This window comes from Natator depressus, chromosome 11 (genome assembly GCF_965152275.1).
Source record: "Natator depressus isolate rNatDep1 chromosome 11, rNatDep2.hap1, whole genome shotgun sequence".
In the NCBI taxonomy this organism is placed as follows: domain Eukaryota; kingdom Metazoa; phylum Chordata; order Testudines; family Cheloniidae; genus Natator; species Natator depressus.
The window spans coordinates 57861729-57933497 of record NC_134244.1 but is presented as its reverse complement, the minus strand read 5'-3'; the positions used below and the strand labels follow the sequence as shown (position 1 = coordinate 57933497).

At 41.9% G+C, this 71769-nt stretch overlaps 3 protein-coding genes across 5 annotated transcripts; 1 reads left to right on the top strand and 2 right to left on the bottom strand.

The window, feature by feature from the left end:
* Window positions 1-20032: 20032 nt before the first annotated feature.
* MAIP1 (matrix AAA peptidase interacting protein 1) lies at window positions 20033-32903 on the bottom strand. The gene is made up of 5 exons (XM_074967865.1): window positions 32571-32903; window positions 28612-28683; window positions 26541-26667; window positions 24743-24893; window positions 20033-22875 (listed from the first exon to the last, which is right to left on the bottom strand). Exons 1-5 carry the CDS (start codon window positions 32901-32903, stop codon window positions 22797-22799), a joined length of 762 nt encoding a protein of 253 aa, XP_074823966.1. The 3' UTR covers window positions 20033-22796.
* A 20-nt stretch (window positions 32904-32923) lies between these two features.
* On the top strand, window positions 32924-48762 carry TYW5 (tRNA-yW synthesizing protein 5). 3 transcript variants are annotated; one of them, XM_074967862.1, is made up of 8 exons: window positions 32924-33286; window positions 36097-36251; window positions 41653-41722; window positions 42717-42761; window positions 43551-43688; window positions 44756-44843; window positions 45430-45546; window positions 48145-48760. In XM_074967862.1, the coding sequence occupies exons 1-8, from the start codon at window positions 33209-33211 to the stop codon at window positions 48399-48401; spliced, it is 948 nt and encodes a 315-aa protein (XP_074823963.1). In that variant the 5' UTR covers window positions 32924-33208; the 3' UTR covers window positions 48402-48760. The 3 variants fall into 3 exon arrangements, with proteins under 3 accessions (XP_074823963.1, XP_074823964.1, XP_074823965.1); XM_074967863.1 differs by lacking the exon at window positions 32924-33286 and adding an exon at window positions 33293-33518 and having other exon boundaries at window positions 48145-48762; XM_074967864.1 differs by lacking the exon at window positions 32924-33286 and adding an exon at window positions 33529-34161 and having other exon boundaries at window positions 48145-48762.
* A 10424-nt stretch (window positions 48763-59186) lies between these two features.
* C11H2orf69 (chromosome 11 C2orf69 homolog) lies at window positions 59187-67027 on the bottom strand. The gene is made up of 2 exons (XM_074966877.1): window positions 66734-67027; window positions 59187-63231 (listed from the first exon to the last, which is right to left on the bottom strand). Exons 1-2 carry the CDS (start codon window positions 67025-67027, stop codon window positions 62398-62400), a joined length of 1128 nt encoding a protein of 375 aa, XP_074822978.1. The 3' UTR covers window positions 59187-62397.
* Between the last annotated feature and the right edge of the window lie 4742 nt (window positions 67028-71769).

Here is a 71769-nt window from a genome sequence, read left to right as displayed (position 1 = left end):
AATAGGAGGGCCAGAATGAGGTACCAACACTATAGCAAGTCCTCAAGGACGTGTAGAAATGCCACACTTCCTGTGTGCCCTAGATAAAGTTTTTGGTTTTCTGGGACATACTTCCTGATGGGACAGAAACAGACACCCAGGCCAGTGCATTTATAGACAGCAGCTACACAGACCAGTAGAAAATTTTGTTACCTCATTTCTGTACATAATTCCTGTTCACAATGAAGAGTTTATCTGTTCGTCAGTGGGATACCACAAACCCCACTTCTTCTTCAGGACTACGAAATAATGTGAATAGAGCCCCTTGCTCTGGAACTCCACAGGTTCTTCCTGCATAGCACTCAGTTGCAGAAGGGAGTCTACCTCCTTTAGCAGGGCCTTGTGACAGGGGGTCCCTGAGAGGCATGGGGAAGGTGGGTAGGGAGGGACAGTATCCCCTGTCCACTATTCCAAGAACCCATTGGTCCAAGGTTATCTGGTTCCAGGCCTGCTGAAAACAAAAAACAGATGATTTCCAAATGGATGGGGGAGGGCAGATCCTGTGGTTCTGGGCAGCTCTCACCTGCTCTGTCAAAGCTGCTGATGCAGGGTGCATGGCAAAGGAGGAAGGGGCATTGGGTCTCTGCCTCCTCTGGAATCGTTGCCTCTTCTGGGGGGCTGTTACCAGAGGCACGCCTAAGTTTTTTTGCCACTGGGTTTAGGCTAAGAACTAGAGAAAAACAATTGCATTGTGTACAGAGATGTGGCCACTACAGGGGATCTGTCTTGCTCCCACAGGTGACAAAAAGTGACTGGAAAGCAGCTGAGGCTGCTTCACTCTTTATGTCCACTTTCCCTTGACTATGTCCATAGTGCATACGAGTAGTCTTGATGCACTGTGAGTAGGAGAGACACAATTTTATCCAGGGTGCACTGTGCAAGTTCTCCTTTCTAGTTCACTTCTAGAGTGTACTAAACAATCAGGCCTCACATTCCCATTATTTCATTCTGCTATGTATAAAAATGGTATACAATGGAGAGAACAGAAAGGCAGAATTCCCCAGATGGAGATGTTCCAATTTAGTGAAATCTCCAGGGCACAAGGAACCTGCAGAATCTGAGAGAAAACAGATATGTCTAGGCTGTCATCACTCTTCTTTGCTGTGATATTACTTTGCTAAGAAATGCATCATTTTAATTTATTAACTTGATCCAGTTTTTCACAGGGCTGCTTTCCAGCATCATGTATTAAAGAACTTGCTTGGTTTAAGTTATTTCCCCCCATTCTAGCTTTCTGGAACTGTCTCAAATGAGCACGGTTGCTATTTTTGTGCTTCACTTTCTCCAAAAGTAATGAAATAGTATTACTTCAGGGGATGAACCAGCAATTCTCTACAAGAATGTATTTACTTTTTATGTTTGCAGCCGATCAAATATTGCAAGTGCAGCATGCAGTTTTGTTCAGTTCTAAGCTGTAGATTAATTAATCAGTGATGTGAATACATTAATTTCCAACCTTTAGTAATCCAAATCATGCATTACACTGTAACATTCTGGCAGTGCATTGAAAACTGTGTACAGCACACTGGAAGTGTGACAGAATTCACCCATGAACATTTTCTAGCACATTAATGCAGATACACACTCTCTCTATCTTGGGAAAGCAGACATATCTTGTGGAAGACACATATATGTAGTCAAAATCACTATCTATTACAGAGTAACATCATTAAGCTTATTTAGACAAATAGATTACCTAGCAAATCATACCAGGCTTACATACATTGCCTGTTGGGCAGCTACAGAATGTATCTCCTCCAAGGTTACATTTGAGGCATGTTAAAAACTGATATAGTATATATGGACGTGAACTAACACCTTAGCTTAGCATATCAACTGAGCATGATATGTAAAGTTCTGAACCAAGCACATCAATCAGTGGATGTGACACATCATCTTTCTAGATCTCTGGTGATTTCATTATGACTGTGTAATGATGCCCCTGATTGCACTGTCTGCAGGGACTGAACCCAGGACCTGAGGATGTAAGTCCTGCTGCTTGAATTTAAAGATCAGATTTTTCAGAAAGTTTTTAGTCATCTAGTGGGATTATCAAAAACACCTAAGTGGGTTAGGCACCAAACTCTAGTCAAAATAGTGGTGCTTACCTAATCTAGTTAGGCACATTTGAAAATCCCTATTTTTCAGCCAGATCTAGTCCCAAAATATGGTGTTAGAGGAGACACTATGCTGATGAACATGCCATCTTTCAGAGGAGAAATCCGAGGTTCTGACCATTGCCATTAAAGATCCCAAGAATACACATTAGCCTTAGGATCCACTCCATATTTCAACTGAGCTAATTACAGCCTGCCTCTTCAAATTCCTCCTACAACTTCAATACTATATTGTATTTCCACTTCATTCCCAGTTCTAAACTGTTGTGGTGCTTTGGAGATTAAATTGTTTCTAGGATTGATATCAGTGATGGGTGATTTAATCCACACATATCCCTTACTAGCTGTTGAGACTCAGCGATGATAAAATTCTTTGAGATCAATGTACTATTATCATTAGCAAAGTCAGCAAGAAAACACAAGTTAATTTATGTGTTCTTTATAGCCATTTATGTGGACTGAACATTCATAGGTGTGTAAACTGTAGCAAATAATGCATATGATTAATTTGTCCTTTTCTCTGCTTATGAATTATCTCCAAATGGAATTGGGTTTTTATAAGTATATTATTCAAAATTTGATGGACATGACAAAGAAAAGTATTTCAGCTTCCTGAATGAATCAGCAACATCTTTGACTGTTCACTAGTCATTATTTTTGGTATGTGATTGGTCACCTAAGTCACAAAGTGGTGTTTCTGATCTGACTGGACAATTAGAACTTTTATAAATCGGAGGTGGGAAGTCAAAGATTTCAAGATGGCTGTACAAACTCTAACCACAAAACAGACTCTTGCTTTCCACAGTAAAATGGAAAAAACAGTCAACAAGTTTGCATTTTTACCCAAATAAATTTCCTGGACAGTTTTGCAGAAGTTCTAAGTTCAGTTCTAAGTCGCTTGCTTTACACTTCAAAATCGCCAAATATTAGGGATTAATTGGATTACTCCTGTCTCCATGATGATTATCAAAGCTGTAAACTAGATCAATAGCCAATTCTTCAGTACTTGCGTGAACAAAATGGCAGTCCAATTCCACAAACCTACAGGGCCAAATTTATCCCTAGTGTAATTTTGTTAACTTCAGCCTAGTTACATCCAGGATGAATTTGGTTCAAAGTTTATCAGCTGGAACTTTTCTTTTAAAAAAATGCCATTGTATTTTTCTTGCATTACTGTTATTTTGTCTGATACAAATGCGGTGCATTAGCCCATCTAATGCTTTTCATGTTTCACCCAAAACAATGACAACGTTAGCAGCTTCTGGATGATCTAGAGACGAGGCATATCAAGAAAGGCAGTTTCAGTTAGTCCATAATGCAAATTTATAAAAAATATATTCAACAACTTAACATAGGGAAGTTCTTGACTTCAGGATCATTGCTTCCATCTGCTGCTATAGAAAATTATGCTATTCAATCTTTTAAGTGCTTTTTGTACTGCATCCGTAGCAATTAAAGTCAATAATTTGTATTAACCTTAAGATTATTATGAGATATTTATCATATGGCTCTATGGAAACCTCAAAAATGTTAGTTTAGAAACTTTAGGCAAAGGGCCATTAAGAGAGATTGATCTGAGATTTATTACATATCATTGATACAGACCTTCTGACCTTGCAGAATTATCTGATCATGTCATTTAGAAAGAAACACACCTCAGTGTCTAGTTCTCTAGCTTTATGCATCCTGGCCATATTTTGGACCCTTACATGTTTGATGGATCTGCTTTTTTCCCCACCACTAAATCCTCCCTTTTCTCTTCTGCATTGGATTTAGATTAGAATTTACAGACATGGGATACAAAGTATTTGCAGTGTGAAAAGATAGCCCTCCCCTTGACAAATCCAATCTCAAGATACAACTTGTTTAAAGGAATCTAACCCATCCCCCCTTAAGAGAAAACAGGGAGCAATTTAATGCTACCACTGAGGAATCAGTGTTTCATACCCTTCCAGATTAGTTCAGTCCAACTGCATGTGCACTCGCGCACACACACACACACACACACACACACACGTTAAGGAGATACAAACACTGCTAAGGAGAAACATGCCTTACATGCATAATCAATATAAGGCTTCCAAAGATGTCCTCAAAAACATCCCTTCCTTCTTCTATCTGAGTAAACCACGATCATAGGATGCCATTTGGGACAGGCATGCAAACATCTCAGCATTGTGCATGCAGTTCTCAGCACAGCTTCCTTTGCTGTTATGACTGTCATTATCCTAATTTATCAACTAAGCTTTATTTCCTTTGCAGCCAAGTTCCCAAATCAATAAGGCCGCTCTTTGAAACACTGGATTTGAGATGGTCATTTGCTCTTTTCATCACCTTTTCTCTCAAAGACATTCATTTGCAGCATCTCCAAAATAGGAGTTAAATGCCTGTCTTTGTTATGACTCCTCCGTCACAGGTTTGACAGCCTTGGGCCCAGCTGCATGTTTACTGTTTAATTACTATTTGTTTTAAAATACTGCGTCTTCAACCTTGCATCCCTTATGGATTGATAGCTGCAAACCAACAGTGCCGTCCACTGTTTTCCCACAACAGTGGCATCTTTCTCCACAATTCTTTCCTGAGAGAGTCTTAAATTGATTACACTAGAATTAGTCCATTAAACACTTGGATGTCTTGCATGAACAAGATTTTTTTTTTAAAAGGCTAGAGGCCAAGTTAAAGTCAGATGGCTTTCCAAATGAGTTCCAAACAGATGTCAAGCAAGCTCTCAATTGTGGCTAAAGCCACAGTTCACAGAGTTCTGCACAGGGGCCAGACAGACACAGCTCATATGGATCTGTTTACAAGTTTAGGGCCTTAAAGAGGTCTGCCTCTCCAGGTCCTCCAACATTTTGATCCCTATAGTCTTTACCTTCTCAGGCAAGCCCTTGTTCAGTTTGGTGCCCAGTTGTTTCAGTTAAATGAAATCTCCAGGAAGTTGCATAGCAGAATGGCACAGAGAGAGAGATGAGGAGGGGAAGGTGAATGCTAGACTAATACCAAAACATATAAATTTTAGCCTAGGGCAAGAAATATATTGGATGAGAGGTTTTGTTCTTTGTTGTTTTTTTTTTAAATTAATGGCTCTGTCTTTAACAGGTCTTTCTGAGCTTAAGAGGAGTGATTTATTTCTTCCTAGAAAAAAACAAAAGGATGATTATAAAAATTAATGGTATATTCTGCAATCCAGAAAGGGTTGTTGTAAAGTTAATAATTGAAATATATGTAAGTTGTATGTTTTGTTGCACAGCTATATGGCTTGCCAGATGGGAGCAAAGGATTCTAAAATCCCATTAATGAAGGGAAGGTCAGAAGTTGGGGCTTCTTATACCCAATATGAACTTTAACAGTATGACTGTGGCCTTTTGGGAAACATAGTTTCATAATTGGGTGGCCATTAAAGTTAAAAAATGTGAATTAAAGAGGAATGATGAGAGTGACCTGCTCTGCTTGCAGCACGAGTTAATTGGGGTTTTTCCCCCTCAATGAAGAAGATTTTAGTTCTTTTGGGTGAGAAATTATGGATATTCTTCTTCCATAAATAAGACTGAGCTAAACGGGAAGCTGTTTTTAGTAGGGTTTAGTATCTCCTTGAACACAGACACACAGAAAAGGCCTAGTGTGGGGAACTGTATTAGGTAGAAATGAGTTTAAGCTTGGTTCTCTTGTTAGCAAGTTGCTGACTTGATTAGAACCCTAGTGTAGCCAGAGCCATAAGCAGTACGTTACCATTTTAATTTATTAGATTAACGTACATACCATGATTGGGAGAGAAAAAGAATTTCAAACACAAGACCACCACCATGATCGTTGATGGAAAGATCAGAGTCCTTTCTGTTTTCACGAGCAGGACTGGTCTATTACCTCACACTTGTATCTCTCTCCCCCTCTCCCAAATTTGGATCAGCAGTGTTACCAGCTCTAGTGATCTCATCACAAGTCTCATGATATTTGGTGTTGTTCTTAAAGCCCCTATTCCTGGGGGCATGTGAATAGATGAAAATTTCTGCTTCCATTTAAGAAGTTAGTTTCTGGCCTTATCATTGTGGGGAGAAAAGCTTGAAAATGTGATCCACGCACTCCCTGAAGGATCAGAAACCAGAAGGCAAAGAGAAAGCACCTCATTTTTAAAAATAAGTCTGATGATTTTTAAGCCAGTTTCATGATTTTGGGAGCTTAACGCCTTAGTTTTGCACAGTTGGGGTTGGCAATGCTGGATCACTGAAAGTAAATCAGGAGAGAAAAGCACAGAACTGTATGCTAAGGAAGCCTCCTGCTATGCAGATGACACTCCATAGTCTTGATATAGCAAGACAGACCTGTGGCCAGCTGGGGTACACAGACTCTGGAAGGTTGTGGATACCAGCTTCACGGCAGGCCAGCCCACTCAGCAGAAGAGGCAGCTTGCTGCAGGAGGCAGAAACCAAAGAAAGCACAGCTCTCTGCCCAAGAATGGGAGAGCCGACTGAGCGCAAAGGGCATGTAAATGACTTTCCCCACCTCCTACACCATGTAGTTCCACATAGCTGCACTGAGTGCTTAATGGCCCAAGGGAAATTCTGCAGTCCACCCTATACTGCTTTGGGGGCCCAGCCTATAGACCAGTATTCTTTCAAATTAAAACAAATAGCTGAGGGAGGAGATGGTGCAGGGGGAAGAGACCTTCCCTTCCTCATTATTAAGGTGGGTCTCTTGTAGTGATCACATCAATAGTGTGTCATCCTCCACTATTGGGAGCTCTATTCTCATACCAGTTGGTTTTCTTTGTCAGAGGATGAACGCATTTCAGGGGAGTGGGAGGGGGTTAGGCCATTTGTTCTTCTCCTTGGCTAACAGAACTCTGGCTCTCACCCAGGGAGAGGCATACACAGCAGGAAGCACTTTCTGCTTTCCCTCATTCTGGCTGCACAAAGGGACATGTTTTTCCATCTTTTTGACTGGCAAAAAGTCAGACAGGGCTCTGTCTACATCCCTCATATTGATCTGTGGGAAAGGTAAACTATGGTGTAGAAAAACAAACCAGCAATACTTAAGGCTAAAGTTAATATTAGAGCAGGAAATCTTGCTTTGAATAGTTTTGTGCTGAGAGGTCTGCTTCTCACTCCCCAGCAGTCACCCACAGAGTGGCATGGGCTATTTACTGCTTTAAGAAAGCACCTATGTTCCCACCTTAGTAGAACTCGCCCTGTTCACATGCAGCAGGGTTTTGAACAGGTGCATTCTGAACTCAGTAGAAGGTGGAATGACATTGTCCCTGTTTCAGTGTAAAAAACCCACATTCAAAAAACCTATTCTGAGCAGTTCTTAAGAAACTTGGTCTGTCTGCGAATTAAGACCAAGTTTTTCAAAAAAAGACTGAAGTTAGGCATCTAAATCCTGCAGAATGTTGAGCTCTCTGGTCCCAATCTTGAAAAGCACCTAGGCCCCAATTCAACAAGGAATTTAAATACATACATAACCTTAAGCACAAGTAGGTCCGTTGAAGTCAGTGGCATTACGCACATGCTTAAGTGCTAGCGCTCTCAGCATCTTTCTGTACAGAGCTGGTAAGTTCTTAAATAAACACTGGCTTATTCTAAAGAACAGCGAATTCCATGAGAGTCTTCAGTGGGAGTCATTTCCATTGACTAAAATAAGTGGTTTTCAACCTCAGGTATGCGTACCCCTCGGGGTACACAGAGGTCTTCCAGGAGGTACATCAACTCATCTAGATATTTGCCTAGTTTTACAACAGGCTACATAAAGAGCACTAGCGAAGTCAGTACAAACTAAGACAGCAGTTTGCACATTGCAGTCTGGGCTCCCAAGCCTAGAGGTCAGGTGGACTTGAGAGCCCCAGCTGCAGCCCAAGCCGCAGAATCCACAGTGTTATTTTTTTAATGCATTAACTCAAGCTTGTCTGTGGTGTACAGATACCTTAAGTCAGTGGTTCTCAGCTAGGGGTACACGTACCCCTGGGGATCCGCAGAGGTCTTCCATAGGGTACATCAACACCATCTAGATATTTGCCTAGTTTTACAACAGACTACATAAAAAGCTGTAGCTCACAAAAGCTTATGCTCAAATAAATTGGTTAGTCTCTAAGGTGCCACAAGTACTCCTTTTCTTTTTATAAAAAGCATTAGCGATGTCAGTACAAACTAAGATTTCATACAGACTATGACTTGTTTATACTGCTCTATATACTATACACTGAAATGTACGTACATATTTATATTCCAGTTAATTTTTTTATAATTGTAAGGTAAAAATGAGAAAGTAAGCAATTTTTCAGTAATAGTGTGCTGTGACACTTTTGTATTTTTAGGTCTGATTTTGTAAGCAAGTAGTTTTTTAGTGAGGGGACACTTGGGGTACGCAAAACAAATCAGATTCCTGAAAGGGGCACAGTAGTCTGGAAAAGTTGAGAGTCACTACTTAAATGGACTTTTGAATTAGGACTTTAGTGAGTGGACTTCAAAATTGCTGAACACCCAACAATGAAGGTCAGGTTTTCTAAACTTTTTATCATTTTTGTTGCTCTCCTCTGCATTCTCTGCAATTTGTTCATCCAAAACTGGACACAATATTCCAGCCGAGGCCTCACCCATGCAGAGTAGAGTAGGACAATTACTTAGCCTTTTTCGCAACAATGTCACATTGTTGGCTCATATTCAATTTGTAATTCACTCTAACCCCACCATCCCTTTCAGCAGTAGAACTGCTGAGCTAGTTATTCCTAGGAGGAAAGGTTGGGCATGTTTAGTCTTGAGAAAAGATTTATCAGGCTCCCCTTTAGCCTTCAAAATGTTAAGAACTGTTAAAGAGATTAGTTATCAATTGTTCTCCTTGTCTTACTGTCAGTCAACATGAAGTAATCTACAGAAAGAGTGATTTAGGTTAGATATTATGAAAAAGTTTCTAACTATAAAGGTTAGTTAAGCTCTGGAACAGGCTAGGAGAGGTTGTTGAATCCCCTTCATAGGGGGTTGTAAGGACAAGTTAGACAAACACCTGTCAGGGATGGTGCAAATTACACTTGGTCCTACTTCAATGCAGGGGGCTGGACTAGATGGCCTCTTGAGATCCCTTCATTCTGATGATTCTATGAAAATGCAGGTTGCTCAGCTCTTTTCAAAAAGAGAGTCAGAAAACTTAAGACCCTAGAGGTAAAATTTTCAAAAGCGTCTATGTGGATAAGGAGCCCATGAACCATGGAATGTCAATGGGATAGGCTCCAAAGGCCCAGCTTAGAGCGGGTCAACTTTTTCACCAAAAAAGGCTGATTTGCTGGAAATTTAACTGTTCATGGTACAGGGTCAGTTCTGACAATCTCCTGATACAAAAATTCTCTAAGAAGTTTTGAAATTGTTGAAACAAAATATTTTGACATTTTCGAAACAAAACGTTCCAATTTTCCATTTCAAAATGACTTTTCATTTCAAAATTTAAACTAATTAGATTAAACAAGGTTTTTAAAAAGGTCAAAAACTAAATTTTCTGAGTCTATTAAAAGAGAATGTGTCAACTGACCTGAACCAACTTATTTGATTTTTTTTTTCCAATTTGCAAAAAAAGTTTGATATTTCAACTTTTCATCCCACTTTGGATGGTAAAAACTCAAGAACATTTGCGAGACAGACAAAACAATTTCCCACCCAGTTCTAGCCCCCAGATCCTCAATAGGTATTTAGATACCTTCCTCCAACTGATTTCAGTGAGACTTAGGTACCTAAATGGCTTTGAGGAGTGGGACCTAAGTGGCTAAATCACTTTTCAAAGTGGGACTTAGGCAATTTTGAGAATTTTACCCTCAATCAGGATCATGGAGCTTCTCTACACACCCTTCCCCCACCCACCTTTGACAGGAAAGAAGTGAAGCAAATAAGAAAAGATTTAATAGCTTAGATTTGGACTACCTAAGGGAGACTCTTCAGAGCCAAAACCATTTCATTTTGTTCTCCTCCTATGAGAATAATACCTGAGATTATATTAGGTGGTTTCCTGCTCCAGCTATAGGGAGCAGTTCAGCAGATTTATTCAAGGAGAAAACCAAACTTGCACTGTGCAGGGACAAGTCAAGTGCTATTTTTAAAATATTATTCACTGTTACATGGTTCTCTTCATTGCTTCCTAGAGCTTGGTCGAAGGTCGAAAATAATCTGTTTGAGAGCTGACTCAACTTGGACATTTCTGATCCAGTTTTCAAAATGCTTGGATCTAAATGAATCTCTCTAGTGATGAACATGCAATAAAGTCTTAGAGGATGTTAGTGTTCTGTAATGTTACTGAAACCCCAGTAGAAAAGCCCACATTTGAATTAGTTTCCTGTCTCCTTCCCCAGGGGCAGCTGAGAGTTTCAGGGTTAGTGTTTGGCGAGAGAGGGACTGTTGGTGAAATTTATATTTCAAACCGCTGCCAACTGTGCATTGGGATGTCTGACTCTGGGTGTTTTGTTTTAATTGTTTTCCCGAACTGGGATTTGATCTTGAGATATGCTGAGGCTTCTGGCCCTGATACAGCAAAGCATTTAAGCCTATGCTTAACTTTAAGCATGAGTAGTTCCCATGGAAATCAACTTAATTTTAAGTATGTGCTTAAGTACTTTCCTAAATCAGAGCCCATGACTTTATAAATACTGAAGGTACATTGCAATAAGCCACTGCAGAGTTGAATCAGCAAAAAAAGAATTAAATACCAAACCCTATTTCCCCAGTCTTCTTAGGTGCCACCATTAGAGACAGTTGCACACAAAAAATGAAAACATTTTAAGAGATCAGTTTTGAAAAATGATTTGAAAACACTAGTGTAAAATAAAGTCACTGCCAGATGAAAAAAGAACACAAATTAGGACTCCATCTGGCACAGGTTTGAGCATTCTGGCCCCAGTCCAGCAAAGCACTTGGACAGGTGATTCATTCCCAAAGCAAAGCACGTACTGCAGGAGGTGGCAATATGGCTTAGTGGATAGCACACTGGACTGACTCAGGAGACCTTGCTTCTATGTCCAGCTCAAATCCTGGTTTGCTGGATGAACTTTGCCCCTCAGTCATTCACCTTTGTGTCTCAGTTTCCCCATCTGTGAAACTAATCACCTTAAAGCACTTGGAGATGTATTTATGTAGCACTTTTCAACAGTAGATCTCAAAGTGCTTTGCTGGATCAGGGACTTAAAATTTCTCATAGTTATTTAGCAAGAGTGCTAGGTTAAAATGTTGTGTATGTATATAAACAAACATTTCTGTTTGTATCTTTTGAGGTCCAAACTCAGCCCTGGCTTTACACCATTATAGAAAGTGCTAAGGTAGGTCAAGGTTAAGATTGCTGAATAATTTGGGACTGATTCTGTTAAATGCAGCCTTACTTCCAGGAAAGTCTGAAGTCATTTAACAAGCATAATTAAGTATAGTTGTTCCTCAGAAACAATCCTGCAACTGGGATATTATTAATTTGTTACAGGAAATATGACTGAATGAATCTGAAGTGAAAGCAATGCTTTTAAATGCATCTGTTATTTAGTAAAAGGAAGTTACAGGCTTCTGGCTTCACTGAGGGATTCATGTCCCATTCCATTCAAACTGGCAGGTGTTCTCATCTCTTCCCATTCCCTATTCACACCACACCCAATGATTACATTAAAAACTGCCAATCAGATGGAATTGTGCAGGTCCACAAGAGACTTGCAATATTTTTATACAAATGCATTATCCCTAGAAAGTATAAACACATGGGAAGTTGCATACTTTGCCAAAGCTTATAAATAGAGATTCAAGTTCTCTTCTGCACTGAGATCCATTCAGTGCAGGAGAGTGGAGGGTAAGGCAGGGAGAAGCATCACTAATTCATGGGCCACATATCTCTTAAGTGTACTCCAAAGGACATCATCCACTTTCGTCCCAAAGTTACCGACATTCCACACAAACCTGGTGTCTTCTCACTCAGATTGTTGAAACATTTACATCAGGGACAAGGAACCATGGGATTGTGGTTACAATTTCCACAACATGGAACGGATACCACTACAACATTTTCAATTCCTGCATGAACCATTTCTTCATCCCCCTCTTTTAGGCCTTTGCCCCGCATTCAGGCCTCAGCAGGTTTTGAGGTACAATGGGTTGATCTGCCCTAGCCCAGGTTGCTGAAGTTCAGCTGCGGCTACAGAAACAATGCTTGACTCAAACCCACGATACGCGCCTTTAGAAAGGGTTAAGTTAGACTAAACGTGGCTTATTTTTGAAAATTAAAACCATTCAAGATACAGGTTTCTGGGAGATTTTTGGAAAGAAGGTGGGAGGGGAACAGAGGAGGGGAAGCTTGGAAAATGTGGAAGTTAAAAAGTTTTGTTCTTGCAAAAGCTACAAAGCATAAGAAATCAATCTAGGCTGAGCTGCTGCAATAGACAAAAAGGCTAAAGGCTGAATGTTTTGAGGCACGTGAAAGCACCCCAAAAGACATGTGAATAAAATTATTCAAAATAATGTACATTAAAGTGACAAGATTTTAATTGTGTGATTCCAACCTTGTGAAAATGAAACAGGAAATACCTAAGGCATATGAGGTACCCTCATGACAGAAATTATGGATTTAGTCAGTGATTGCTCTGTGAAACAGTATTGGATGAAGTGCTTGGAACAAGATTTATCTAGGTATGGTCTTAATAGCTAGGTCAAGGTAAGCAGTTTAGGAACAGCTGAGGAGATATCAAGCCACCTCATTTGCATTACAGTATGTTCCAAATGATCTTGGAATTGATCAAGGCATGTCACACTAACGCTGTCAGACTTTAAGCCTTAAAGGGATGTGACATGAATGTGGTTAAATAGAATGAAATAAATTATAGAAGGTGTATAAACTGAGGTGAGGTAGTTTTAAACAGGGCCTGTAACTGGTGAAGACAAAGGGCAAACATGCTCATGAGATGCAGAGTCTCTGCTTGGACTATGCAAATCATTCAGAAAGGGACCAAGAATGGAAAAACAATTACATGCAGTGCTGCTTACAAAGGAAACAGGAAATATAGTGCTCTAGGGAGAAATATAGAAAACCTCTAAAGCAGACAGGCTATTGTGAATGAAAACAAGAACTATAAAGGAGATAGGGAAAGATTTTAAACTCCTCCACAAAAACTCACAAACCGCAACAGACCAGCACTGAAGGAAACAAGAAGCACTGCAGATTTCACTGAAACCCTTCTGGAAATAGCACAGGCTACCATACTAATGAAGGGAGGCTTCTGTGGCTTCTTTAAGAAGGGGTTCAGAGAAAATCCAAAAATCAACAGTGCTGCAATAAAGTTTGATTTTAGCAATGTGGGAAGGAAACATTGCTTACACAGACCCTAACCCACCAAAGCACCATTCAAAGAAATGGGACAACTCATGTGCTTTGATAAATTTGTGCTTCAGCAATTCTCTGAATCAGGGCTGGGAAGAATAAAGAAAGTATAAATGTAAACGCTCCAGCCCAGGCTTGCGGGGTGGAGAAAAACTTTCCCTAGGCATCATCCATCCTATGCACTGAATGAGACAGGGATCCCATGGTGAAAAGAGTATATGATTATGTAATTAAAGACTATCATAATGCATATGTACAAGGGGGCTAGATTAAGGTTGAACAGGCAACCTTAATTCTGGTATTTCCTAGCTATTGAGTGCTTGACTTTGCCTCCTTAACATTCTTTTAATGACAGTTTCAGAGTAGCAGCCATGTTAGTCTGTATTCACAAAAAGAAAAGGAGTACTTGTGGCATCTTAGAAACTAACAAATTTATTTGAGCATAAGCTTTTCTGAGCCACAGCTCACTTCATCGGATGCATTCAATGGAAAATACAGTGGGGAGATTTATATATAAATATATAATATATAAAATATATAAATCTCCCCACTGTATTTTCCACTGAATGCATCCGATGAAGTGAGCTGTAGCTCACGAAAGCTTATGCTCAAATTCTTTTAATGTAGCTTTTGGATGTAATGTATCAAATATAGTGTTTATTATTGAGTTCAGGATGAAGAAGAAAACTGTGTCCACTTCAGATATGAATGTCCTGGAAGAAGTGATGGGACGCATTCAGATGAATATCATTACACAATCTGCTGGAGAAACTAGGAACAAGATCTTAAACATAATGCAGACGCATGCATGGTAATGAGATTAGGGACAAAAAACAAGAAAAGGAAAGAAATCCTTACTGACTGCATGCATACTAGGAGAAAGGTGAGAACAATGCTGGGAGAATTCCAAAGCCTTTGGCACAGTGCTTAGCAGCAAGAAGAAATAGAAGCCAACAAACCAGATTCAGGGATGTATAGAAAGACATATCAAATGTCAGTTAGAGGAAATTATTCTAGCAGCTGATAAATACCATTCAGACTAATCTGAAACACTGTGCAGAGCTCTGGTTAGGCTATTAGAAACATGCAGAAGCTTGAGCAAAGAGAACAAAATGATCCTGGGACTTCAGGAGATTGGTGATACCTATCCATATATAAATATCTTGCTTACTAGAGCAGAGATCTGAGGTCTTCAAAGCGAGGGATGACACATGAACATCTGTGATGTATAAAAGCCATCGGAAGGAAATTGTGGGATAAATGCAACAATGGCTGTTTGCTCAGGAGTCAAACATAAGAGTAACAGTAAAAACTGGAGGTGGGGACAGTGACAGCTGCTAAAGGAGAGGAAGGCTGGTCTTGTGATTAAGGCACTGGGCTAAAATGCAGGCGTGTTCATATTCCCGAATGTACTATAGACTTCTCATGTGAACCACTCTCCTCGCTGGATTTTGGTTCCCCATCTGTAGAATAGGGATAATACTTTCTCCTTTGTCTATTTAGATTGTAAACCTTAATAGGGCAGGTACACATTTATTAGGTACATGTCTGGTGCCTAGCATAAATGAGGGCCTGATCTTGGTTGGGGGCTGTAGTAATAAAAATGTAAAAAACCCCAAAACTTGAATTCCTTAAGTTTTTTAGCAGGAAGCAGTAGTTATACAGAACAACATCCAACAGCAGCAGCTATTCAAAAATCCTTTTCAAAATCCACTTATTTCACCTTGTTTTACACTGCTGGCTTCTATTCCTGTGCTATCTGGTCTTCCCCTTCCAGTGTACTCCAGGCTATTATTTTAAAATAGCAGGACTATGATCTGCTCACTATCTGAATCTCACATTATTAATTATTATTATGGACCCTCATTCTCACTATCCCTTCCGTTGTCTGTTATCTTCATGTTCTATGCTAATCTAATTTAGGGCCCAATCTGGCACCCAAGAGAAGTCACACTGAGCTTATAGTAGGAGTAGGAACTCCTCCTCCAGTGTAGAGGACTTGGGTCTACACTAGCCTATGGCTATACTAGAGAGCTGACTTTGTCAACCAGTCTCCATCTGAGAGTTTTAGGTTCTTTTAGATACCCTGGCCCCAGCCATTGAGCACCTTGAAGATAAGGACTGAGACCTTGAATTTAACTCTATAGTGTACGGGAAGTCAGTGCAGAGAGAAGGTCGGGTTAGATGGGCTTGTGGTAGCCAGTGTTGCTGAGGAGATGTGCTGCAGCAGTCTGTAGTAGATGGAGTTTTGTAAGATGTGAAGGCTTCATGCCCAGATATGTTGCATTGCTGTGGTCCAGCTGAGAGGTGACAAAGGTGTGAATAACTGAGGCCAGGTCTTCCTCCACCAGGATGGGTGGAAGTCTCCTAGCCAGCCAAAAATTAGAGCAACTTCTGTGAGTAATACTATCAATGTAAGAGCTTAGCGTCAGCAAGGAATACCAGAATACTCCTGAACTATGGACTGAATTGGCCAATTGTGGGTGTGTAACTGCACCCAAAGGAGATTTTGCAGCAACAGTGCAGTCACTCTTCAAAATGCCTTCCTTTCCCCACCAGCATACCTCTCTGTCTTGTTTGGGTTCAGCCAGCTGTTCTTCATCCAGGTCTTGTCCAAGCATTTGGCTGTCTTGGTGCGAGTGGCATGGTCTTATGTGGTGAAGGAGAGAGGGAGCTGTGTCTCATCTGCATATTGCTGGGACTTGAGTCTGTCCTCTGACCTAGTAGCTACATGTAGATGTTGAAAAGGACCAGAGAGAAAATTGATCCTTGTGGGACTCCCCAAGTGAAGGGTGTGGTGGTGGAGGTGCAGCTTCCCATCACTACTCATTGGGGACTGGGTGTATCCCTCTAGGATGGACTAAAATCATGTCGATGTGTTCCCTTGATCCCCTGCCACTTCTCTCAGACAGGACAGCAGTATCCCATGGTCAATAGTGCCAAATGTGGCAGAGATTAGCAGGAGAATGAGAATGGATGTCTGCCGGCTATTCATTGACAGCAGATCATCTGTCAGTGCCACTAAAGTTGCTTTCATCCGGTGTCCTGACCTAAGTCAGGATTGTGCCAGGACTAGAATGTTAGCTTCAATTACATGAGCTTGTAGTTGGTCTTAAGCTTGTCAGGATCAGGAGGTTTGACGCTGGATAGTAGTTGGCTAGAACCAATGTATCCAGAGTGGGCTTATTCAGTATTGCTCAGACTCAGCACAAAATAGACAGACCACAGAGCTCTCTGGCTTCTCCCCCTCCAGCTCTGGCAACCCACGGCCTAACCCCTGCCATGCCTCCATACCAACAACTGCGAAGAGGACAGTTTGGGAGCACATAGCCTGCTCTACACTGCCTGTGCACTAGGAGGATTCCCCTGCAGCCCATTTACACTGCTGGAGCAAGGTAAAGGGGCTGCAGCAAGGGCCAGAATAGACCCCCTATTCTTTTCTTGGCTCCTTTTCTGGTTAGAAAGGAGTTGGTAACCATTAGGAAAGCTTTATTCTCAATGTTCTATTACAAAGTATCTATATAGTACACAGGCCCTCTGGCTACCAGAGCCTGACAAAAAACAACCTCTCTCTGCGATATTCTGACAAGTGAGCCTGTGAAGTTAACGTCATACCTGTCTGATGCAATAACTACTCCAGCCTTTAAGAAGATAATAACAAGGACAGACCAAAACCTTTGAGAGCTTTGGGAAAGTTTGGCTCTGAATCTGATCTTTGCAGCTCAAGCCCATATACAATGTACAAGTCAGAATCTTTAAAAAAAAAAGTTACAATTTGTCATTTAAAGGGATGCAGACAGGTCAAAATGAAATCTAACTGAAAAACTCCATTAAAAACCACCACCTGCCTCCCCAATGTGTTAAATCTCTCAGCTCCTCAAGGCAGAGAGCTGCATTGCTGCTGAAATGTCAGCTTTTCAGCTGGGTGATCCAACAGCAGCAGCAAGTCAAGGACACTAGGGGGTTCCAAATGTGAAGATGTATCCTCCTGACACCATCACCGTCAACTGGCACCAATCACATGCATACCTTACTGCCCCTACGCTGTCTCCTGCCTGCTCTGTTCTTGTGTATTGCAAAAACCAAGCCTGCTCTCAAGAGCCTGGTTTTTAAAGGAAAGCACAAGAGTGTTACAGCATGTCTAATATTGGATCTGTGTTTTTGGTGGAATGACTTCAAGGTCAGTAGAGAAATTACAGACCCAGTCTGCTCCCATTCATGTCAATAGCAATTTCCCTGTTGACAGGGCCTTACACTAGGAACACACACACATCCCCACTCACCCCCCCCCCCCCAGGATCAGTTAAAATGTACCCTATAGATGAGGCCAGAGCAACAGTTATTTTTACACAGCCATAGATGCGCATGGCCCCTGTTCAGGGAGATACTGTATAAAATAATATGAAACAACAGGAGACAGCTAGGTGGAGAGAAAGGTTGAGCCCTATAGGACATTGATAACCAACGATACATAACATGGAGTCGACACTGAGTTAACTGAGTCCTCAACTGGAAAGATGATACTCTTCACATTTAGGAAGAGCAATATAGTCATTGTTTGAACACGAGAACATATGACCTAGAGCAGTGGCTTGTCTGATTTGTCTTGCGTACCCCCTGCGTTTCACCTCACTTAAAAACTACTTGCTTACAAAATCAGAAATAAAAATACAAAAGCGTCACAGCACACTATTACTGAAAAATTGAGTACTTTCTCATTTTTACCGTATAATTATAGAATAAACCAACTGGAATATAAATATCGTACTTACATTTCAGTGTATAGTATATAGAGCAGTATAAACAAGTCATAGTCTGTATGAAATCTTAGTTTGTACTGACATCGCTAATGCTTTTTATGTAGTCTGTTGTAAAACTAGGCAAATATCTAGATGGTGTTGATGTACCCCATGGAAGACCTCTGCGGATCCCCAGGGGTACGTGTACCCCTAGCTGAGAACCACTGACTTAAGGTATCTGTACACCACAGACAAGCTTGAGTTAATGCATTAAAAAAATAACACTGTGGATTCTGCGGCTTGGGCTGCAGCTGGGGCTCTCAAGTCCACCTGACCTCTAGGCTTGAAAGCCCAGACTGCAATGTCCAAACTGCTGTTTTTAGCATGCTATCTCGCTAGTGCAAATCTATCTACCTGGGCTGGGAAGCTTACTCCCAGCTTCAGCGTAGCCATACCCGGAGTGCTGATCACTGGAGAGCAACATATAGGAGACTTGAAAATTGTGACCTATATATAACCTGAAGCAAAGACAGGATGAACCTGGAACCAGCCTTGAAGACAGAGTGGGGAAACTTAGACAGAGCCCCCAAATGATCAGGGCCATGTGAAAAAACCCCACAGTATTTCAAATGGTAGCATAAACCAGGGCCTGCCACTATTATTGTTAGAAATTAAGACTTTTGAATTAATCTACTTTTACAATTGATCTTAAATATTAGGAATTTTTGTCACTTTCATACCATGTGAAAAGGTTATGGGGCATCAGAGGAGCCCAGGATCAAAGCTGGTGAGTATGTAAAGGTTCGCTAAAGAGCCAAATCTAGAGAGTTCAGAGACTGTTTAAATAGGGTTGATTTGAAGCCTACACAGTCATAACAATAAATTGGTTCCTCACCAGTCCTACCCAACACTTGCACTACCATGGTACAGTAGCTTTGTGACTGAGGACATCTACTGGTGAATGGGATATGTGCAAATAAACAACTTCTGTGTAGCTAACTTTAATGAGAATTTTTAACGATTTACTGACTCACCCAGTGAAACTGTGCTAAACAGCTGTTTACTGACAAGGGCTTGTGGGTAAGTAGTATAACTGCAGTTTCAGATGAAGAAAAAAAAAAAACCTCCAAAAATCCCAAGAGGAACAACTACAAATGTCATGGCTATAGATAACCTATGAACCAAGAAATATATTACCCAGCAGAATAGTAATAGAGTCTTTCACCTCCAGGTCACCAGTTCAAATCTACTTCAGGTGTGTTACCATCGGTCTGCTCTTTGGTACTGTACCCAAAATGAATGTGTGATTGCAGGTTTGCTATTCGTGGACAAAAGGCCACTTTGTGAAGAGTGGCTACCAAAATCTGTAGCCTTGTTTTCAGGGATGCGTGGAAACAGAGACTGAACTGCACATGGTTCAGAGGCCGGAGCATTAATTTTTTCTGTAGTGCTGCAGATATGCAGGTGAATATAAAAACTAGGTTCCTGCCCTAACAGTGTTACCATCTCAAATACAGACAAAAAGACACCAGCCATGGAAGTCGGAGAGAGGGAGGATGAAGGTGAGGAAAAGGTTCCTCCAGTTCAAAACTGAGGAAGTTGGCAGAAGGCATAGGGAATTTAGTAATGCTGACCATTCTGCATTTGTTCTGTAACTACACAGAGAGCTCCCTTGTTTTAGCGTTGCCAGGGTGGCATCTGTTAAGAGCTGTAAATCCAATTGTCACAGGGTTCACTACTCACCATTATGGCGCTTCCTTGTGGGCCATCTGGGATTAGCTCACCACCAGTCTGATGCCCCCTCCTTCATTTTCTCTCCTCATCGTCTCTCTCTCCGGAGTCAAGTTACTCCCTCTTCATGACTTGGTGACCCCAGCCAGGTCACTATAGTCCTCCCCTTCCAGTGTATCAAAGTCCCAGTGGATGAGCATCCCAGGCAATCTTCTGTTCTACTTTCTCATCTGTGCCACTTCCCCAGAGCTGATAGGGGAATCCAGGCCTGCCCACTCCTCCAGGTTCCAGCCCAGGGACCCTATGCCCATCAACCACAGTCTGCATGGTCCCAAATCTTGTTGCTGTTTCCCTGGGCTGCTTCCTATTTCACCTCTATCAGGTGCCTTTGCCACCCTCCCCTCAGAGTCAGGATCCCAGGACTTCTATTCTCCTCCTAATTTCCTCCTTTCCTTCTCTAAGCCCACAGTGTGACCACAGGCCCCTTCTTACTCACTACACTTCTTGGTTTTGTAGCAGCTTACCCTGCCTTTTGCCCAGCTAAGTTTCATCCTCAGTTAAAAACTTACCAGCCCTGATTCTTCCCCTGGTGCAGCCCGTCACAGGGTTTATTGGCCCTCTCTCTTTACTTAGGCCCTGTGTAGGCACCCTCATCACACCATTCTTCAAATAAGTTTAGGCTACACATTGATTAGATTTTTAAAATCCCTCCTCCCAAAAAAGGATCACAATTTTTATGGCCTTTTCATTTTGGTGGGAAGCACAGAATAAAGCTGCACAAAACCATGTGTCTGTCTGTCTGTCTGCCAGGACAAGTATTGGATGCTCTAAGCCATGAGAGGTTAGTGTCAAACTCTGTACTTAGATGCTTTATTTGTCAACAATAGGCGTGATAAACCTTTATTTGATTCTTAGAGTAAATTCAGTGCTTGTATAAGGTGTTGGATACTCAGCACTGGAAAAATGATTTCAGTTTATTCATACAACAGGAAGTGACAGCACACTATTCCCTCCATCACCTCTGTCAATGAGTCTTAACTTTGACAGGACCACCTTCACAGATGGGAAGATAATTTAGCATCAAAAGTTCATTTAGTCCTTGTCCTCTCCACTGAAACTACCTAGTGAAGCCAGGGGTGATGGGATGTTTCATAACATGGACAATTGTCCACTAGGAGCTGACTGAGACCAGCAGCTCATTTCATATAGTCCATGGGCTGAATGGGTGTGGCTGTCTTATGGTGATAACTTTTGATCACTACTGACCCAGACTACCTGTCTGAATCCGTGACCTGGAAAGAAAAAGCTTCTATTGTATGTGTTACCCATTCACCACAACATATTGATTAAAAGCATATAAATCTTTTACAAAACATTAAATTCTATGGCTTTCTAAGGAACATTCTTGTTCAACATATTTCCAAAATGGGAGTGGGGTGGAGGGGGGGGAAGGAAACAAGTGTAATAATAAAAAGGATACATTTCAGTAGCAACTACCTATATACACTAATGTCTATGGATCTTATGATTTAAAAAAAATTATAATCATGTTTTTCACAGACATGGGAGCCTCTAAAAATCCCCCAGGCCATCTAAATAAACAGCAGACCCCCCAAAATAACAAACCTAAAGAGCCCTGCCTTGTTTGCCCAGTTGGTCCAATAAAGGATATTACCTCAACCACCTTGTCTTTCTCCTATCCTGGGACAGACATGGCTACAACAACATTGCATACAGTAATAATACTTGGCACTTAACACCTTCAAAATGCTGTATCCTGAGTTAATCCTCAGAACACCTCTTGTGAGGTAGATTAATAGCGCCCCTCCTTTTACAGAGGAAGTCAGATGCTCCTGCCAGGAATTCCTACTGAACTCCATGAAAGTTACAGCTACTTAGAGCAGGGCTGAATTCGGCCCAGAGATATTAAAGGCAGATTATAACCAAGCTACAATGCAAATCTGTGGCAGAGTTGAGAGTGAAACTCAAGAGCTTCTGGTTCACAATGCCCCAATGTTCTTAATTATTTGTGTTTTTTTTTATGGCAAGCCTTCCAGTTTGCCAGGGCTTGATTTGACACAGCGCCCCAGCTTCAACTTTAGTTTCATGTTTTGGATTAAGTTTTGTTCCAAATACCCAAATTTGGAACTGTCCAGGTTCTTCAGTCTGAAGGAATTTTGTCACTTCTGTTACTTAATCAGAATACCAAAACAATTTTTCTGTATCACTTTCATAGTAGAATGTTATATGTCTGTGACAGCTTAGACTGGAGTCAAGAATGTACACTTTTTAGAATCTAGTTTTAATTTTCTTGACTTCCAATTCATTAAATTCAAGACTGGAATTACGCAAATATATTGCTGTCGTCAAACTATCTAGGAAGTGTATATAACTGTACCCACCTCCTTCAAACATTCTGTTTTAACTACTGTACATTATATCTTTGGGGAAATACCCATAATAAATTAAGTGGTATTATTCAGAAGGGTTGCCAGTTACAACTGCATCTTTTGTTTTATACATATTGTATCCTATTAGTACCAAGATTTCTTCTGAGAATGTAACAGATCAATATGTCTGTAACTCTGGCCTGTAACCCAATTACTATGCAAATGTCTCTGATAACTATTACAAATTAAATTTGTATTTCGTAGCTTCAGAGACTCATGGAAAAGGCTTTATTGTTATGCTTTCAGAGAAATATACTGTCTAGGATAAATTCAAAAGTATTTTGGGAATTAAAAAATATAAAATTAATCCTTAAAAGAGATCGTTGTGGGAAGACCAAAAAAGCTGGACACTTGGTATGCCAGAGGATTTATAAGGGTCCATAAAAAGTCATTGTACAAGAAATTTATTCTAATAGCTTTGGATGCTCAATCCGTGTAATAGTCCAGTCTGCCTTCACTCCTTGTGTAAATTCCCTTCGGAACCTAGGAAAAGCAGCACAAATAAGTTGTTAAAGCTCATGTAATCCTTTAAAGGTCTCCTAATGCTATTGAGAAAACTTGGCAAAATACTTTCCTTAGTTATTCTGTTATCATTTTCTCTATCTCTTCCCTCGTCCTTCGACCTTATGAAAGCCAGGTGTTTTATAAGAGATCATTAGATGCCACCGCTCAGTCCCCATATGGAGAATTGTGACATCAAAGCTATTTCTGCAACAAGAGACTGATCCAAAGCCTACTGACGTCAACGGAAAGGCTTTCCTGACTTCAGTTGGGCTTTGGCTCAGGCCAAGTGAGGAATAAAACAACAACAAGAGCAGAGGAAGTCTTAAGTACCCCATTTTTTTTCATGCTAATACCCTCAAAATTCTAGAAAATGATCTATAGGAAAATTAGTTTCTAAATTAAGGGTTTCATTTTTCCATGAGGCATGAGCAAATCAATATGGTGAACTAGGTACTTTTTACCCAGAGATATTTGGTTTAGGCATTAAAAAAAAATCATCACAGAATAATATAAAGTTAGTAGATCTTTTTAGAGATTAGACCAGATATACCAAAAAAACTAAGCGTAGGACTGAATCCTTCTACACATTTGAATTCTACAGTTGTTTGAAAGAATGTTAACATTCACCCCAAATTTTAAAAGCTTTCCCCCTTTAATGCTAGAACCTTTGAGCACCTGCATTTCCAAGTTGGTAAGGTCTTTTCATAGGTATTTTATGTGAAGCCTTCAGTTTCTAGTGTGTTAACACAGCATTTGTATGCCTAAATCACACACAGAACAGCAAGGGCAGCAGCAGTGTAATCCATATTGTCCTTCAAGTGTGTTCCAATGCTGGCCTGGGCAGAACCATCCCTAGACACCTAGCTTTGATGGATGATGGGTGCTTTGAAGTCTCTCTGCCCATTTGTTCCTTGACCTCTGTGGAGAGGCCAGAAAGAGTGCCAATTTCAGATGATTTATTAGGACACCTGGCCACTTGGAACTGAGACAACTCACGAGCTTTCCCCCAAGGAGTCAGGACCCTCAAAGAAAGCAGACAAGACTCTAAGATATGTGATAAATATGGTCAAGAGATGAACATAAGTGCTCTTCAAGTGGTTTTTATTTGTATTTTCTCTGGACCTGGAGGCTGTGTAGTTTCTCCTCTCTGAGAAAGAGTTTAGAAGAGAGCCAGCCTATCATAACTTAGGCAAAAATATGCCATTTCCCCTCCACTTTTTACAATTTTGAAGAATATTTTCAATCGTTTTGCCAAGACTGCAAATATTTTTTATCTCTCAGACATTAGCACATTTTATAACCAGTGTTTTATATGCACATTCCTATGAAAATACATCCACTTGACCAGTGAGCACTCAGAGGATTTAGATCAGATCCATGTGAACTATTCAAAACACCAGATGATGTTTGCGTTGTTCTAACTTGCTTCAGAAAGCGTTCAGTTAAATCTTTCATCTTCTCAAGCCAACTGCAATACTGACTCCTTTGCAGGAGGGTGGTGTTACAGCAACAGCACAAAACAGGCTGATTGGCTTGGCAGCACTGTTTGATTTGGTGCACAAAACTGGGACTGAGGACTGACATGGGCCTCTTTTCAAAAATGGGGGGATAAGGAGGGATCAGAAAGTTTGTGACATGCTAGTAGATTCATAGAGCATAGTAGCATTAGTCTGAAGTTAAGAAACAAAGCTGTAATGTGACAACCTTAAGGTGATTTTGTTTTAAAAAACCTCACACCCCAAGAGTTGCTCCCCAGAATAAAAAAGTTGGGTTGAATGAGGAAACTCTTATGCTGAAGGCCAAGATAAATACAACCAGAAGGAAAAAAAGAGATAGGGAGACTTACTCATAGTTTGCTGTTAGAAGACGTTTAGTTTCTTTCACAGTTTCATCTCCAAATACAATCTGGAAAACTTTGGTTCCATCTGGAGCCTCATCAGGGAGGTCAGTGCTAGTTAGATACCAGAAGCGCATCAGGATACTAACAAACTTTCTTCCTGTTAGAAAGAAAACTAAGCCATAAGACAACATTCAGGAATTTTGCATATACCTCAGCAGTCTAATATTTTTTACTTGCAAGCTACTAAGAATTTTACTAAAACTCTAAAGAAGCAAGTGGCTACAGCCTAAGAGGAAGCACAAAAGAATAAGGAAAAGAAAGTGATACTTAAAGTAATTCACCCTAAAGGCATCTTCATAAGGTTTGGCAGGAGTAAAAACAAAACATCATACTTTCTATAGAGAGGTATGTAAGTCAGCAGGAGTTATTCCTGTCACTATATATGATCACATTATATGGAAGGCTGGCATATTCCATATTACAGAATGACCATTGTTGTGACTGAAAAGATACTTAGGGTGACAGGGAATGAGACGTGGAGAAGTAGGATTATTAAAACAATAGAATAAGAGAAGTTCAACGTATTAGATAGCCTGAAATAAAGAGGTATGGATGGATGAGACCAAGGTTAGGTTCAGAAAAACAAGCATCTCAGCTGTATTTTGTAATGAGCCAAGCACACATTGTTGGCATTTAACAAAATAAAGCAGACAGTTGCTAGTTTAAAAAATAATATAATATTATCTATATCTCTATATCTATCAAGGTGTCCTGGAGCCATGTGGAGAAACTGTCACACAGTGTGGTATGAGATTATTCCCACTCCACTTCTCTATGCTAAATATGCTCAGCCAGCATGGGGGGAAATTATGCCTGTGCTGCTGCTCCAGCATACAGCACTTAGTGGTACAATAGGAAAGCAGTAAAGAGTGAGTCAGACCATGTCCATTTCATGCTGCAGCTGCTGCATCCACACCACCACCACAGAAGCAAACTTTCAGAGGCAATAGGTAGGAATGGAACAGACAGGACGGGAGACAGACAATGAAGGGGAACGAATTACAAAGTCAGTTGCAACATGAAGACAGAAAAATTCAGAGGTTTTGCAGATAAACTTTAAAAATTGGTCTTAAATTTGATCCCTCATTTCCCATGCCAGCAGGCGTTTGGAGGACTGCAGAGGCAGTGCTCAGCCCACATGGGAAAAGACAGACCGTACGTCACCTTTCTGGCTCGGGCTGACAGAAGCAGCAGCACTAACAAGCGCCAAAGAAAGTCATATCCAGCCATTCTCCATCAAAGAATGTCTGCCACAAGGCAAGATTTTTGGCAGGAGCACAGGGTGGGGAGAAGAGGGGGAATAAAAGAAAGGAGAGAGACCAGAAGAAGAAAAGAATCTATAAGAGAAGGGGCAGGAGTACACACGTTGGGAGTCATTATGTTTTTATAGCACATACAACACTTTAAGGCCTAGCACTCTGCATACAGTAACCTGTGAGGAGACTTTTTTTTTTTTCCCCTGAGAAGTGAGTAGGGAGAAATGAATGGAAAGTGTATAAAATACATGTGAAGGAGAATAAGAAAAATTTGAACCGGCATCAAGGTGGTATAATGACTCATACTACTAATGATAGTTTATAGTGAGATAAAATGAGTACATAAAGAGAGATCTTTAAACGTTACTTCTAGGAATGAGAAATAGGACTCATGAACACCTTTGTAACTAGAAAAGCTGTAAAAAGCAAAACCATGACAACAGGTTCGCTATCTATGCTAGGTGAATGTTTTAGAATTCTATACATACCACTGTCATCGTAGTAAATACCAACATCTCCTGGTGTTGTATACATTATTTCATCCATGTCAGCAGCCAGGGCATTCCTGTGGTTTTCAGACAATGAAGAAAGCTTCTCCTCCAACACCTGAAGTACCTGAATTTAGAGAAATTGTAGCTACAGTTCACTACATAATTGAAACCACTGATCTTGTAAACTCCATAACAATCCAGTATTAACCAGTATTACCCCAATACATATACTGAAGTATTTCTAATCCACATTGCTGTAAGATAGTCTATTAAAATAGAAATACTGTTCAGCCAAAATATATCTCCCATAGTATTTCCTTCTGTCTGAAGAATGGTTAAATGTAAAAAGTTACATCAACGCAACATTTAAATCCACAAGAGTCAGGACATGAAAAAGAATTAAAATACTCACAGTAACTTTAACTTAAATGTATCCTGTGCAATGTGTGTTAACACTCAAACTAATTAAGACAGAATATCCAAATTCTACACAAAAAGCTACATCTGAAGAACATTAACATTGCAAAGTCAGTAAGCATCAGTTAAGGTTTTCCTCAAAACCTAAACTCTGCTCCCCCCCTTCCATTTAAACTTCTCTCTGCTTCCTCTTATCTATATTTAAGTTTTGTACTACACATCACTGTGGTATGCGAGTGTCCTTATCCTTTTATACATTACAATTGTCTCTATAATTCTATATTAATTGCACTGGACTGTTGCCTCATTCAGCGCACAGGTCAGACAGGACAGTGGAACTTTGCCTTTTTTCTCTACACACCATCCTCCAAATTTGTTCACACTGCGATAGTGGCAAATTGAATTTGTCTTAAAACGAGTCCTGGATACACAGAGCCCAGGCCCCGTTCACAATTTTCCACACCACATTCACTGAGCACCATCCAACCTGCAAAAGATTATCATGATGTTCACCAACCCAGGCATCAACAACAAGAAGTCTACTAGCTGGCCCTAACTACAATCATTGTTTCACAGTTTCAGTCTGTGCCACCTTGGGTCACACATGGCTCCTAATAATTGCTTCCCTTTCTCCTCCTTTGTGGGGTGGCTCCCCATTTCTTCCCTCTCCTCTGATTGTGGGTGGCTTCCTTTTAGTACTGGTAGAGCTTCTATGAACACCTGCTGAACCCATGGAGTTTGGGGTGGGAGGAGGAAGGGAAGATGCTCTCTTTAAAGAGCTCACTAGGAACAAGCTCACATTTCACTGCTACCTCTACTCAGAAGCAGGAGGCAAGATGGTCCATTGGCACTACACCACAGTGGTATTAGAGTTCTCTTTCCATAGGCACGAGAGGCACCAGGCAGCCCAAGCTACTGGCATACAGTAACACAAACATACACCCGAAGCAGCTCCCCCATGAGACTCTTCTGGATTTGAGACGCCCCTCTCCAGAGGTGACCACAAAAACAGTCCCAGTGGTTCAAAATTCACACTGACAATTAAAACTGGTCAATTTGGCTATATCTTTGAGGCCATGATGCAAGATCGAGGTCTCCAGTTTAGGACTAGGTAGCTAAGTGGCAATGTGACCTACATGGGATGCGAACCAGTTAAGACTGGGGGATGCACAAGAAATGAATTATCCATTGGGCAGGTCTATGTTGCTCACCTAAAGTTTTGGCACCAGTGAATGGTACTGGTGGTCACAGTAGGAACTTCTACTCACTTGCCCCAGGTGAATAGAAGTTTGCAAGTCTGCCCCTGTTATCCACCCTCTTCTGCAATGGATTATATTTTTTAATCCTTTTTTGATGACTCACCGGACTCTTCTGGCAGCTGCTCCATTGTCCTAATGGTAAGAGCAATTGGACAATTTTCCTTAATACAATAACTGATCATGCCCTTACAGATAAGCTTGTCTGTCCTCCGACTAACATTCTCCTGATCTTTATTGAGGAGTTCTTCCCCAGTTGGTACTATTTGTGTTTATTAACAAGCTAAACTTCACTTTAGATGACCGAGAACCCATTGGCAGATTAAAGGGTGAGACAGAGAAATATTTTTCATTCTGTGTTGGAGATTTTAGAAAAGAAATAAAATACTCTTTACCTCTTTTGATACAAATTCCTCCATCTGATCAAGTTTACATTGAGAAAGCAGCTTTGAAACAAGAGCAAAGGCCTGCAAAACATAAAAATATATGAGCAAACATTCCACTAACTCCAGGTCAGCTCATTTTCCAGGAATCAGAGAATCAGACATTAGATATAGAAAAAGACTCATTAGATCATCTAGTTCCATCACATTGGTAGGGCAGGATTGTTGCCTCCAGTATATTTTCTAGTGTCTGCTTCCATCTAGTTTTAGGGAATCCATCTACTGGGACCATGGCCACTTTGCTTACAAAATTACTCCAGACCAAAATAGATTTTTTTCCTGATGTTTACCTTACGCTTTCCCCATTCTTAGTCTTTATCCCCTTGTACCACCCTGTACAATCTCTCTCCATTCTAGAATGCGACAGCTTACACATACATGAAGGGTGTGAATGCTTTCTCAGTATTCACACCACCCATGAATATCAACCTTTTACACATCAACGAAGGCATAGCATAATTGCCCTCCCATAAAGTTAGACTAGTTTCTACTGTACTTCCCTAGAAGCAGCTGGAAATGGCCTTCCCCACACTGTCTTTCTATTGTGACCGTGGAAAAGCTATGCTGAAGTAGCAAGTTTTATTCTTTGCTCTGAAAACAGCAAAGTCTGAGTGTTCTCACTTCCTCTAGAAAAGTGGCAAAGCCTTGGGCCATCTGCCAAGAAAACCATCTCCCCATTTCATACATGACAGCTTCACTTTTCCTACAAAACATAATTGTCAATGGAGATCTATATTTTGGGTCAATTCCACAGGCCTTAAAGCTGAGACTTGAATATGACCTGTATTCTATGGGAAAGCCAGTACGGTGAGCAGCAGACCAGGGCGATGTGCTGTTTCTGATTTTTTTTCGCTGTGGAAACACGGTGCTGCATTCTGGACCAACTGAGGCCAGTCAGTGAGCTGCTAATACAGGGAAATGCAGTAGTCAAGTCTTCAGGTCACAAGGGCACGAATCACTGTGGACAAATCATTCTGCAGCAGTATGGGGTACATGCAGAAAAAAGCACTTTTAGCAGTCATTGCTATCCAAGTATCCAGCAGCAAGGAGTTCAGTAGAAAAGAGAGGCTATGGACCAGCTTGAGTACTTGAGAGCAGGCTCAATCAAAACAGTGATGCTACAGTGGTAGTTAGATCTTTACGATGACATATCCATCTTCCTTGGGTTCAACTTCAGCCAACTGTTTTTCATCCACATGCTGATCTCCGCTAGACAACCAGAAAGCTGAGAGATGGTTCAGTTGGCATTGGAAGTAAATGAGATATGGGGTCATCTGTGTGCTTGTGGAACTTGAGTCATCACACAGTGGCTTCATGCAGATGTTAAGTAGGATGAGGAAAGAACAGAGTTCTGTGGAACTGCACAACCAAGTACTCTGATGGCAGAGGAACATTCGTCCAGCACTACTCAGGGTGCAGCCTGAAAGGAAGGATTGGAGCCATCTCAGTGCTTTCCTTTTTACTGTTGCTATATCTTTAAAGTGGGAGAGAAGTGTGTGATCAACAGAGCTGGATTAAGACAATCTGACGTCCTAGGTAAACCCCACATGGCCCTGCCTCTGCTTGAGGGGTCGTCACAGTCTCCCACCCAACACAGACACAAGGTATCTGTGGGGGGCCACGACCTCTCCTGTTTGGACGAATGAAGCCTCCCTGAGACTACCTATGCCAATGGTTTTCAAACTGCGGGTCACGACCCAGTACTGGGTCGCGGAATGTAAGGCACTGGGTCATGGTGGCTCTGGTCAGCATCATCAACCGGGCTATTAAAAGTCCCGTTGGTGGTGCTGCCTGGCTAAGGCAGGCTAGTCCCTACTTGTCCTGGCTTCTCGCTGCGCCCCAGAAGTGGCCAGCAGCAGGTCTGGCTCCTAGGCCGGGGGGCCACGGGGCTCCAAGCACTGCCCCTGCCCCAAACACTGGCTCCACACTCCCATTTGCCAAGAACCGGCCAATGGGAGCTGGAGGGGGAGCGGTGCTTGTGGGCAAGAGCCGCGCAGAGCTGCTTGTGTACCTCCGCCTAAGAGCCGGACCTTTTCTGGGGCGCAGCATGGTCCGCGGTGCCAGTAGAGGCAGGAAACCTGCTTTAGCACCCCTGCTGCGCAGCTGACTGGGAGCCACCCGAGGTAGTCCCGCAGCCCAATCCCCTGCGCACCCCCCAAACCCAGAGCACCCTCCTGCACTCCAAACTCCTCATCCCCAGCCCAGAGTCCTGACCCCCTCCCACATCCCCAACCCTCTACCCCAGCCCAGAGCCCCCTCCCACACCCCAAACCCCTCATCCCCAGCTCCGTTGGGTCATGGGCATCAACAATGTTCGTCAACTGGGTTGCCAGAAAAAAAGTTTGAAAACCACTGACCTATGCCATACCAGAAGGAGTAGTCGTCAGCCACCACCTACCTAAATGGGTGGAGGGATGTGTGGGGAGCTCCTCCTGACACCACCCAAACAGAGCCATAAGAAGGAGGCAGAAGCAAAGGCTACCCCCATCTAAGTCTTCTGCTGAGGTGCCGTCACGGGGGGGGGGTCTCAGAGAAGCAAGTTGCAGAGTGGCATAATGAGAAAGTGGGCACATGACATTCACAGAGCTATTGTTGCAGGCTATCGGCAGACAGCAGTTAAATTTAGGCCCCATGTTTTCAAGGTTTTCTTCACAACCATAAGAAATAGAAAAAAGATTAAAAAAAAATTAAGTGTGAAAACTGAGATTCTATCATCATGCAATTCCAGGATCTGGAACAATATGGATGTGACTACGCCTTAAATCCAGCCTCAGTGATCAATGTTACCAAGTACCTGGAGAGATCCAAAATGATATATAATTCCCATTCTCTCAGTCATTTTAGCTAAACTAGTTTCTGTTGCTCTGCTCTGAGCACCCTCCATTTTATCAGTACCGTTCCAGTAATGTGGCACCTAGAACTAGGGTTTCCAGTTTTGGTTGGACATATTCCTGGAGGTTTCATTTTATGACGTAATATTTAATTAAAGATTAATCTTCAATTCCCGGAGACAATCCTGGAGGGCTGGCAACCCTACCCAGAACTTGAAAGCAACATTCAAAGTGCTGCTGCAATAAGAATCATACTGAATGGCCTCCTTGCCTCCCTGCTCTGTGACTAGATGCCTCTGCAGCCTGAAATTTATTTGTCTTTTCCGTTGCCAAATTACACTGGAGCCTACCATGGTGTGCTGCATTTATGCCTAATACTGCATCACTCTCACAGATGTTTTGCAACTGTTTTAATCACTTACAATACACAGGAAAGCCTGTCAAATTTTGACTCCTCGTTTAAGGGGATAAACCACAATTTATATGGTGTCACTGTCACAGCAATAATATCCTTCCCACAGGGGTCTCACTACTGGGACAATATGAACACACAGTTCATCCCAGCTGAACAAAATATCTGTCCCCAGAGCCAATGGGCAGCAGTATGTAGCAGAGAAAGGAGCAAAGAGAGAGAGCTCAGCAGGAAGAGAAGAAGCAGAGGGGAGTAGGTAGGGAGCAGTGAGGGATAAGGTCCAGGGTGGCTGGGTATGCCAAGGGGATAAGTGGGGGTGGGCCCCATAATGGAGGTGACAGGAAGGAGGTAAGGGCTTTCACTGCATACACAGTGTGTGTAGGGAAGGGCTCCTTGCATGATCGCACACAGGTCAAGGTGGTGAACAGGCCTCCCCGCCTACATAACTGGGGCACACGGGGAGTCCTAGGCAAGGGTAAGGGGGGGATAACGGACCATCCTCCTACAGAGCCCCACAGACACAGCGGCGGGGGCGGGGGAAGGGTAACGGCTCCCACACACAGACGCGGGGGCGGGGAAGTAACGGCCCCCACACACAGACGCGGGGGCGGGGGGGGGTAACGGCCTCCCCGACACATTGGTTGGAGACGCGGCGGCCCCGCAGTCACCTGCTTGGCCCCCTGGGTGAACTCCTCGACGCTGAACTCCTGGTCGAAGTAGGCCCGGATGAGGAAGCAGTAGAGTCTGGTGCGGACCCAGATGAAGGGGTTGGGGATCCCCACCACCACCACGCTCCGGCCGCCGCCCGCCCCCGGCGGACCCCGCCGCCGGCTCGGCTCGTCGCTGGCGCAGAAGCGCGCGGGGGGCCGGGCGCCGGTCAGGGCAGCCGGGCCCCGCGGCTCCAGCTCGGCCCGGCCGGGTCTGGTAGTCGCCGCCAGGAGGTGAGCGGAGAAGGCGCGGACCGGCCCAGGGCAGCGCCGGAGCCCGCTGGGCAGCGCCATCTTAGCGAGCCGCCCCGCCCCGCTCCGCTCGGTGCGTGGGGAAAGGGGCCTGCCTGGGAAACGGGCCAGATCAAGCCGGGCGCCCCGCGTGTTCCTGCCCGCCCGGAACGGCCGCTCCCTGGCGGAAGGCAGGCCCCAAGCGCCCCTTGCTGGCGAGACCCCTTGGAGGATCGGGTCCCAGCCCGGGGGCAGACGGAGCTTCCCTCCCCCTGGAGACTTGGCGGCCGGAGCAGCGGGGCGGGCGAGCCCTTGTTTCCCGGGGGAGCGTGTGACTGAGGCGCAGCCGGCCGGGGTGCGCAGCCGCCATGGCGCAGCCGACGGGCCCCGTGGCCCAGCTCAGCGGGATCAGCAGAGAGCGCTTTCGGCAGGACATTTACCCGCTGGTGAGGCCCGGGGTGTGCTCGGGGCGGGACCCTGCCTGGCCCGTGCCCCTGGGTGTCGGAGGCCCCCTGCTCAGGGCGGGCGCTGCACCCGGCCTGCGGCAGCTCCCTCGCAGCGGCCTGACTTCCCGCTCCGCGCTGGAGATTGCGGGGCTGCCCCGGTGCTGGGGTCCCCTCAGATCCGGGGGCGGGGGCTGCACCTCCTCCCTCCCTGCAGCTCGCCTCTCCTGTCCCGGTATGTCACGCTGTTCAGTGCCTTGCGTCTCCCCTCAGACCCCGGCCGCTGCCAGCCCTTCGCAGTCCCCGCTTTTGTTCTCGGCAGCCCCAGCAGTTTATCCACTTGAAACACCCTGTAAAACCGACCCTGTGCTGCCCCCGACGCCCTCCCGAGAGCGAGAGAGACCAGAGCAGACCCCCAGTTCTCTTCACTGAAGCCAAAATGAGCGTGAGAGATTTAGCTGGTCTGTGGAAATCCAAGGTTGACGTTGGACCCCTTTACTCTTCCTTCTTGACTTTAGAGCCTCTTCCTGTCCCCTTTACAGCAGCTGTCTGTCTCTTTTGACAAAATACATAATTTTTTGATCCAAGATTTTTGGAACTTGAAGAATATTGAAGCCCAAACTTTGACACCTGTTGTTTCTGGGGTTACTGTTTTAACACAGTTGGACCCGAGAGAGAGAAAGAAAACAACAAATAGGACAAAAATCTAAAAATAACCGAAGTTTTAGCAACTGAAAGGAAGAGTGTACAAGTTGCTTTTCTAAATGATTCTTTAAAAAGAATATAAACCAGAATGTCACTTTTATGTAATACCTATTTTTATAATTAAACAAAATAATGAAGATGCATCAGAGACTGTGAAGTATGTTGCTTGTGTGGTATGTCCGTTTCTAAAAAGGGTTCTGATATTTTACAGATTCACTTACTGAATGGTATCCATTTGACAAAAAAATGGCTTGTGTTTCTAAACAGAGATGTTGTGGTGAGAACAGATGGGGAAAGAAGGAGAAGCTGCAGCATAATTAGAAAAAAGGGACATACTAAGTGTTTTTGTTGATATTATTTAACAGTGATGTGCCTGTTGTTCATATGAAATGTTTTCCTGGTAGTGGGATAAGTGAAAAATACTGGTGAGGGACAGATCCCATTATCTGAAGTTGCTGGCATAGATCTGGAGGAACTGGAACAACAGTCCATCACCTGGCCTGGCACAAGAAGACTGGGGAGTCTCCCTCACTAGGCTAAAGAGGCTAAAGCACTGATCCCACAATGAGCTCCATGCATACAGATTCTGCACAAAGCTCTGTTGTCTTCTTTGGATGCTCAGTGGGGGCACAGGGCTTTGTGCACATAGAGCTCAGTGCAGGATCAGGACCAAGCTGGAGTAGGATATGGAGTAATGTCTTCTTTTAACCTATCCTCATAACAATTCCAGTTAGCTTATATAATGGTTGCATGGTTGTCATCCTGAAAGTACACTGCTCACTTTTCTGCCAGCTGGAATGTGATGCAGTGATGAGCTCAGTCCTGGATGCCTGTGTGTCAACTCCTACTGAAACAAGTGGGATTCTAATTAGTTAAAATTGGGGTATAGTTTGTGTTTGTTTGTTGTTATAGCTACTGATGCAAGCCTGTCTGTTACTCCCTTGGAGTTTGGCTTGAAAATAAAAGGGGATAATTAACCTCATGTGTTCATCCATCAAGCATGTTACATTAAAACCAGAAACTCATGAGGGCTATGAGCCAGCTCCACTCTGCTTGATCTAAAAAGGTATTACAGAACTGAGTTTGTAAAGACTGCATATGTAAAGTAAACAAACTTCCCCAAACCCACTATTTATAAACAGATTCAGCAAATGAGAGGAAACAGTTTGGGACAGTTTGTACTAATCTGGTGGTTTGGTTCCTTAGGACTTTACTGTAATTCCACCGGTCTGGTCTTTTGTGTCTTTGCAGAGAGGCTCAGTGGAGTGAGCATTGGGCTGGGAGCAAGAAATTGCTGGTTTCTAATTTTATTCTGTCCCTGACATCCTCTGTGTCCCAAACCCCTAATCTCTCCCTTGTTCAGTTTCCCTGACAGTAGAAGGTGGTGATGATAACTTCTATCTCATAGGATTAGTTAAAGATTAGTTAAAGTTTGGGCAGTGCTTTGAAAATATACAATGTTGCCTGAGTGTGAAGTGTTCTTGTAACTGACCCCTTGCTCTCTAAGGTCCTGATCCAAAACCAACTGAAATAAACAAGTCTTTCCATTGTTTTTAATGGACATTAGATCGTTGTTTGTGCTCTGCCAGCACAAAGAGGACTTAGCATGAGTGGAAACATCTCCTTGCATAGAGGGCATCCATGGTCAGTGTTAGAACTGGTGTAATATTGCCCCTTGTCCCAATATCTGGGTCAAGGATGTGGACTGGGGGCATAGCCTAAGTGCACTTCCCTACAGCTGTGCTCTACTAAGCCTTTTGAAGAAGAGCTGAAGTTATATCAGGGCCTTGCCAAATCCTTCCATGGCTCCAGAATATGGTGAATGCCAATGCTGGTTAAAGAACCTTTTCTCACACTCCATTCCTGCCACAAGCAAAGGAGTGTAATAACTGAGAATAAGGCCCATGATTTCCTGGATTTTGTTTTCACACTCAGTGCACAAACTCATGGAGCCTTCTGGCTAATGTGCAATAGGTGTACCTATTCAATTGATTTGTTCTCGTACTGTACTTGACAAATTAGTCCTGAATTTTTTTGTTGGATTCTATCACCAATTCAGTGACAACATGCCATGCCATGCCATAAACCTGCTTTTGTTTACTTCTCAGAGAAAGCCAGCAGTGCTGAAAGGAATAGACTTGGGCACTTGCACAACCAAATGGACAGTGGATTACCTCAGCCGAACAGCAGGATCTAAAGAAGTAAAGATTCATGTTTCCACAGTGCCACAGATGGACTTCCTCAGTAAGAACTTTGTATATAGGTACTTTATTCCAAGGCTTCCTCTATTTTAAAGGGACATATTGGTAACTTTTAGAAACATTCTACATTGCTTTGAAGTATACAAAGTATACTCTTCTATGTTGCCTGGCTCTGTTGGTGTTACCGTTCAGCAAGTTGGTGCTCTCTTGCTTTTTGTAAACTTATTAATGGTAATTACTGTGTATATTGCTATTTACTGTATTAACTAGATATGTTATAGAGCTTCTCTTTCTAGAGAGATGCTTTTGAATTCAGGTGCCATTGTCTGAAAGGTATTTTTTAAAATTTAAAAAGGTAAAGATATTTCAGTACTAGAAGAAATATTTCATCACAGTTTTGTCCTACAGCTATGGCTTTGGAATTCATGGGTGTGTCATTATTCTCTTTTTCTTTTCTTTTTTTTGGCCCAGTCCCAGATAGCAATTTTTTAACATGCCTTTACTGTTCATGAAGGATGTCAGAATGACCAAGCTTTGAAAACTTGAGCCTGTATTCACAGGTGAGGTACAGTATAGGCTGTGGAAAATCAGATTTTCCCACATACTCCTGTCAGTACACCCCACTCCTAACAGCAGAGAGGAGTTTTAAAAGAGTATTTGGGCGAAGACAATGAGGTGGTTCTGCAGATACTTGTAGGGAGCGCCTCCCATGCATAAGGGGCAGCATGGGAAGAACTTCAAAGATGTTTGTTTGGAAAAATTTTAAAATGGGCGATGAAGACTGGTCATTTGCAGAATGAATGTAGGAGTCAATGTCTCCATACTATATAAGAGTTGATAAGTAGCACATGGATAGACTGTGAAGGGCACAAAAGTGAAGATAAGTGGTCTGTTTTTGAAGTAGTGAAGAAGAAGAAGTTAGTGGGGGAATCCAAAGAGGGGAGTTTGAGAGAAACTCTCAGTTTGTGACTTGCAGTCTGCTGCAACAAGAACTTTGAAACTAGGCATGTCATTCTGATTCTCTGATACTTGATGATTATGTTGTTTGAAGCTAGTGCTGCTCAGTACCTGAACTGCTTTGAATGCTGGTATGTTACAGATATGCTAGTTCAGTGGTTCTGAAACTTTTGTACTGGTGACTCCTTTCACATAGCAAGCCTTTGAGTGAGACCTCCCCTTTATTAATTAAAAACACTTTTTTAAATATATTTAACACCATTATAAATGCTGGAGTCAAAGCGGGGTTTGGGGTGGAGTCTGACAGCTTGCAACCCCCCCATGTAATAACCTCGTGACCCCTTTAGGGTTCCCGACCCCCAGTTTGAGAACCCCTGTGCTAGTTCAATGCTAGTTGGTTTAGTTGGTGTTGGTCCTGCTTTGAGCAGGGGATTGGACTAGATGACCTCCTGAGGTCTCTTCTAACCCTAATATTCTGTGATTCAACAGAATTACGCTGGAGGGATGTCAGCAATTAAAAAACAATCAACTTCAAAGTTTAGGGCATGTGCAGTTTCTAGTGTCCTCAAAATACAGACTATCACACATTTCATCAGCCCTTCAGTCTGGAGACACGTCACGCAGAATGTCTAATGTCCTAAGAAGTTCCTCATTAGATTTGTCCATGTCCTGTAGTTTGCCAAAACATTCTTCAGAGTCTAATGCATCTTAGCCATTTTGTTGTTGTTCTGCAATGGTAAAGTCTTCATTTCAACTGTCATTTGCTTTCCCCAAGTGTGAACAAGATGTGTTCAATCATTTATTATTTTAATAAAGTTGAAGAAAACAGACATACGTGCTGGAATCAAATGTTCTACAGTCTATAATGAGTGAACCCTGGTGTCACATTCAGTACACTCTTTATTCACAGCTGGTTGAACCACTGAACTTTTTGAAACTATTTTTTGGACTGCAAATAAAATTCTGTCATACATCTTTGCCTCATATATATTGTTTAGTGTTTATCTCACTGTCTGGGGAAAAAATGAAACACAAAAAGGCATATAAAAGGGATATGCAATTATGTATCCTTGCATTTTCCTTCTAAGGGTCTGATTCTGCAGGCCCTAATGCACTTTACTAATGTTATGCGTGTAAGTAGTTCTATTTAATTCAGTGGTGATATTTCACATGCATAAATTTGCTCAGGTGTGTTAGGATTTGCAGATTAGGGGCTAAATTTGCATTTTTGTATATGGCAGTATGGTGATGCTTTCTAAATACCTGGTCTTGAGAGTTGCTAAGTATTTGTGACTTTCACCACTCCTAGAGGACTTGGGGAACTCAGAACCTCTCTGAATCAGGCTATGTATTTATATCTGTGGGGAAAATTAAATAAAATTACTACAAGAATAAAAACTCTCTAGTACAAAGACTTAGACATCATTATGGCCAGCTAAGGATCTGATCCAGACGTATGCTGAGCACAAGCAACTCATATTGCTTTCAGTGGGAGATGTAGTTGTTCAGGCTCTGGGGTCTGATCCACTTCCATTAGTGTCCACAGGATTCTCTCCATTGACTCCAGAAGCTGCTGGATCAAGCTTATAAAAACATCTTCTGTATTTTCCACAGTATGCATCCGATGAAGTGAGCTGTAGCTCACGAAAGCTTATGCTCAGATAAATTGGTTAGTCTCTAAGGTGCCACAAGTACTCCTTTTCTTTTTGCAAATACAGACTAACACAGCTGTTACTCTGAAACCTAACATAGAAATTGTGTATTGTCAGGGAAATGGTCCATGTAGTCCTATATTTGACAATGACTACTACCGGATATTTCAGAGGAAGATGTAAACCCCCTGTAATGGATAACTTTGCCTATGGGGAAACTTTCTTCCTAACATTGGGCATTTAATTGTTGTTATGTTCTGTGAAGCATGAAATAAATTGCTATATGCAGCATGGATATTAGCCAATACCAGCTAGGTGATTTGAGTGATCTTCACAGCTTGGGAAAAAAAAATCTTTCCTGATGAATGAGAAATTCAGGATATTTAACAATAGTTAGACTGACTCCTGAGAAGTGTGCATCATATTTTTCATTGTCTAATTTGAATCTTATGGTAAATAATATGTTCATATTAGGTTCTAGTTACTATTTTTGTATGTACGTTTATTTGTTTTTGTTTTTTTTTACCCCTACCCTCTTGTTGTTTAAAAAAATCAAAATTTAAATTGTGCTGGGGTGGAAATCAAACTAGCTGGTGCTGATAGATGCTATAAGCATTAGTAACCACCATAAAATAATCCATTTGGTACTTGTGATGTTGCACTCCATAGGCTTTATACAAATATGCTTATGATATAACTGGAATATGCTTTACTCTAAATACCCCATGTATGGTGTCATTAGAAAGCTAGTAATCTACTAAGTGTGTTCATCGTATTTGTTGTCATATTATTTCTATATCTGGAGTCAGGAGAATAAGATATAAACTTGTATCACTGATGTAAACATATTAAGTAGAGACCATTAAGGGTGCTCCAGAAACAATTAGTTGTAAATGGCCTTAATTACTTGAAAGCCTTCCTGTGTATATGTGGGCCAGCCCATGGGGAATGGAGACTAGGGGTCTTACAGTGACATGTGACCATGTCACCTGATAATGAAATCCATCTTAAATCTGGTACTTTTCCATTTAGAAGGAGGGGTGGGGACCCAGAGAGACAAAAGATTCCCGCCTTGTGCCAAAGCTATAAAAGGGGATGGAGCAGGACAAAAGGGGCTTCCAGTCATGAGAGAACCTCTGCTTACCACCTAAGATGTTGGCTGGAACTAACAAGGACTGTACCAGGGGAAAGGATTGGGCCCAGACTAGGAAGGAGTATAGTCTGTGAAAGAAACTTATTGGAACATCTCTGAGGGTGAGATATTACCTGTAATCAGTTTCTTAATGTATTAGGCTTAGACTTGCATGTTTTTGCTTTATTTTGCTTGGTGACTTACTTTGTACTGTCTGTTATTATTTGAAACCACTTAAACCCTACTTTTTATACTTAATAAGATCACTTTTGTTTATTAATGAACCTAGAGTAAGTTATAAATACCTTGGGGAGCAAACAGCTGTGCATATCTCTCTATCAGTGTTATAGAGGGTGGACAATTTATGAGTTTACCCTGTATAAGCTTTATACAGAGTAAAACGGATTTATTTGGGGTTTGGATCCCACTGGGAACTGGGTCTGGGTGCTGAAGAGGTAACCTGCTGAGCTGTTTTTAGTTAAAGTCTTCAGCTTTTGAGGTGTGGCCCAGACCCTGAGTCCGTGTTGCAGCAGGCTAGTGAGTCTGGCTCAATAAGGCAGGGTTCTGGAGTCCCAAGCTGGCAGGGAAAATGGGCTCAGAGGTAATTTCAGCACATCAGGTGACCGAACCTGTCACAGTACTACATGCAATTGTTTTGCTCCGGTATCAAGCAGGCCAAATGCTACAATATCTGTTCAGGCAAAGGTCTATTGAAGACCAGATCTAAGAGACCTTTACTGTTTTATGCTTGTATTGACTCTGTACCAGGAGCAAACTTACCAAATATGTGTCTGTAGAAAGCATAATTTATTGCAGTATCTGCTAAAGTTGTTAAAGAATTTTAGGAGGACCTCCTCACCCTGTGAAATTGACAGTCATCTAGGGCTTGATTCTGCTCCCACTGACTTCAGTGGGTCTGGGCTTGGCATGTGGGCCCAGACCTTCAAAGGTACTTAAGCATCTAACTCCTGTTATTTCAGTGGAAGTTAGGCTTTTAAATACCTTTGAGGATTTGGGCCCTAATGATTTCTTTTTAATAGGAACTAATCTGAAGCTGTCCTCTCAGCTGAAAAGCTAAAGTTCTTTCTTTTCCCCATAGAATCACTGAATGAAGCAACTTTAGGAGAATTAATTTAAAATACAGGAAGGTTGGGACAATGGTAAACGTAGGTTTCACCTGAGGCAGCATATATAAAACACAGACCCATTTATTCAAAAAAGTCAGCACAAACTATGACCCAGATTTTCAAAAATGCTCATCACCTATAACTGGGATAATATTTGCAATGGAGCTTAGTTTAGGCATTTAAATTAAATGCCATATTTTCAAAAGAGCTTGGCACCCAGCTGCTCCCATTGAGCACAAGAGTTTGAGCACAACATTTTTGGATAGTGAACACTCTTGAAAAGCTGATCCCAAATAATTATCTTTTTACAAGCTGACTTACAGCCAAAAATATTTGGATCTAGTGTAGGAACAATCTGGATAATAATGAAAGATTTTTACATATGATTTTTATCTTGGCAGTTATTTGACATCCTGTTGCAAACAATTGTTAGTCTGTATGATGATTTTTTAAAACAAATTAAATCATCTGTCCTGCTACATTGTTATAGGCCAGAGACATGAATTTGATCTGGTACTAAGTATTGTGTGTCCAGTAGTTAAATAATTCATTGTTACATTGATTAGTATTATGAATTTTTATATTTATATTTCAGAACATTGCCTTTTGATGTGTTTGTACGGAGAGCAGCTGAAGTCAAACATAACGAGTACTTTATATCTGAGGTAATTTCCTTAAAGTGTCACATCTTCTTTCATAAGTTATTATTTGGTCAATATATTGAGATTTGGTTTAAAAAAAAAAAAGTTTTTTTTTTTTTAGCATAGCACTTAACCTTAGAGTTAAGCATGGTTTGCTGGCTTAGAGCTCAAGAGTTAATCATTCCTCATGTCTACTGTATAACTGACTACAGTAGGCTTGCTTGTGTGGCCAAAGACTACTTTATATGAGTAAAGGTTTCAAGATAAGGGACTAAGAAAACACATTATGTTTAAAATAGCAACTGTATGTGTTAGATATTTTAAAAGAAGTAAATACTCAAGTGTTTAGGTAGGCTATAGCAACTGTCAGAGGCACAAATATAAAATACAGAAATGTTACAACATACTCATTGATTAAGTAATTAATAAGTAGATACCTTAACATAATTATGTCCAAAAATATTGAATTGTTTGTGTGTTAATAGGAATTCACCCTCCCCCAAATAAATCTAGTTATAGAATGTTTACATGGGAATAGGAGCTGGGCTGCTCTAAATGATTTTTCAAATATTCCTTCCATCATTTATTTGTAACATGCAGTATGTTCTGAAATACATTGTTGTGATTTCCTGTGTCAGTGTTCTGAAGGGTTTAATTTCTACATATGCTCTATTACTGGATAGACTCAAAGCACTGTTGAAGTGGCTGACAATTTGTGATCTAAGTCTCCATATGGAGCAACATGTGTTTTATACCCTTAGATCTTTCCCTGCCCCCTTGAATATGCCTGTTTCATTTAATTAGCATATTTTCACTTTCTTCCATTTCTTCAGGTAGCCAGCAGGGAGCAATAGAAGAAAGGGCAGGAGAGCAGAATAGCTGAATTTGTAAATGGAATTTAGTTGTACCAAATTTTAATGAGGCTCTTCATTAATCTACTGAGATGGTTAAAGCTCTATATGTTCTAATTCTTTGTTCTTGCTTTCTAATGATCAGTCTCGTTTGTGTTTGTGTTAAGGATGAGAAATACTACTTGCGATCACTGGGTGAAGACCCACGAAAGGTGAGTAACTTGGGATTGCGGGGCATGTGTTTCAGAGCAGCAGTTTAAAATCTTTAAGGGCCGTATTTCCTTTACACAAACAACCTTTTTGTCTTGTAAATTAATTTAGGCCAGAAATTTTAAACATGAGTGCTTAAAGTTAGGCACTTAAATCCAAGCTTAGCTGGTCACCGAAGGACCAAGCCTCCATAAGAGGCTTTCTGGATGCCATACAGCTGCCATTATGATTCCTATGCCTCATCTCCCATCCCTCAGCTGTTGGTATAAAGAGATTGATCAGGAGAACGGTAGTGTAACTGGCGTGTCCTAATGATCCCTGGCTGAAGTAGCGTCCCCTCAGGCTGACCTAACTTATACTGGAGACAGGACCAGCACCCAGATGGCTGAAGATTGTGTGCAAAAGGCTCCCTTGTGTCCAAACCCCAGCAGTGCCAAGTGCTCCTTGGCTACAACTGAGGATCTAGCCCAGGGGTTCTCAAACTAGGGGTTGGGACCCCTCAGGGGATCGCAAGGTTATTACATGGGGGGTCACGAGCTGTCAGCCTCTACCCCAAACCCCGCTTTGCCTCCAGCATTTATAATGGTGTTAAATATATAATAAAGTGTTTTTAATTTATAAGGGAGGGGTCGCACTCAGAGGCTAGCTATGTGAAAGGGGTCACCAGTACAAATGTTTGAGAACCACTGATCTAGCCTGTATGATTTAACACAGTCGTGAGCTAATCACCTGCTTTCACTTCAAATATATGATTTTATCGGGAACATTGAACTATATCCCTTTTGATTCAGGATATTGCAGATATCAGAAAGCAGTTTCCTTCATTAGCAGAAGATATTCAGATCCCAGAATATTTTGAAAAGGAACAGTTCTTCTCCAGTGTCTTCCGCATCAGCTCAGCAGGACTGCAACTCTGGACACACTATGATGTAGGCAAACAATCTTTTTGCCTTTGTTGACAAAATGTTGTGTGGCTCTCATTACAGGATTGGGGCACTAGGTTACAAGCCTTACAGGGGGTAGGGACCTGCTGGTGGGTAGAGAGGTGCCTTGTATACTTTTGGGTACTAGGTAAATAATAACTGACTTTAGGTATTGTATATTTTAAATATAGCTGCTATTCTAAGCACATTTTGGTTCTCAGTTTATTTCCCAGTCCTGAAACCCTTGCCTCATATGAGTAAAAATCGCAAGACTGGGTTTTTGGGTTTTTACTCATTGTTTTAAATAGCAGCCAAGAATTAAAAAACAAACAAAAAACAACCTCTCAACATTGCTGGCTTCAGTGGAGGGTGAAGCTATGCAGTGCCTTGCAGAATTAGCTTATTTTGCTACTCTGCAAGACCCTTTCCTTGCTAATCTATGTGGTGGGTTTTCATGCTCTTCTGCTGTAGTTGATACCACATATATTTGTCTAGTAAGAGCCCACAATGTGATACCAGACAGGTTTAGATACAGGAATATTATGTTGTGTAGTTGAGCTAGTGCAAAACCCATTGCTGTTCATTAGTGGCAGGTCAACAAAATGAAGTAAGAAGGCTGTTTGAAAGATGGTAAAAGCAGTTCTAAATATATTCTGCCTTATGTTTTGCTTTGCTAGATAGTCAAGGCAGATAATTGCTTTGAATTTTTAACAATAAATCTTGTAAGTCCTAGTTTAAAGAAAGGAGAAAAAAAAGACAAGTAAAAGAGTTATTAAAAAGAAACATGGAGAGGCATTTTTTCCATTTATAATTAAGAAGTGCCAAAAATGTAAGATTAAGAGTGAAAATATATGTCATATGATTCAGATTTTCAGGGTAATTTGATATGGAGTAGCAATTTCTTTCTTTCTTTTTTAAACACACACACACACACACACAAAGCTTTTAATATTGTCTTTGTTTTCAGACATATTTTATATAACAGAATGATTATATGGAATATATATTTGCCCATTCTTCTTGTATAACATCTGTCTGCTATTTATGCTTGTAGCATACTCTTATATTTTCAGATAATGGATAACTTCTTAATCCAGATAACAGGAAAAAAAAGAGTTATACTATACAATCCTCGAGACGCACCATATTTGTATTTAGCAGGTATGTTCTTGTCATACACATTTAATTGAGTTTGGTGTTCTCAGTTCAGTTTCCAGTAGGCAAGTGTCCCATTATATATAAAAACCTCTGCCGTAATTGGCAACTCTGTTAGAAATCTCAGCAGAGAGGTGACATTGACTAACCTAGTATCTCATTTCTAACAGTAATCACTCCAAGTTAGTGTTGAGGAACATTGCTGGGGTAATGCAGGGGAACTTGCACTCCTGGTGCCCATGCTCTAATTGTTCTGTGGATTAATAAAGCATTCTGGTTCTTAACTGCATAGGAATAGAGGGCTGTAACTAGGTTCTAATAGAGTTCTTCTACTGTTTCAGTGAAACTTGGCTTCGGTGGCTATTATGGTCAGTGAAAATTCTCTCTGGTATCAGTAGTACTGTAGTTATACTTGAAATGTGGCTACAGAATGCCACATTCAACCCTGGTGGAACTCAGTTGAAGTCAATGAAGTTCCACCAGGATTGAATTTGGCCCAATAATTGTTATACCCTAGAGTGTTGTGTTAACTTACATTGGCCAGTGTTAAAAGAATTTGTGAATGTTCATTATTTTGTTGAAACTTCTTTAGGCACTAAATCAGAGGTCTTAAATGTGGATAACCCAGACCTGGAGAAATATCCCCTTTTTATGAAAGCCAGGCGCTATGAATGTTCTCTTGAAGCAGGCGATGTGTTGTTCATTCCAGGTAAGTGACAAATCGCTCCGGCCCACATTATTTTTAATAGTTTTATTTTGTGAATCCTCATTTCCATGTGTGAATTATATATTTGTAACTCTCCATGCAATTTTAATGTGTGACGCTTTGCATATGACCAAAATTATACTCTCTTTTGACTCAATGTGCATATATTTTAATAGCCTTATTCTATTAAAATCAATTTGTCCCTTCCCTGACCTGGCTTCTTTAGATTCAGAAGTGATGACAGAATTAGGACAGAGAATGGGCACTTTCTTCTTCTGTAGCTCTAACGTTTTCTCACTGCAGAAGTAAGAGGCAAATGACATAATGTGCATTAGGGATGGAACTGTTAAGTCCTTACATTTTTTTTATTACAAATTGTCAGTTTTGAAAATAAAGTCGGAATATTTTCTGTTCTAAGATGCTTCTAACTTTCTGCAACAGTAGCAAATATAAAACTGCTTGCTGTGCAAGGTGAGACAGCACCAGAGATCAGGAGCAGGCAGCTGAATTATTTCTGCTGGCCTATGCATCTTTTAACCGACCTCATCAGCAATTTGCAGGAGCAGAGCCTGACACTTGCTGAAGTATTTAAGAGGGAAGCAATGTAAAGGGCAATTCAAGTCTCTAGGCAATGAACAAAGAGTAATCTGTTAATTACAAGTGATCATTTTAAACCCTAATCCTGGAAACATTGATGCACATGCTTACCTTTGCTCACCTAAGTAGTCCTATTGAAGTTACTGGAACTCCTCACCTGCTTAAAGTTAAGCATGTGTGTAAGTGTCTACAGGGTTGGGGCTTGGGCCTACAATCTGTGTGTGTTTGTGTGTTTTAATTGTAATTGTTGGGCAGTTCTAAGCAGTACCTAGGTCAGGGATATGGGGACAGGGGAGAATTAATATTATTTGTGGAACCATGAATTTTAACCACTTTATGAAAAAAGTGGATCTTATTTTATAATTCCCTGGCTGTCAGATGTGTTAAATAGACTATAGCATTCCAGTATTGTTTCTAGAAAGACATCATTGAAACAGTTGCAAAGCCTTATCTGAACAAAAGTTTTGACTGCTAATAATCTTCAAGTGGAGGGTAGGAGAAGAATTCTCCATGAATAGAATTTAAAGTGATCTTACCCATATAATTTTGTGGGGTAGGGTTTAAGAGTTTATTTTGAGTTTTCAAGTCAGCTTTCTCAATTCTAATCTACAGACGTTAAGTCATACTTCTGGTATCAAATATTAGTTGAAGCAGCCGTGAGATAACTAACAAAAATTCACAGTGTAAGGGGAGCTATCTTTTATGATCTTGTAAACACTGTAGGAACCTTTGTGTTCTATCAGAATCTTCAGGATGATTATCAAACTGTGATAAAAATTTGCTGTAAAATATTTTAAATTTGTCTTTTACATCTTCCTATTCAGAATAAGCAGGCTAATAGTAACAGTGTTTGTGACTAATCCTGGAATATTAAATTGGACAGGATAACATCATAATGAAGACAAAAACGACCTATTACCTTGGTATTAATTTTTATATTATCAGCTATGATCCTGAGCACACACAAATATCTAGATCCTTTTCACTGGTTCACATTCTTGGTGGGAAAACTGAGTATCACAATATAATTGTGGTTAGGGGACGAAGGGGGATATGATAGTGGTCTATAAAATCATAAGTGGTGTGGAGAAGGTGAACAGGGAAGTGTTATTTACCACTTCACATAACACAAGAACCAAAGGTCACTCGATGAAAGTAATAAGCAACACGTTTAAAACAAAAAAGGAAGTACTTTTCCCCACAACACTTGGAACTCGTTGCCACGGGATGTTGTAAAGGCCAAAAGTATAACTGGGTTCACAAAAGAATTGATAAATTCATGTGGGATAGGTCCATCAGTGGCTATTAGCCAAGATGGCCAGGAACACAATCCCATACAGTACTGTGGATGTCCCTAAACCTCCGACTGCCAGAAACTAGGAGTGGATGGTGGGGGATGGATCACTTGATAATTGCTCTGTTCTGTTCATTCCCTCTGAAGCACTGGGCATTGGCTGGTGTTAGAAGACAGAAGGACGATTGATCTGACCCAGTATGGCCATTGTTAGTCTCTAAGGTGCCACAAATACTCCTTTTCTTTTTGCGGATACAGACTAACACGGCTGCTGCAATGAGTGGAGTTACTCATGTACATAAGTGTTTGCAGGAATGGGGCCCTTAAAGATTTAGGGCTTAATCCTGCACTCTTTACTCATGCAAGTATTCCCATTCAAGGTAATGGGATAAATGACATGAATCAGGGACAAAGAATTAAGTCGGTTGACCCTGATCCAGCAAACACTTACCCACTTGCTTACCTTTTCAGTGGGAATACTCATGCATAAAGTTAAGCATGCTTATAAATATCTTCAGGATCAGGAACTCACTGTTTGATATACTGTAGCATATGATGTAGTGAGTCAGAAGTACCTATACATAAGTGAATGTCAGTGTTTATTTCTTATGCCAGTTACATTCAGTTTGAGATGGTTCAAACATCTTTGTTGTAAATGAAATCAAGTTTTAAATGGCAGTTTATCTTTTTAGACTTTTTTCTTCCTACAGCTTTATGGTTCCATAATGTAATTTCTGAAGAATTTGGAGTGGGAGTGAATGTCTTTTGGAAGCATCTTCCTTCTGAGTGCTATGATAAGACAGACACCTATGGAAACAAAGATCCTACAGCAGCTTCCAGAGCTGTACAGGTTTTGGACAGGGCTTTGAAAACACTGGAGGAACTGCCTGAGGAATATAGGGATTTTTATGCCCGAAGAATGGTTTTACGCATCCAGGAAAAAGCCTATAGCACTAACTATGAATAAACAGTCAACAAGTCAACCAAGCTCCTCTGAAAGTAGAGAGCAGTACAGATATGGATACTGTACCTGAAGACGCTTTGAGAAGATCAACAATAAAAACATTGTTTGTGGACGAATACTTATTTCATAGCCCAAAGATGATGTTGTTTTAATAGATCCCATTTCTACTAATCCATATGAAGTACAGTCTGTTTGATTCAGCTGTACAACAATAAGGGGTCAATTTAAAATTAATTATATTTTATATATATAATTTTAAATTGACCCCTATATATATAGATTGTTTATATGCATATGTTTTAGATTAATTTAGATTGTGTTATTTAGAACAATCATCTTGTTTCCTGGGGGTAGTTTACTTTCAAATAACTATTTCAGAAAATAAATATTCCTGAATAAGACCTAGGGCATTGGCAATTTAAGTTCTGTTTTAGATCCTGGTATCTTCTTCAGGGTGGCTATTGAAAAGAAAGTTCCAGCCCAAATGGGTTATTCTCTAGAGTGGTGGAGACTGCTGATCTGTGGGACTCACACAGCTTTAGGAAAAGGCAAGCAACCAGCCAGGGTTAATTTGACTAGCTACCTCCCTTTCCTCTAATTATGGGGTGATGAGAAGCAGCTGTGCTCTTAGCAGGCCCCAGTCAGGGACAGCAGGTGTGTTCCTGTTGTTCTCCTCAGCAGAGAAAAGAATGGAAAGGGGAGAGAATGCCCTGGCTGGCTTATCTGGGCTGTGTGAGTATGTATTTTACTTACATTCATTTGTTTTTAGTTTGAGTAGGGTATAAGCTAAAGTGGCACCTGTCGATTTTTTTCTTTTAATTTCCCTGATCTGGAATTATTTGCAGACAGATTGAATCAACACAAGCCCAAGAAGTGGGATTTGTTAGAACCTAAAATGGTTGTGAAATCTGAGGATCCCTGCCATGATACAGCTCTCAGCTGAGAGCTGTATTAGACCTGAGTATTGAATGTTCACAAGTGCTGTCTCTGTCAAACCTATACAATTCAGGTCCCCTAAAAAGTCAGGGTGGCGGTTAAGTTCAATTTCCTTTATATGGGGTGTGGAGTGAGAGAAAGAAGGAAGTGATCAGATGCCTATAATCAGCAATTCCTTTTGCATGTTGAGGAACCACTGGTCTCGTAATCAATGTATAAAATACTTGCAGACTGGAGCCTCGTGATTTCTGGATACTTCAAGAGGAGCACTGTTTCCTACACCAACACTCTGTAAACAGAAGGCAGAAATAATGGCCGGAGAAACTCATGCAGATATTCTGATGCTTGAACAGGGTCAAACAAACATCTCTGGTTGTCTTCATTTAAAAATATGCTCTCTCACAAGATAAGGCTTAGAACTTAACCTTGAGTCTTTTACAGTGAAGTATTTCAATATTAGCTCACTTGGATCTCTGGGCTGGGTTCAGAGGAGGCATACAGGGACTACTAAAAGCATCTCCCTTAATCCCAGCTCAGACGGTAAAAGCTCAATAAAGACACCATCACCCCTGGGAAGGTCCAAGTGAGCTGATTGCTCTTGGCATGGTTACTGCCCTTGTTCTGAAAGATCTTCCTCTTAATGCTTCTATAACTCCTATGAGCAACAGCATGGGAGCAGACACAGAGTATCCACCCAACTTCCCCAAGACACCCACATCACAGACACCCACAGGACAGCAAAAAACTACAGGCAAAGTTTATGCCAGAGTTTTTTAAAGTTTAGATTCATGCTGTAGCTCGAAGAAAAGAACCTGCCAACTTGCATAGTTTTATTATATCAGGAGCCCTATCTCCACAGCTGTTGCTATTGCACCAAACTGCATCACTGCTAGCAGCAGCCGGTTGTACAGTACTTGATAAATCAGGGTGAGGTTTTTATTCTACAGCTATGGGATTTGCTGGAAGGAAGACCCTGGTAATATTGTCATAAATATGGAATCCATTGGGAGCACTTCAAGAACCCTCCAGGAGTTGAGATGTATTGTGTGACTATATGAATAGAAATAGCATCTGGCAAGTGGACTCCATTCCTGAGATACAAGCCTGTTGCTTCCAGGTGGATGGAGCTATAATGTTGCTCTTGTTTTGTAAGCTGAATGATAAGGTGACATCTGACAAATATGACATGCTGCCATTGTCCATTTAAATATCTCTATTTTACTACTTACAGCGTAAGAGAACTGTAGCTGAGGTTTTGGCATTTATCTGCCATTTAGATCGGTCTGATGCTTCCAACAGGGTTGAGAATTGTGACTTGTCAAAAGCTGTTAGCAGGACTAAAGAGGGATGTGCCACTAAGGCACAGAACAGGGGCTTCCTGCAGAAGCTGGGCCTTGCAACTCTGTGCAGATTATTCATCTAAACCCATTTTTGTTGGCAGCTGTAACTTAGAGAAAATAACTTCCCACCATGTGTATGGGCACAATGCCATCCTAATGAATAGGCATGAATGTAACCAGCCGGGCGATCTTGATGTGCATACGTTATGCATACGGAGGGCAGAATTGCAATGTGAGAACAGTGAAACACTTGATTCCTCTAAATTTCCACTTCTATAGTTAAAAGGACTGCACAGATCTATGTGGGGGTGGGAGGGAGAAATTAAGGTAGGATCTGTGCATCCAGACACTGGACTGGGAAAGGGCTCAAGGACTCTCGCAGACTGGAGCAAAGGATCCCTGGAAAGGGTGTACAGAGCATCCTTGAGGCCTCTTTGGGATGTGGGGAGAAAGAGAAAGCAGTGTCAGGCTAGGGGCCAAGCTCCACCTGTTTTCTGCCTGATAATTCAGGCTTAACTTGCTCTCAGCCAACCATTAGCAGCTTTCCAGAATGCCAGCCCACAGAGGTGCAGGGGCCTGCACTGTTCCTTCTTCCTCCCTGCCCAGCTCAGCAGGTCATTCTGACTTCTGCTGGCCAGCTATACCCGAGGAGGAAGATCGAACTTGACATAGTGATTAGTGTCCTCCTTCGGTCACCTGAGCTGGAAAGCCATGGCTGGGGCCTCTAGGTGCTGCAGTAATGCAAATAATAATTCATAAGGAAGGAAGTAGCGGTCAACATGTTACTGATCTGTGAGTGTCACAGCTTGTGGGTAGGACAATAGTCTTATGGGGGACAGCGCTTTGGGGCTGGGCAATAGAAGAGAAGGAAGGGCCCTGTGGATTTGAAACACCCTTTCTCCTGATGCTGTCCCCGCTGGTGGGGGTGTTAAGATTTTCTGTAGTACTAGTTACTGTAAAGGCATGCAGTAGTGGCTTCTAGGCCACAATTATTCAGGATGCAGTTTTGAAATATTTTTCTTTGGTGGCTTTTATTATAAATAAAAATTGTAACCCCCCAAAATTGGGCCAAATTAATTCTATATGTAACTTCATTGCAATCAAGGGCTGAGATGGCCCAGTGCAGTGTTTGAAATAATTCTCTTGTTTAGTATAGCATGAAGTTTGGGTCAGGGCACAGAATATTTTAATATGTGAACCAAAGGCTGTAGTAAATGCAGCTATTTGTCTTACACAAAAGGATTCATTTAAACATGCTGTCCACACAACCTTTCTTAAAGTGGCACCATTACGTTTTTATATTTAAAAATAGAAACTGATGACGTCCTCTGGCAACACTAACTCCTGCTCCCCCTCCCCTGCCAGTGTTCTGGTGGAGCTCTCTAGGGATGAGTCATTCCCTCTCTATGGGCTCTGTAGTCTACGGCCTCTCTACAGACATTGCCAACGAGGGTGCCAATCGTGTTGTGGTCTGAGATTACCCACAATTCCAGGCAGGTCAGTGGAAAAGCTTACAGTTTACCACTGCTTGCATGATCCCATTTTGAATTGGTATCTTAAATCTTCCTTTTTATGAAGCAGTGATCATTCCTTTTCTTAGGCCTAACATCTGAGAGCACTTCTTGTCATCTGTTTTGTTTTGTTTTCTTCTATTTGATGATGACACGACTAGTTGTGAAAATCCTGAAGCTACTATGTAGAAGTAAATTGAGTTTGTTTCATCATCTCATGTTGGTGTAAAACTGGAGTAGTGCAGTGGTGGATTAGGTGCAACATGTTCAAGGAATAACTTCAAGCTAAGATGATTCCTGAATATACATCAACCTAACATCACAGTTACTAAAATAATACGCTGGGAAGTGGACACGTAAGTGTTGTGTGGGATTTTGGCCTTCTGGGACCCAAAGCAAAATGGAATTATGCCACAATAAACCAGAAAGTTCTGTGATTGGGTATTTGCCAGCATTTTAATTTTTCTAACATAACTACACAAAGAATACTTCAACTAGCATATAACACAGCCATAAAGATGGATGATACTGTCATAATAGAAGGTGAAGTTGAGATAGTTGAATGTAGGCAACCCCCCAAAACACCAGTCAAAACTTGGCCACCCCCTTATGTTTTGTTACACTGCAACAATGTTGGTGATTGACATTTTAAATGTAACTGATTTGATTGCAAACCAACATCTGGAAAGAATTTAAAACAATATTTACCCTTGGTAGGATTACAAAGGGCAACTCTTGATTATAGGTGTTATACATTATATATTTTTCTTAGCACAGTTGCCATGGAAAAGAAAAATCAAATGAAAAACATGCATGTCAAAATATAAATGTCAGACTATTAGCATGGGCTATCTAAACTACCCATCATAAAGCATATAGCTGGCTGATCAATGTGACACTTTAAAAAATGAAATAAAAACCTCACATAATGGAATGTCCAACAGACATTTATATATTCATCTCCCCTGCCTATCTTTCTGGTATAAATTGTTTTCAATGGCTATTGATAGGACTGGAGTTTGACCCTTGGTGTTACCCAAACAAGTCATGAAAACATTTAATATCAGAAGTAGACAAATAGGCGGAGCCCTTCTCAGTGCTTAGGATGAAACTCTTTTTGCTTCACTTATACAAGCAGTCCTGTTGTGGGGATACTAGCATAAGTAAGGCAAGCTTGATTTTACCCAGAGTGGCCCTTATACTAAACTCTGTTAACGGTACCAATGTCCCTTATTTCACCACTTCAAAAATAATTACTTGGCAGGTTTGTCGTTTACTCTTTGTACACAGACGTCACTTCCCAAATCCCTGAGTGTGAATGTGTTTTTTCCAGTTTAGATCTCTGGACATCTAGTAAATGCACTGCATAGGCTAAATATGTTACAGATGCACAGCACCCAGTGGCAGTGTATTTCCTACAATGTAACTTGTATACCAGGGCTCAACCCACAGGCCAACATCAATTATAAGTGCAAATTCTGCTAATCATAATGGGAAGAATAAATTAAATCCTACAATTTCCAAAAATTGTTTGCTGTGCAAATACATGTAAGCTTCATCCAACTTATTTTTGAGACAGATAATGGTGTGGGGGATAGATCCTGGTCTCTGGCTGCAAGGTTTGACACTTGTTACTCCCTCACAGAGAGGGACAGAGCAACAAGGACTGAGAGCAGATTATTTCTTTTTCTGGTGTTTGTGTTGTTAACACATTCCTATTTAACATTTTAGAGCAGGTTGGAAACACTAAGACAAAAGAACAGCTTGTTCACGCAAAGCACCCTGCTGGTCCATATGGTACTATGCTCAGACAAAAATTACAGGTATTACCTGCAATAATGCGTATTCGTATCGTAACTGACAGTTTTTGCTGTGAAAGGATTTTTGTGTTTCAGAGGCCAAGCTGAAAGCTTTCATTACAGAAACTCAACATATTTCCAGCAATAATGGCTGGCGAAGGGAAGTTTTGCTGGAATGGACAACTTCATGTGGTAGCCTCTCCTTTGAAAATCCCCCTAGAGCAGTAGTTTTCGACTTGAGGTCCACAGTCCCTTGGGGGTCTGCAAACTCCATCTAAGATTTCCAAAGGGGTCTGCACCTGCATTTGAAATTTTTTAGGGCTCTGAAAATGCAAAAAGGTTAAAACCCACTGCCCGACAGGCAAATCATCAGGGGATTTAAAGGACCCCGATTTGCCTTTCCCCAGTTTTGGGGTGCCTGCTGCATTAGTCCCTAGACCAAATTTTGGTAAACTTTGCAATAATACTTGCTTTGGTGACAGCAATTTGGAAAAGTCTGGTATTCCAGTGCTAAAAGGAACAAGACAACAGCAAATAGGAGAGCTCCCCTCAAAATCTGTGAGAGGAAAACAAAACCCTTTTTTTAAACTCTGAAGAGAGAAATGTTCGCTTATATATGAAATGGAGACCTTGAAAGTAGAATATGATATAACTGCATCCACATTAGAGGCTGCATTTTCTAAATCTATATAGTTAAATCTGTACAAAAACTGTAGACCAGCCCTTTGACAGATCAGAAACAAAGGTGCTGACTCATCACATGACTGTTTTCAGATAATTGTGAAGCAGACATGCCAAACCCATGAAAAAAAACACAAATTGGGCTTGTTTTTGGCTTGAGTTGCTTGTTGGTTAGTTTTTAGCTTGTTGGGCTTGTACCTTTTTATTTTTGATCAGCTACCGGCAAGCGGGGCAAGGGCGGGGAGAGAGTCAAGGGTTCACAGCAGGCCCACCACAGTCCCAGACGGCATGCCGGGGGAATCTAGTCACATAGTGTTGGGTTCTTAGGGATTAGTTTGTTTTAGCCTTGTTTTGAAATGGGATTAGTTTGATTTTTGGCTTATTGTGAAAGTCAGGGTGCTTATTTACCACATGAAAGCTGGCCACTGTGTTGTGAAGGCATTTCTTAATAGAGATAATACCTTAAAGAGGCTTGATGTTTGCAAAGTGCTTTGAGTTCTTTGTCTGAAATGTAGCATAGAAGTGGAAAGGAGTGTTACTGTTCTGTGAGATATCTTTTGAGAGAGTGACCGAAGTCAAGGCGACTTCGGAAGGATGGGAGAGAGCCTGAGAAAACAAGACCACAGACCTGCCTGTTTACATGGAAAGTGTTATTTGAACAGCTAGGAGAGCTTTCCATTAAACCAGTCCAGAGCCAGTTTGTACATCAGAAATGCGCCTGAGAACCAAATTGCTGTGCTGCTGACAGATAAGCCATTGCTGGACTAAGAGCATGTTTCCTAGAGAACACTTGGTGCGTGGGTGGAAACAAACAGGGAGCTGAGTTTTTTTTGAGAGAGAAAAGGCGTACTCCACCACAAAGCATGGCGTCAACTATCCACGACAAGACTTTCATCTTGAATATAGTCAATTAAAAGGGTTTTTCTAGATTAAAGGGTATTAGTAATTTAGATCTGTTTAAAATTCAAATATCATGACTGGTGGTGGGAACTGCAGTAATGAAATGCTTGTTACTACATCATTTATATTATTATGGAATAAAAACTTAGTACCACAAAGGAGAAAACAGCATGAGCACTTTGAAAAAGACAGCCACAGTACCTACATATTTAGTGCAGAGTTGCAAGAGAGCTGTGTTCTCATTTAGGCTATTAACTGAAGTGGTCAAAGTGCTCATCTCACAGCCACTATTCTCAATGGTCCCAATTCAGGAAGGCACTTAAGCACATGCTTAAGTGTGTTCCTGGATAGGGTTCCTTTCCAGAGTCGGGCCCATGGGAGCTGTTGGACGCTGAACTCCTTTGTTAATCTGGTCCATGTTACCTTTGTGGAATGGGTTAACATTTCCATAAAGTGATTTCAACTGATCTTATTAACAGAATGCTTAACAACTTCCTAATATACTTTCACATTTGTGAGCCCCTACTGTGTTGAATGATTAAATTAAAACCACTAGAAAGCTCTCATTAGAAATGTTAATCAGAAAGTGTGGTGACTAAGTGCCATTCAATTGGCACTAAATTACTGCTTGAAGTTATATATTAGTCATGTAAGTTATACTTCCACACGTAACTCTTCCTCTACTCCCACTTCTCCTCCCCCCCAATAAAAAAATAAAACTTTAATTAGGGTTTAATAGTCAGACTTCAGTTCAATCAAAATAAAATGTCACTTGTCATTGTTTAAATCAATGTCACTGTCCTACATTTCTGGCATAAAGTAAGTGTATTTAGGTTGTAAAGTCTATCTGAATCCCTAAATCTTTGCTAAGGAAGCGTGTTGCATTTTGGAACACATTTTGGATGGAATTAACTCTCCCTCTCCCCCCCAAAGCTTGGGGAAAAATAACTTTCACTAGTCACAACTTTTGGAAACGGTAACTTTTACATCACATTCAAATTAAAATAAAAAAGATGAACACTCAGTTCTGAACTATGTATTCAGTCTAGCTAACAACATTGGGAATGTGATTTAGGGCTAACTCCTTTAACATTATGAATCAAGGTTTTCTGAGTTCATTCAGTAAAGTATTTATACTGTGTATATATGGCATGTTTCTTGAACAGGAAAATAGCAAAGGATGCAGTAGCTTCAATTACGTAATTTCTGAAATATTAGGACAAGATTTGAGGAAATAACCAAAGTGAATCTCTTGTTTAATATGAGATGCACAGAGTTTGTTCTCAGAGGGACTCAAATATATTTTACTTTTAACTGGTTTCAGAGTAGCAGCCATGTTAGTCTGTATTCGCAAAAAGAAAAGGAGTACTTGTGGCACCTTAGAATTGGTTAGTCTCTAAGGTGCCACAAGTACTCCTTTTCTTTTTACTTTTAACTGTGTCCCTTTACAATTCAGATATGATGGGAAAACATTTTATCATCAGCTGGAGAAGAATAAAAAAGCAAAACCTCATACCAGGCAAATGAAAGGCACAACTATTTTCAAAAAATCCCAGCTCACCCACTCCACTCAGGACTTTGCTTCCTTGTATGAAGCTGGTGTGGAAAACCCCATCCTGGAAAGCTGGCACAGTGAGGAACCTCCTCTTGATCTCTGCTTACAGCTCTCACATCTAAGCTCTGATCTCGTTAATCCTCTATTTCAGTTCAATAAACTCACGGTACCTCCCCCAAGAGAACATGAAGGAAGGGGGAGAGTATTAGAGGAGGACATTTTTTCAAACGCATCTTTCACAAAGATGCTTCCTTTTCAACATTAAGAATGGCAATTATATTTGTACTGTGGTCTCTCTCCACTTGAGTTTTGTTTGGAATAGGTAAGGTACAAAGTGAGCTAAATTCAGCAGTAAGCAAACTAAGCTAATCACAGATCACAAAAACCTGGGGTTCTTTGAAAAGATAAAAAGCAATCACGATTTTTGGTTCCCAGTTGATGACATGTAAATGGATTTACTAATGCCATTATTTTGAACTTCTGGTGCATCAAACTTGCTACACAAGCAGGTCACTGGAGACATTATGCTGTTTGCAAGTAAAGATCAAAACTCTCTCCAGGATTCTTTAGTATCAGCACCCAATCCAAATTCTCAGGTAATTTCTCCCTCCCCCCCCCCCCCCCCCCCGATGTATCACCATTTGTTGAGGTTGACTCTTGTTTTGCCACAGTTCTATCATGTCTGGCCAAAAGGGAAGATTTTTCATTTTGCTTAAATCAATAACCTTTTGGGCTATACTGAGATATCATAAAAAATACGATATGAAAGGGAATATAACCAGCCTTCTCTCAAAAAAAAATTACTCAGGATTGCTAGAAAAATGGATGCAGAGGAACAAAACAGAAACACAAGGATAAACTTAAGCACCCAGGACAAGACAGCACCATTATATTCCCACCCCGTGTGTATTTTCCTGAAAGCTGAATGCATCTCTTTAAAAGTACATACTGTGAGGTAAGCAGTCTTGTGGGTGTTTATGGAGGAAAGGTAAGAGATAAGTAGCATGGCTAAGCTAAAATGAATTAAGATTTCATCTTGTAAATAGCCCCCTCTGGGTCCTGGTAGCAGAACAGAGAGGTAGGATTAGACTGGGTATCTTGTCAGTCTAGTAGTGAGCTACAGCAGCAGTGAACTGTCAGCACTACTTCATGCTAGCAGTAAGAATGAGTGTACTCATGCAGCAGCTGCAGAAGGCCCTATCTGCAGTGCAGAGACTGCACAACCCCTACATGTGATGAAGCCCAGTTTGCAGGGGTTGGGACTAGGCCTATAGATCTGTGATTACACACTTCCATACTCCTCCTTCCCCCAATCCACAAAGCGTGTACAGCCGGAGAATTCCTTGGACAGTCTTCCATAAAGAAATTGAAAAGATTGGGACTGTTTAGAAGAGACAGGAGGGATATGACAACAGTATACAAAATGATAAATGGTAGAGAAAGTAGATCTGAAACTTTATCCACGCTCTGCCACAAAATCAGAAACAAGAGGCATTCAAAGACAGTGAGCTAAAAAGACTGAGCTGAAGAATCCACTGTGTGTGGTAGGTGGAAACTGGGAATGGCTGAACAAGGAAGGTATGATGGAGAGCCCAGGGCAGAGCAGGGGTAGGGAGAAAAACCAAGACCCAGTTAGGGAACCTAGGGGGGGAGGGGGGGCGGCACGCGTGGGAACACTGCAAGGGGCCTGCAATGTACATTACAGTATTTAGAAATAGTATCTAAATTATCAAAATGCCTGTACTGCTGTACACTGGTTAATTATCTGACCACTTCTCATAAGGTAGCTTCTCTCTTTAAACGGTTACTGTAGAACAAAGTAGTATAGTTTCACTGCTTAACCTGCCGTACCACAATTCCATCATAATTTAAATTCAATTTTAGTACAAACCTACACTGTTACATTTACACTTGTATAAAGCACTAATAGAATCCTTGACTGTTTTATGGTTTAGTCAGTCACTTTTAGACTATTTTTTAAATAAAAGATGGAATAATTAAGTGGATACAAATACAAATAAGTGTTCAAATTTAATGTTTTAGCAGTATTTTTACACATATCCTTACATGTTGATGCTGTATCAGTAAAACAAAGGGGGATAAAAAAAATTGCTACAGTGAAGGTTCCAGAGATTTAAAAGTATACACACTTCTACACTAAATAGGTAATGAGGAACCTTGACAGTTTCACAGAGCTGAGTCTTGTTCTAAAGGGCATTCTACTATATACAGTGAGGAGAAATATTTTACTGTCCCTCACGACAAACAGCAGACCGTCTTATGCCTTTCTTAAGTAAGCCACTTTGACAACACTCGATATAAGCAGTACATAAACACAGATTTCCAGAAATCCACAATAAAGTATACCTCATGCCACTTAACTGCAGATTCCTTGTTTAATACAGGTAGTTTTTACATTCACACTGAGGTGGTTCCCCCATAAAAATATTTATTTACTTTCCATAATGTTTGCACATATTATTTTTAGCATGCACTGAAGTGAATGAGAGGCACAGTCCAATAGAACACTGCAACTGGCTACAGAAAGTGAAAATACAACAGCCAAAATATTTCAAATGAAAAAAATAGGGACAAATAGTAAATCTTAGAACGAGAACCACTCTTAAAGATGGAAACTATAATATGATCAAATGTACCGACTACTGTAAGCCACTTCTGTTGTACTGATGATTCCGATTTACTTAGGACAACCATCCAGACACCTTGAGAGCACTGCCAAACAGTATAAACAGCTCTTCTCACACGTTTGTAATATCCTCTTAAAAGTGAAACTTTCCACTTCGGCTAGCACTGAATATTGTTTTGAAATGTGCCTATTACAGATTAGACAATTCTCTTTTCTTTGTGTACCAAGATTAATATCTGCACAACTTTGGAAAAGTTTGTTCACTACACACACACCAGACCAGTAAGGAGCATAAGATGTATTTTTCAGTCTAAGCGTGGATGATTTGCTTAAGACCTCTCAATTGGTCGATTTTTATTAAACAGTCTACAAAATGTGTGCTTTGTCGTCTTTAAAGCATATATTTCAAATAGAAAAACCCTGATTCCCACTTCTTGTGTAGTTAAGAGTGCTACCAGGGATAATCCTCTATTTTGGAATGTGTATATAAAGAAGGGTTGTAAAAATTGTATTGAAAAGATAGTCAAGGGGTAGTGCTGGCTAAAGCTTCCAATGAAACTCGAACAGCAGCAGAAGCTGGTTATCACATCCTTGTGGAAAGTTTAATGATTATGAATTCATTTTATATACTATATGCTATAATTTTCTCCATTGTTTAAAGCACTTTAATCTATAATTACTGAATAGGCTAATTTTTTGTTCACTCATGAGCAAACATTTAAGCCTCAGATTTAACCTTAACAGGTAGTTTTACTCTGAAAAGTGGCTCTGTAAAACATGGTATTTAGTGTGCAAAGTTTTTCACTTGCTTCCATATCAAGTGCGCTAAGTAAAAAAGATTTCTCTGTGTTTATGTCTAGCTGGGATTTTTCATTCTTGCACACCACCACCAGTAAGATATGTCCATGCTGAATTATGTTTGACATCCATATAACCTCAGAGCTACCCGTGTGCAAGACCACTGGAGGTTGAGTGGAAATTAAACAATTGTGTGATGATGCATGAGGAAAAAAGAATCCTGCTCCTTCTTTCAGCATTGTAGAGCTAAAAGGAGGAAAAAGTAAAAACTGTCCCCTCAGCAAGCAGATATAACCCCCATTAAGAAACGAGTTGAGTATGGCGCAATTTGTACATTATCACTTTTCAAAGTAGACCCACACTAACTTTTGGTAGTTCCATATTCACAACCAAGGGTGGTTGTAACTCAATTGTTTTTACACACTTCTAGACAAAAATATATTTTTTCAAACAACCATTAGTCCATCAACAGCTGTGGCTATCTTTAGGGTTATGATTTTCCAAGCTTCCAAGATTCATTTATCGCCTGGATAAACATGAAAGAGACATGTAAGGCAACAGATTCAATCCCTCACCCATCTTGTAGTTTTGAAATACATTCAAATTTTGTGCCTACACTAGCTGACAGCATCTTTTGTACTTGTCTAGTTTTGCACTTTGGTCAGAAAAAAGTTGCATAGAAAATTATGCTTCTGAAAATACAGCTATATAGCTTTTTTGTGTGTGCAGTATACTAACAATCATGGTTCTACAAACTGATCTTTCAAAATTCTTGTGAAATTAAGAACATGTTCTAGAATTTACCATATAACTTGCAATATATACCAGCATACAATATATTTCATGGCTTGATTTAGATGAACAGCCATTTGTTACAAATTTCAAAAAGGGCCCAACAGTTTCAGATGCAACTGGATTGACACACCTCACAGGTAACTGTTATAGTCAAAACATACGAGTTGTAAAAGTTAGTCAAGCAGCAATATGACTAGGGAATGTTGAAACAATAGTAAACTAAACACTAGAAAGCATTCTTGGTCATTTTAAAAATTATACCTATATGTTTAATATTCTCTAGTCCCCAAATGAAAGGCTACTCGCTGGCAGATGGTTAGCAATTAGTTAATGGAACTTCATAAGCTCCTTGCCCTTTCTGTGGCTATTAGGAAGAATAGATTGGCACCATTATTCCAGAAGTAAATGTCATTTGTACTTTTGCTTCATTTACTGAAAGTTACAGAACTAGCAGATTTAAACTATCCAAATAGTACAATTTGCATTGAAGTATATAACAAAGACTGTGCCAACTATCATTTTTTCCTTTATCCCAGAAAGCTAAAAGATTGCTGTCTTCTACTGGAAGAGGTCAAAATTAGGTTTCCCAATTAAAGTGGCCTGACATTCAGAGGTACTGAGCACCTACAACTCCTACTGACAGCAATATATGACTTAGGAGCCTAACTTCAGGCAGCAGCAGGGTTGAAAATTTTGGCCACAGAAATCAGCTTCAGATTAAATACAAATATTTTACACAAAAATGTCCACCTGTTATGTTGAAAAATACATCTATATATGGACAGTTGTTACTTTTTTCCAAGAGTCATACGCTCCCTCTTGTTATAGGAATATCAGCACAGGCATACAGGCTCTCTTGCCAAGCCCCTTCTTATACTACATTAATTTATATATATACACAGATTAACACGCTATAATGGATTTAGTACTCTTCTGTAGAGACTGTCAGCGCAAAACAAAAGGTAAGTCAACACTACAAGACTTATGTCAAAAGTGCTTTTGCAAAGAATACAGTACACGGATGTGTATTCAAAGTCTCAAAATACTTCATGAACTCTGAAGTGGTTATCTAAGGAAGGGACTTCATCTGCAAAATGAAGCAGTTTATCTACTTGCACACCAAATTCTTCAAGAATCTGCACAAATTTCTTGTGCTCCTTCCCAATCCATGACCTCATTGTATCAAACACTTGGTAAGGTGTAACATGAGCATGAACTGCAATTCCTGTCTCTGCAAATTCTTTCAACACTTCAGGGTCAGTAACCCAAGTATTGCTTCCTCCAGAGTGACCACCATCCAGCCAGTAAAATGCTCTTATATTTTTTATAAAGGCATCTGTGTTCTTGTCATTTTTAGCTTCTTTTAACTCATAAAGCAGCTGGTTCAAAACCACACAACCTTTACTGAAGCCAATCAAGGTAAATGATGCGTCACCTATAACAGATGGTGTACCAAAATTCATAGCAGAATTATCAGAATGTTCCCAATTTCTCTCTCTCTCTGATGCTGGACAGCCATTTGTAGTAGGAACTGATTTTGATTTACAAACAGCTATCGTTGCATCCTTGTTGAAACTATACATACTCTTTTGGGACAGCAAAATGTTCTGGGTGACACTGAATGCACTAACTAGCAATGCATGAAGGTGTGTGAAAGCTCCAAAGTCACTGCTGTGTTCTGGTGCTCCAAACAAATTGCTTGCCACAAAATTATCATAGCAGCTGAATTTGTGCAGATGCATACGGGAACATTTTACAACCCAAACATAACTATTAGGGAATCGGTGAGCGAGTATGGTAGCAATGTTTTCTAAACTCCAGCACTCCCATTGAAAGTTTTCTGGATGGCAGACCATAACGTCACGATAGTTCTGAAAGAAACAAGACAGACAATACATTACTATGGTGTAAGAGTGCAGTGTTTCTGGTGAGCAAAGGTTTAACTCTCGGTTTGTTTCAGACTCTCTAGCACAAGTACTTATGGAAAGGGCTATGTCTGGCTGCTAGAGAGGGATACATGATTGTCTTTTGAAAAGTATGTCTTTGAGACATTCAACACCCAGGACAGAGGTGAAAGTAAGCCGGTGCACCGTACCAGGACCGTCTTTCCGAGAGGGCAATTTAAAGCCCTGGGGTAGTGGCAGCGGGAATTTAAAGGGCCCTGGAGCTCCAGCTGCTGCTACTGCCCCGGGGTCCTTTAAATCCCCGCCTGAGCCCTGCTGCCCAGGGTAGGGGTGGGCAGGATCTGGCAGGGATTTAAAGAGCCCCGGCGCTCCAGCCACTGCTACTGCCCCAGCCCTTTAAATCCCTGCCCAAGCCCTGCTGCCAAAGCCCTGGGATAGCCGCGGTGGGGCTCCAGTGGGCATTTAAAGGGCCAGGGCAGTAGCAACAGCTGGAGCCCCGGGGTCCTTTAAATCCCCGATGGAGCCCGGCCACTGCTACCCCAGGGCTCGGGCAGCAGGGCTCAGGCAGCTGCTACCACAGCGGAGCCCCAGGCCCTTTAAAGCTCTGCCAGAGCCCAGAGCCCCGGGGTAGCGGTGGCAGCCGGGAGCCCCCAGGGCTCCTCAGTGATTTAAAGGGCCCGGGGCTCCGCTGCAGTAGCAGCAGCTGGAGCCCTGGGCCCTTTAAATCGCCCCCAAGTCCCAGGGCTCCCAGCCGCCTCTGCAGCTGGCAGCTCAGGGGTGATTTAAAGGGCCCCAGGCTCCCAGCCGCCACTACCACAGCTGGAGCCCTGACCCTTTAAATCAAGATTTAAAGGGCCCGGGGATTTAAGACCCTGCCTCTTCCAGTTGAGGCCACGCCCCCTGCTCAGGACTCTGGCCTACCCGTAAGTCCTCTAACTTACTTTCACCCCTGACCCAGGATCACAGGATGAGGTTAATCTCCAAATGGGAAGCATGTGTTTTTTTTCTGATAAGTAAAATATGTAAACTTAAACAAGTCTTAAAGAAAAGATATTGCTCACTGCACACATTATAGCAAAATATTACCCAAATACAACATTCAGTCTCCAAGTGTTGATATTTATTGTGTTCTGGTGAATTCCCACTTCAAAAGGCTAAGATTCTGTAGACTACAGATTACATTAAATTATATTCAGCCTCACAAAAATACTAATTTACCATTATAGTTTTGCCTTAAAACTTAAAATGTAACATCACTTTAAGTATAAAAAATGCACAGGAAACTAATCAAAGACATCATCAGTCTCATTTCATTTTAAGATGTTAATGCAGTCCACTTATATCCACCTTGCTAATACTGCAAACAAAAAGAACTCCGAGAACTATGGGTGGTGTTCCACAGTCCTATTTCTATTAATGGAATAGAACTGATTAGCTTTTCATGAAGGATAATGCAAGAGAAATGACACACAAATCTTGATAAGCCATACCTAGTTTACAGAGGACAAAGTCTATGCTTCTTTGCACAGTCACAAACCTTAAAAGGTTAAAAAGTAAGATAAAATTGTGTTTGTGCAGTTTTTGCGCTTCATGCTGGTTATGAAGGAGGAAAAGGGTTTTTTTTCCCTAACAAAAAGTTACTCTTCTGCTTTCTTCACCGTAGAAATATTGAAGTCAGAGTAGCAGCCGTGTTAGTCTGTATCTGCAAAAAGAACAGGAGTACTTGTGGCACCTTAAAGACTAAGAAATTTATTTGAGCATAAGCTTTCGTGAGCTACAGCTGACTTCATCGGATGCATGCAAATAAATTTCTTAGTCTCTAAGGTGCCACAAGTACTCCTTTTCTTTTTGAAGTCAATAGGACTACTCAGAGACAACACTAAACACATGGGTAAGCCTTTGCAGGATCAGGGCCTCAATCTGAGTATCAGTTCCCCATCTGTGCAATAAATAATATTTCACTACCTCAGAAATATGTTGTGAGTATGAATTTGTTAGTGACTGTAAACCACTCAGATGCTCCCAACTGCCACAATAAGTAACTACAGAAGTTACTGTAACTGAACATCTCAATTATTGATGTCAGTGTCAAGAACTTTCAAGCCAAGAAACATTAATGACTGGATTTAGGTAAGTGTTTCTGTGAAAGAACAAGCCTACTTGCCCTGGTTCAAGCAGTTTATAAACTTCACTTGTGTAACTTGTTAGCTTCCAAATCTAAATAGCTAGACTTAACATTTTATAATGCATTAATGCATGGGGAGTAAATGTCAGAGTTAACTTCTTCTTAGCATATGTGCAACATGCCTCAAGTGCCATGTGACCAGGATGCATCACTGAATTTGGTCTGCTAATTGGATCTTTAGCTTGCCCAGGCACTGATAGGGAGCCCGACATGAATGCTGATCTATGCCCTGCCCCCACCCCCTGTTAACTGAATGTTAGAGCTGAGAAACCAAGCACTCAAGAGCCAGAAGATACAGGAGCTAATGCTGCTCAACAGTTTGAGATTGACCATGTCCTGTTTCTCATTAGATTATATTACTGCTGATAATGTATGTGTAAATTGCTAACATTCTAGAACAAACTTAACTTTTGACCACTTGATTTCACACCAATATTGTTTTACTAATTTTTAAAAAATAATTTCCATACACGCATCATCTTAGCGAAATCTATTTTCACCCTAATAAACCAATTCAATTGTACAATAAGTAGCTGTTTACTCTAACCAGAACTGTAGTGCACACACTACATTGAGATGAAACAAATCAGGCATTGACTTTCACCCTACTTAATTGTATCCAACAGTAACTCTCACTGTATCCAAATGTAAGTAGCTCCCAATAGATCCAAGCACACAATATAGTTAAACATTGAGTTGTAATGCATACTATGTAAGATAAGCACACTGATAGTCCACGCTAATGGACAGGACTGTATTTCTCTCTAGCAGCATTTTTATAATGCTAGCCACAAGAATGGCCATAGTGGGTCAGACCAAAGGTCCATCTAGCCCAGTATCCTGTATTCCTACAGTGGCCAATGTCAGGTGCCCCAGAGGGAATGAACAGAACAGGTAATCATCAAGTGATCCATCCCATCACCCCTTCTAATGGACACACTGACAGGAGCTAGGAGAGCAGCACGCTAAGCAAATCTGAAAATGCCCCAATATAACACAACAAAACTCTGCACTCCTTGCAATAGTTAGTTTAACTTGGCTTTTATTAGTACAGGGAGAACACACCTGGGGCAGCAGGTTAGCCCCCCCCCCCCGAGGCTCTACGGGGGAGAACAGACCTGGGGCAGCTGGTCTGCCCCCCCTCCTCCTCCTCCTCCTCCCTGGGGGGGGGCAGGAGGCGGCCCCACCTCCGCCTCCCCGCCCCCATGAGTTTGCACTGGGGGAGGGAAGAGCCCGGGGCAGCGGCCCCCACCCGGCCCATCTCCCCGCCCGCCGGGCAGGTACCTGCACGTCCCCCGGGAAATAGACGACATGATGCCGAGGCGGCTGCGGCTGCTCCGGCGGCAGCAGCAGCAACAGGTCGTTGGTCCGGCAGGGGTCGGCGCCCGGCACCTGCGGCAGCCGCAGCCAAGGGGGGCTGAGGCGGGCGGAGGAGGAGCCGCCGCCCGCGGGCCCCGCCCCGCAGGTCGCCGGGGCTCGGCACTGGCTCATGGCCCTGGCCAGGCAGAGGAAGGCCGAGCCGACCAGGCCCCTCAGCACCGCGGTGGCGGCGGGCGAGCAGCGCCAGCGCCTGCTCATAGGAGCCAGCAGCCCCGCAGCACCAGGCCACACCTGCCGCCTGCCTACCGCGCATGCGCGAGCCGAGGGGCGGTGCCGCCGGAACGGAGGGGGCGAGGCCTTCAGTTCGGGGCGTGGTCTGGGGGAGCTCTCCCCCTATTGGCGGTTTCTCTTCCCGCGTCTTCTTGGAAATGGAACGGGGAAAGACCAACGCGAGAGAGGGATGACGGGGGCTAGCGATACGCATGCGCACAGGTCCTGCTCGTGTCCCAGACGTTTCGCAGCTAGGGTGACCGGATGTCCTGATTTTATCGGGACAGTCCCGATTTTGGGGTCTGTTTCTTATATAGGCTCCTATTACCCCCCCCACCCCTTCTCCCGTTTTTTCACATTTGCTGCCTGTTCACCCTATTAGCAACGGTTATAACGGCTCCCTGCTAAGGGATGAGGCCGCGCATGTAAAAGCGCAGGTAACTGCCCATTGCTGACCCTGCAACCAGGCCCGGGGCGGGCCCAGCCTGCCTGCCCGGGCCCGCTGCAGTGCTGCATTGGCAGAGCCTGGTTCCACATCGCAATGCAAAGCAATGGGGCTGGCTTTAAATGGCACTGTAAGGTGATTTTGGTACATGGTCATATTCCGTTATGAATGTTGCTGCAATTAGAAATGGAGTTTAGAAATTCAAGATGGTGCATATGATAGGAAGGGTTTGAACTCCATCTTGCTACCCTTTCTTCATGGCATTTTCCCGCCAAAACTCTGTTTCCCTCACAGAACCTAAGGGACAGGGAACTGGCTGGAACCGATTGGAGGCAGGGCCTGTCAGCGTGCGCCTCAGGAATGTGCACCACAGAGAGCGTACAAGGGACTGTCAGTGGTGACGCAGGGGCTGTACACCATCGAGGCAGCCATGTCCAGGTTCTTTGCGCAGCATCGGCTCAAGACTCCGGCTACTAACATCTGTCAAGGACTCTGATACTTACCTGACTCCTGTAATCCACCAAAGGATCCAGCGAAGGCTTTGCTATCAGCTCAGATCTGTTGATCTCCTGCTTTGGCAGTAGAGCGCCAGATCCTCTGATGTTCCAGAGATCCTGAGACGAACCATCAGTTGTCGGTGCCCTCCTTCTGCAGCTAGGAGAGAGACAGTAATTATTTTTCGGGCATTTATTAGTTTAACCAAGGGACAGTTTAAGGGTTTGGGCTTTATGCCCCTTGTTGGAATCTATTTGTGAGTATTTGTAGTGTTCCCCATAGTGAATCTTCCCCCAGTTGTATCTATCCCTTCATAAATCTTCTTTCTGTTTAAGGTTATATTTTTTCTATCCTTTATTTCAATGCAACATGGGTGGGAGGCACACAGATTTCTAATTCTCCCAGTTGATAGATGCTGGTAGGAGTCGAACCTGTTGTATATGTCACCTCCTTATTATTCCTTACAGAGATTTTGGAGTAACAGCACCATAACCAGCCTCGCGGGGCTGCCTTTCAGGAGCACCACGTCTCGGTGCCTTGCCACAGGGCTGTGTTGAAGCAGGCTGGCGTCACAGCCCAGTGCTGAGTTACATAGGATGATGTCACAGCAGCACCATGTTAACATAGGATGATGTCACAGTGCTGCATTCTGATGCAGTGTTGCAGTGCCATGTGAAATGAGCATGATGTCAAGATACCATGGCACTATGCAAAAATTGTTGCATGTCTCAATGTGATGTCATGGCCACATGCTGAAAAATAAATGTCATGCAGAGTGATAGTACTGAGTTCAAATAATACCTTGTTGAGCTGCTATGTTACGATGTTAAGCCCCTGTGTAAATCATGACTGCGTGGGAAGCCTGAAATTAGCCCCATTCTGAGATTTGGCCAACCACAAGGAGGCAGAAGTGGGGAATGTCTGCTTCTGCCTCCCCACTGATGGAAAAATCATGGTATTGGGTTAATTTGATTGTTGGAGATTAGCTTCCTATCTGGCTTGCTGATAGGAGAGGGAGCTGGTGCTGACAATGTGTGGCCATTAGGAGCCCCAGCCTAGCCTAAGACATTTTGAAATTTGTTAAATTAATAGGCGACAATGTAATGGGATGGCCAAACCCCACACTGGCCCAAAAGGGTTAAAGGACAATACTCAGCTCAGATAGCCCCAACCATCCAAACCTGCAGAGCATGTGCAAATGGAGATGAAGTTTAAAAGGGAGCAACTCAGCTGAGATAAGGGAGGAAGATGGACCTATTTATCCTGAGGGCTCCTGAAGAAACGTGCTGAAGAAGCCTCCGTGTGAGGATGAAGTCGGCTGGCTGAGGCCAATTGGGGCTGAAGGTTCACTTGTCTTTTTCTATCTCATGTTGGGCTTGCAGATATAGGGGGAGATGGTAGGAAGTGATCCAGGGAGGCAGTCCTAGGGGTATGCTAGAGTGTATGCCATTACGCCACCTGGCCTTTTGAGGACTCTGTTACAGACAAATGTTACCCGCCAGGGCATGGAAGGCATAGAACATAACATATTAGTGAGGCTTCTCTGTGTTTGGGGAGTGGGAGGGGTGACAGATAGCACAGAGGATCCTTTCAAGAGTTGGGCAAGTAGATCCACTGGTTAGGTGCTCTCAGAAGGGGCACATCACTTATGGTGGGCTTACCATGGAGTGGCTGTTCTGGGGCCTGGACTGGTGGTAGATTCTGCCTCTTCCCGAGTGCACAATCCATGTACATTTGCACCATCCATATACATTTTGGAGCTTGTGTATACAAGGAGAAGGGATTATTTATTTATTTATTTAATTTATTTGAAATTTAGTTTCTTTGGCACAAACTGACTTACATCCATAAACAAAAGTTCTTTTCTCAGTTTATCTGGTGTCTTTATCCTGTTTTCATTAAACCTGCTTTGGAAGCAACAGAACTTTCAGAATTAGTTATACTGCTATAAGGTTCTGGTGGATGTATCCTAATTTTGAATTAGCTGTGCTGCTTCAGGTAGACCTCGCTCCCACTATTATCCCACACTGCATTACCTCACATCTGGGTGAGCATGTTCGGTTATCCGTGTGCACTCCACTGCTCTAGGGTCATCTTGACCACTTTCCTGTTTAAACCCTGGCACATACCTAAACACACCCCTTTGCAATTCCAGCTCCTAGCAAATTCATATACTGAATCCAATATACCAGCCATGACCCATGCGTCTATGTAGTCCCATTCTGAGGTCCTGGACTTCCTTTCCAGAAGGCATGGAGAGGAGAGGGCATGTCCTGTCCCATCTTAACAGGAATCACTGGAATGCAAAGATTTATGAATGGCATGTGCAGAAAATGCAGAAGGGGTACTCTGGGGCCTGGCCCAGTGCTGCGTCAAAGCCAAAGAGCTCTGAAGACAAAAACAAAACTGCTGAGAATGCTCACAGCACATGCACTTACTATGAGCAGCTGGACTGTATTTTTTCCAGGCAGGCCACCATGGAACCTCTCTATGTGCTGGACAGTTTGCCCCCAGAAAGTAACCTGTCTGCTGCAGGTTCTGGTGAAAAGGCCTTCCCTCAGACAGCCAAGATCTCTTCAGCCTATCCAAACCTGAGCCGCTGGTGCATTTTGCAAAGGCACCCTCTTTGGCTGCTCATATCATTTAGAAAGTCTCTTAACCTCTGCTTCTCACCCACCAGGGAGGTTTTCTCCCTCGCTCTCAGATGTTGTGCGAAACACAGCAAGCACCCATGACACCTATGACAAAGGTAGGTATTACTCAGAAACTTCCAGACTTGTCACGAGACACCTCTACCTTCCCTTTAGGCTTTCAAGGATGCTCCACTGTCATTTTGCAGGTACTCAGAGTATAGTTAAACAGCTCCTTTCTAAGTGGCCAGTGAAAGGTTTCATAAACTAGGGAAGCAGAGGCTAAGCTGGGTCTCTCAGAATAACAGGAGCAATCAAAACACTATTAATGTCCAGAGTAGTTTTGGGGGCCAAAGTTCAATTTTTTTCATTGCATAAAACAGAGGTGAGTTTCTAAAGATCCTGGCATCATGGACCTTTCCAGATCAGCCCACCTTAATAGTGGTGAACTATTGGAGGTCACCAGGCGTTGTATCATCAACAGCAAGGAGTATTGCTCGATGATGAACTCTGACGCCTCCAGTGGGTGGGGACAAATAATAGGTATGTGGGTCCCAGTAAAGGTCCCTATGCAATTCAGGAACCCCAACAATGCAAATCCAAAACAACGTCCTGTACATTGTTCAGCTTTACAATCTGGGGCAGCAGCAGCCTCTCAATAAAAGAGTGCACCTTGATGAGAACAGCTTTGACAGTTGACTTACCAACACCAAACTGGCGGCTAGCTACTGAGCAGTTGCTACCGGGCGTGGCGAGCTTCCACGTGCTGCTCCATGCTGAGGGGAACTTTCATGTAGGTGTTTCACTACTGCAGCTCTAGGGTAAGCTGTGCACGGATCTCGAGGAAAGTAGCCTTCTGCATCCTGGATCTTTGCTTCCACTGCTGGCGTCATCAGAGTTCAGCAGCACTATTCTGTCCCACCAATTGGTGCGAGCTGGCCAAGCCCAGAAGTGGCACTCCATCAACTGAAGCTGCTCCAGGAAATTATCATGCAGAGCTAGCTGGAAAATTTCCTCCTCCTCTAGCAGTATTCACATGGTGTCACAGCAATAATGCTCATGGCTAACTGCCAAGCCATCCAGTTCATCCAAAGCCACCAGCCTCTGTGATTGCCAATACGTTTGAAGGACCCTGTCTCTTATTAGTGATGATCAAGATT

Coding starts and splice junctions, on each gene's coding strand:
- C11H2orf69 (XM_074966877.1), bottom strand. CDS start 67,027: ATGAGCAGGCGCTGGCGCTGCTCGCCCGCCGCCACCGCGGTGCTGAGG. Junction 63,232..66,733: donor ATTTCCCGGGGGACGTGCAG/GTACCTGCCCGG, acceptor TGTTTCTTTCAG/AACTATCGTGACGTTATGGT.
- MAIP1 (XM_074967865.1), bottom strand. CDS start 32,903: ATGGCGCTGCCCAGCGGGCTCCGGCGCTGCCCTGGGCCGGTCCGCGCC. Junction 26,668..28,611: donor AGGAATTTGTATCAAAAGAG/GTAAAGAGTATT, acceptor CTCTAAATTCAG/GTACTTCAGGTGTTGGAGGA. Junction 24,894..26,540: donor TATTTACTACGATGACAGTG/GTATGTATAGAA, acceptor TCTTTCTAACAG/GAAGAAAGTTTGTTAGTATC.
- TYW5 (XM_074967862.1), top strand. CDS start 33,209: ATGGCGCAGCCGACGGGCCCCGTGGCCCAGCTCAGCGGGATCAGCAGA. Junction 41,723..42,716: donor ACGAGTACTTTATATCTGAG/GTAATTTCCTTA, acceptor GTTTGTGTTAAG/GATGAGAAATACTACTTGCG. Junction 42,762..43,550: donor TGGGTGAAGACCCACGAAAG/GTGAGTAACTTG, acceptor CTTTTGATTCAG/GATATTGCAGATATCAGAAA.